This window comes from Monodon monoceros, unplaced genomic scaffold (assembly GCF_005190385.1).
Source record: "Monodon monoceros isolate NGI ecotype Baffin Bay Population unplaced genomic scaffold, NGI_Narwhal_1 Super_Scaffold_21, whole genome shotgun sequence".
In the NCBI taxonomy this organism is placed as follows: Eukaryota; Metazoa; Chordata; class Mammalia; order Artiodactyla; family Monodontidae; genus Monodon; species Monodon monoceros.
In genome coordinates this window covers 90,278,279-90,346,450 of record NW_021703778.1, presented here as the reverse complement: position 1 = coordinate 90,346,450, position 68,172 = coordinate 90,278,279, and the positions used below count along the sequence as shown (strand labels likewise).

At 50.7% G+C, this 68,172-nt stretch overlaps 4 protein-coding genes across 6 annotated transcripts in view; 1 reads left to right on the top strand and 3 right to left on the bottom strand.

The window, feature by feature from the left end:
• LTK (leukocyte receptor tyrosine kinase) overlaps positions 1-5,744 on the bottom strand; it is a 9,293-nt gene extending 3,549 nt beyond the window's left edge. The window contains 13 exon segments of the mRNA XM_029237120.1: positions 1-121; positions 515-613; positions 1,542-1,697; positions 1,775-1,795; positions 1,798-1,838; positions 1,840-1,955; positions 2,191-2,285; positions 2,433-2,596; positions 3,199-3,262; positions 3,265-3,363; positions 3,461-3,506; positions 3,509-3,606; positions 5,714-5,744. The exon segment at positions 1-121 is cut by the window's left edge and continues 32 nt beyond it. Of these exon segments, the coding sequence (XP_029092953.1) occupies positions 1-121; positions 515-613; positions 1,542-1,697; positions 1,775-1,795; positions 1,798-1,838; positions 1,840-1,955; positions 2,191-2,285; positions 2,433-2,596; positions 3,199-3,262; positions 3,265-3,363; positions 3,461-3,506; positions 3,509-3,606; positions 5,714-5,744 (1,151 nt within the window).
• Positions 5,745-6,056: 312 nt separating this feature from the next.
• On the bottom strand, positions 6,057-22,556 carry RPAP1 (RNA polymerase II associated protein 1). Of its 3 annotated transcripts, XM_029239028.1 has the most exons (25): positions 22,436-22,556; positions 21,170-21,427; positions 20,721-20,869; positions 20,349-20,438; positions 19,772-19,892; positions 18,941-19,162; positions 17,506-17,685; positions 16,374-16,489; positions 15,989-16,087; positions 14,776-14,877; positions 14,391-14,558; positions 13,954-14,136; positions 13,693-13,827; positions 13,423-13,593; positions 12,774-12,931; positions 12,179-12,337; positions 11,825-12,026; positions 11,288-11,397; positions 10,810-11,005; positions 10,462-10,614; positions 10,093-10,235; positions 8,752-9,508; positions 6,874-7,050; positions 6,678-6,737; positions 6,057-6,570 (listed from the first exon to the last, which is right to left on the bottom strand). In XM_029239028.1, exons 2-25 carry the CDS (start codon positions 21,348-21,350, stop codon positions 6,421-6,423), a joined length of 4,182 nt encoding a protein of 1,393 aa, XP_029094861.1. In that variant the 5' UTR covers positions 21,351-21,427; positions 22,436-22,556; the 3' UTR covers positions 6,057-6,420. The 3 variants fall into 3 exon arrangements, with proteins under 3 accessions (XP_029094861.1, XP_029094862.1, XP_029094863.1); XM_029239029.1 differs by lacking the exon at positions 22,436-22,556 and having other exon boundaries at positions 18,941-19,069; positions 21,170-21,484; XM_029239030.1 differs by lacking the exons at positions 20,349-20,438; positions 20,721-20,869; positions 21,170-21,427; positions 22,436-22,556 and having other exon boundaries at positions 19,753-19,891.
• Positions 22,557-29,838: 7,282 nt separating this feature from the next.
• On the top strand, positions 29,839-47,741 carry TYRO3 (TYRO3 protein tyrosine kinase). Its single transcript, XM_029236156.1, has 19 exons — positions 29,839-29,995; positions 31,737-31,920; positions 32,145-32,245; positions 33,020-33,190; positions 34,638-34,724; positions 35,506-35,621; positions 38,380-38,557; positions 39,264-39,409; positions 39,933-40,077; positions 40,473-40,602; positions 40,686-40,786; positions 41,074-41,169; positions 41,506-41,586; positions 41,997-42,089; positions 42,517-42,638; positions 43,043-43,152; positions 43,339-43,498; positions 43,696-43,832; positions 46,241-47,741. The coding sequence occupies exons 1-19, from the start codon at positions 29,854-29,856 to the stop codon at positions 46,629-46,631; spliced, it is 2,691 nt and encodes an 896-aa protein (XP_029091989.1). The 5' UTR covers positions 29,839-29,853; the 3' UTR covers positions 46,632-47,741.
• Positions 47,742-52,284: 4,543 nt separating this feature from the next.
• Positions 52,285-53,329, bottom strand: LOC114904653 (1,2-dihydroxy-3-keto-5-methylthiopentene dioxygenase-like). The gene has a single exon (XM_029238822.1). The coding sequence runs from the start codon at positions 53,291-53,293 to the stop codon at positions 52,754-52,756; it is 540 nt and encodes a 179-aa protein (XP_029094655.1). The 5' UTR covers positions 53,294-53,329; the 3' UTR covers positions 52,285-52,753.
• Between the last annotated feature and the right edge of the window lie 14,843 nt (positions 53,330-68,172).

Genomic DNA, 68,172 nt, shown 5'->3' with positions numbered 1-68,172 from the left:
ATGCCCTCTGGGCACATGCATCTGGCCAACTGGAGCTCTGCCTGCCATTGGCAGATTTTCAAAAGGCAATGACCGCGATTGAGGTATAATCGAATCTCCACCTCTCCATGGCTCTCCATGACTATGAGTAAAAGAACTCATATTGCGGGGTGAGCATGGGGGGCATACCTACTTTTTCCAGCCTCATGGTTAATTTTAGCCCTGGACTTTGGAACAAGGAGCAGTGCCAGGCATCTAGGGTGGGTGGGAGATCTTGGGGGACTTCTGTCAAGCCCGTATGCTTCCTCTTCTGGGATCCTTGAGTTTGCAGGTAGTTGAAGAGAATTCATAGCAAGAGATATTTGACAAGCAGATCAGAATGCCCCATACTGGCATTACAACTGACAGCCCAGTTCCCAAGTATTCCTGTGCTGTGCAAGAACAGGTAGTTCACAGTGCAGAGTTGGTGGCTCAGATGGGAGGGATTGAGGAAAAGGGCTAGGCTAGCTGAAAGGTGGGGGATAGGAGCCAACACCTGGCAGAGGCTGCAGGTAGAGCTCTCTGTTGGGGTGTATGAAGGATACCCCATCTTCCCCATCAGCCCAGAGGATGTCAGCCTCTGAGGCATCGCCCCCTGGAAATTGAAAGAGAGGTTTTGGCTACAAAATGGGGGGATTAAGGGGCACACAGCTGCCTCACAGCTGGGAAGCTGGCTTATGAACAGTGGGGAAGCTGGAGTCTCCCGGTGGAAACCCCAGTGTGGCCTTCCCTACACTCACATTACAGTACAGGTGCTGCCAGCTTGCATGTGGGAGCTGAGGGGCCAGAGAAGTGGGAAAGGAGTAATCAGCTGGAATCTGAAGGCCTGGTTCACGTCGGCTGGGATGGCTCCTTGTCTGTCTGAACCTCTCTAATCTCATGTCCTCAGCTATCAAATGGAAGAGGCCCAACCCACATATTCCACTTCTGTGATAATGGAGACGATGCGTATGAAGTACTTATGAACAGTACAGCCCAGACAGACACAAAGGCTCTGTTTCTTTATAGCAGTGGTTTCCAAACTCTGGAGTGTATTAGAATCACCTAGAGGACTGACTAAAACACAGATAGTGGGACCCTCCCCTAAAGTCTCTGGTTCAGTAGGTTGAAGGGGGCTGAGAATTTGCATTTCTAACAACTTCTTAGGTGGTGCTGATGCTACTGGCTCAGAGACCACACTTTGAGAACTGCTGACTTAAACTATCCCTGCCTTTCTGCCTCCCTGCTCAGCCTGCTAACTCAGCCAGCTGTAAGTTCCTGGGACTGCTGCAGATCGAGGATGGGACTTGTGATGACAAAGGTCCTGGATGTAAAAGAAAATCGAGGGAGTCCTACCTGCACGTGTAACTTGCAACTTATCTGACCTCCTTTTCTAACAGCTGTTACTCTACCTACTCTGACCTGGAGCTAGCTCAACACCTTTCCTAACTCAACTATCTCCAGAGGGACTAGGTCTGTTCTAAGGCTCTAACCTCACCTCACCCTCGGGGCTGCCCAGGTGCCCTCCCCAAAAGTTCACCTACCCGGGTGGCCGCCGCCGTCTCCAGTGAAGCCGCCGGCTGAGGCCCAGCCAAGCGTAGCCCAGGCCTCCCTGCAGCCCTGGCCACCCTCCGCCCCCTTCCGCGGTGAGCGGCCGGCCGGCGGAGAGGGGACCCACGACGTCCAGCCGTCTCCTCCACCTGCAGAGAGACCGCGGGATGGCCGGCCGCGGGGAGGGGGAGCACGGCCTCCTCCCCGCCGCAGCCCGCGCCCTCACCCGCAGCCCCGCCTCTCCCGCGCTTCCCGGCGCCGCCGAGCGGTTCTGCAGTTTTTCGGGGGTGAGTCCGGCCTCGATCCTCCCGCCTCAGGTACGCCCGACCGCCTCCTCCGGCCGCCACCAGCAGCGGCTCCAGCTCGCGTGCGCGCAGATACGCGGCAGCGGCGTTCAGGGGCGCGCCCTCTAGCAGTCGAGCGACGACCCGGGCGCTGGGTGAGGGCCCCACCCCGGGGACTGGAGTAAACGAAGGGGCTCCCAGCCAGGCCCAAGGCTCTGGGGACGCCAAGGAGCTCGTGTGCGTGCGCGCCCGCGGGAAGGTTTGCGACCTCAACGCTGAGCGCTGGAGGCGGGAGCAGCCCGCGCCGAGGCAAGCAAGTACCCGAAAGACGGCGGTTGCAACCCCCATCCACTCCGACTCCTGCCCAGCTCCGCGACCCCGGAACCCCTCCGATCCCCTCCGTCGCCGCGTGCTCCTCAGCGGCCGGAGACTCTCCGAGGCAGAACGAGCTGGCTCTCCTGGCTCCCCGGCGGGCGTCCGGGACCGGAATCAGCGGGGGTCCGGGACCCTCCGCTCTCAGTGCTGAGGTCTTAACCCCAGGAACGCCCTCTCCTTCCACCCAGTCCTCGCCCTGGGGCGCTTGAGCCGTCCCCCTCTCACTGGCTCCGCTTACTCTCGGACAGGCGTCCTCTTCCTGCTGCCCTACGAGGATGTAAGGCAGCTCCCCGCGACCAAGGGGGAAAACGGCGGAGAGGAAGACTCCATGCGCCGGTGACAGGTGGTTCTTGGCACCTTTGCCGCCCGCGGCTCCATAAGCTGAGATCCTGCGGAAAGCAGGCGCTGAGTCCCCGGCCCTTGACCATCGGCCCTCGGGCCGCCCGCCTAGGGCAGAGATTGCTGACAGAGGCAGCTTCAGAAGTTCTTATCTGAAGGACTTGGAGGACGTAGTCGATTTTGAAGGAATGGGGAGACTTAGGTATGCACACCATAAAATTAGATGTTACTTTTTTTTTTTTTTGCCGCGTCGCGCGGCTTGCGGGATCTTAGTTCCTCGATCTGGGATTGAACCCGGGCCCCCAGCAATGGAAGCACAGAGTCCTAACCACTGGACCGGCAGGAAATTCCCTAGATTTTACACTTATTTCACGAGGCTTAATGGAGACGGAGGGAAGCTCAAGCCACCCTTGGTGGCTGGTTAGGGACACTCCACTTGGCAGAAACAGGCTCCTGGGTACGGCTAATTTGGTGGCGACTATTGCCACCTTTACCCGGGTTCCGCTGGAAGAAGGGACAAAGCCGCCCTGGCCGCTTGTCACTGCGGAATACTCCAAGACACAAAGTGGTGCGTACGTAGCCTTGGTTCCCCTGACCACAGAACCTCAGATTCGCAGGTCACCAACCTCGTCTATTCCTGCTCCGCACTTACAGAGGCTGGCCGGCGCCCGGTGCCCACCACAATTGCACGCCTTTCAGAGGCTCAGCGGCCCCACTGTCACCACCACACTGCTGCCGGTGTAGTCCCGGCCACACTGTGTGGGCCCGCGTCAGCTGTTGGCCCTGCAGGTGGAGAACAGCCAACGCCCCTCTGGGCCTGGGAGCAGGGAGGGAGGAAAGGGTCAAGAGCACCTGCCCCAGCCTGAGGGTCTGCCGTGTTGAGTGGAGAAGGGAGGAAGGAGCTAGGAGCTCACCTGGGGGAATTAGGGGAGAGGCTGGCTCAAAGCAGCTAGGCGGTGTGTGGTGATGTTCAGGTCCCAGGGGCTTGGAACTGGCAGGGGCAAGGGTGAGGAGGGGGGAAAAGGGGTCTGGGACCCCAAGCTGGAGCAGAGAATGGCACCTGAAAGGTGACAGGGCAACAGCAGGGTTGGGAGAGGGCACAGAGGTTAACGGGATGGGAGATGAAGAGAAGGCTGCCCTAGCCTCTCACAGCCACACCCCTACCCCCACCCAGTCAGGGCACACCAGCACCTGGAAGCCGCCGAAGGCAGGGCTGGGGGAGGGGGGTGGAAAGGGTCGTGGTGCCTGCTTTTGTCTCTGCAAGTTTTTCCCCTGGAGAACCCTTCCCAGTGGATGCCTAGAGCACCAAGCTGAACTCGGTCCTTCAGGTCCCCCGTCTTTTCTCGACTTACCTTGGTGGTTCTGCCCCGAGGCGGTGCTGAGACTCTAGGGCCTGTCCCTCCTTCCCCAGCCGATACCTGGATCCTCAGGTTCACCCCTGCAATTCTCTGCCTGCACTCCCCACACACTGACCCAGGAGCTTTGGCTGCAAGAGTTCGAGGCCTCTGCAGGAGCCACTTGGGACCCCTTCTGTCTCGACTGTGGTCCCCAAGCCTAGGAAGCTGCCTCTAACATGATGGTTCCCTGACTGCCAAAAGGCACTTACCCACAGCTCTGAGCCACAGCAGCAGCCGGCTGAGCGGACTGGCCCACTGCAGCCAGACTTGCAGAGTCAGACCTTGCGACTTCAGCCCAGACAGCCGCTTATAGGAGTGTCCAGTCGCGCACTGGAGACCGCTGGGTCCTAAAGCCGGCCTGGCCACTCCCACCTCAGACCCCAGGATGCGAAGGATCTCAGGGTTCACCTCGTACAATTCCGTTGCCTGCGTCAACTCTGTGCACAACTTCTTACTGTGATTTTGGTGATCTGATGTTAGAGGACCAGAGTGCTAGTATTAGCATCCCTAGTCAATTGGTTTTGGTGAAGAAATCACAACAGCTCTGAGACAGCTTCTCTACCACCTGCAAAACCATAGGAAGGGAAGTTTCTCTGTAAACCACAAAGCACCCGACAACCGAGGGGGCCACACAGCCGTCAGGTGGTTTTGTGTCTTCCTCATTCTTTTGCTCAAAATACCAATTTTAGTGGCTGAGGCCTGCTTAATATAAAACACTGAAAAAAAGAAGTTATAGTAGTTAGCTACTTGGTAAAGTCTCTGAGTGTAGAGTGCCAGGTGTAGACACAACAGTGATTTTTTTAAGTTTGGTACCCATGCCTTATTTAACTCTCACTATGAGGTCACAGAATTTACTTTGCAAGGTCCCTGTAAATCAATAGTTCCCCAAGCGCGGTTGGTTCTGGACAGCAGCAGTACCTGGGGACTTGTTAAATGCAAATTCTTGGGTTTCACCCTAGACCTACTGAATCAGAAACACTGGTGGTAGGGTCCGGTGATCTGTTTTAATTCACTGTCCAGGGGATTTTTTTTCACATAAGTTTGAGAGCTATTGCTGTTTTGCAGATACCGGAGTTGCTGAGTGAAGTGTATCGTATGATTCTGTGTTCGGCAGCTCCGTTTATGGCGAGTGGTTTCTCTACCTACTGACAGCACACTGCACTCACCCTGACCTATAAACACAATGATGGCAAGTAATTCCTCACAGCAAATGACACTGTAAGAAAGCTTAGTGTTGGAATTCAGGCAAAAGAACCTAGAAACTACCAAAAGAAAGAAAGAAACCAATGAATCAAGAGTTTATGCTTTGATCCACTCCTCCCCAGCCTTTGCCTATCACCAATAAAGTCCACAGTGGAAGGGGTGTTGTAGAACAGCACTATAGACAATGTTTTCACTCCACCTCCCCTCCCAGCCCCCGCCACAGTCCCACCATCAAATTCATACATTGAAATGGAATCCCCAAATTGAGGGTATTTGGAGGTGGGGCCTTTGGGAAGAGGCCATGACGGTTCCACCTTCATGGGTGAAATGGGATTAGTGACTATAAAAAGAGGCCCCAGAGAACTCCCTTGCCTCTTCTGCCATGGGAGAGCTGCCTATGAACCAGGAAGCAGGCCTTCACCAGATACCAAATCTGCCAGCACCTTGATCTTGGACTTCCCAGTCTCTAGAACTGTGAGAAATAAATGTGTGTTGTTCAAAAGCCACCCAGCCTGTGGTATTCTGTGATAGCAGCCCAAACAGATTTAAGATAGACAGCTACTGCACCAGTCTGATTTCTGGCTTCTTCTTGTCTCATGATCGCAGTTGATGGAAATAGGGGACCATAAGGAGACAAGATGCTAACCTCATTTAGCACACCTACACTCCAAGCGGACTGATGAGAGTCCTTCTAGAAGCGCCCCCCATTCCCAAGAGCACCGCCCTGGCCTGGCTTCACTCCAGAACTGGGACCCACATTTTTGTTGTCCCAGATGTGGACTCAGTTTTCACCTCCCATTCATGATTCCTCCCCCATGTCTCTCACAGTGGCCCTGACTCCCCCAGAGATAACCCATTCCTCGATACCAATCCTGAACTAGTACATCTGAAATCAGTCCAAATCAAATTCCCAGAAGATAAAAAAATTCTTTATTTCAATGCTCAGCTCCAGTATTCATATACCCTGGCCTGAAGTGGGGAGAGGAAGAGGTGTAGTTAGTAGGTCTTGTCCCCAAGAAGGGGTATACAGCTAAGTCACCCCTCACTCCCAGCACAGACCCTCAGAAGCCCCAGATCCTGAGCTCCAGGTATCAGGACATAAGGGTAGGCTCACCAATCTCCAAAAAAGCTCAAAGAGCTTGCTCCTAGGAAGGCAAGCCTTCTGCTCTATTGTTTCCTGCACACTCTTAGGACACAAAGCCCTTCTCTCTGGCCAGGCATCTGTTGGTGAACCCCAGGAGAATGTATCCATCTCTTCCTCTGCAGCAGCTATACTAGGTCTCTGAAACCCCATTTTGGAGCACCCCTGAGATCAGTCTCTGGAGGTACTGCTGACGCAGAGGGGGCAACTGGGGATACAGCTCAAAACCCTCTGGAAGGGCAGAATTAGGAAGCTTATAGTGGAGAAGGTGCTGCCGAAGACCCTGCAGAGAAGGAAGAAACTTTATGAAGTGGGTAGTGAGATCCTGTTGAGATCTCTGTTCCCCAAGACCCTCCATTCTCCCACCCTCCAAGATGTGCCCCGCCCTACCTCATCTGCCAGCAGCCAAGTTTTCTGCAACATGCTCCTGCGGGCAGCCTTTACCTCATCCTACAGGCAGAAGAGGGAGAGGTGGCACCAGGCCACAGGCCTATCACTCGCCTGGCCTGGACCTCACCTCCTCCCCAGCTGGCTCAGTTCAACTGCAGGTTCCTTCCCTCCCTCTGGAGATGGGGACGTAACTTACCAAGCTCTTTGGGTCCTGGCAGAAGATGAAGCTGTTGACATGAGCCACGGCCACAGCATAGAGCACAGGGCACCAGTGTGATTGGAGCGCACCAGTAACCAGAGCCCGGAAGTAAAGCTGAAGAAGGGCCAGGTTGTCTTCAGGAGGCGCTGTGTAGCTCTCCAGGGACACAGGCAACTGTGACAGGGGAAATGAGACAAGCTGAGGGTCAGGGTGGAATGTGTACCACTGGACAACAGGGTGGATGGTTGATGGTCACATGAAACAAATCACGAGGGCAGAGATCCGGTCCTAGACAGACATCCATCCCTCTGTATCACAAGGATCAAGGTTAAAGACTAAAGAGCTCAAAAGCAGCGGAAACTGGGAAACTGAGAAGGAGCTGTGAATTTCTACTGCAACTACTACTTGCTTAATCTACTTAAAACTTTCAAAATGTCATGTTCAGCTGCTCAATTCTATTAGCAAACCTTTCAAAAGTTAATGTTCTTTGGAATAGTAATTCTGTTTCTAAAAAAATTATTCTTAATTCTACGCAGAAATGATTAGGAGTTTATGTCCAATGGCGTTTATCACAGTGTTACTTAAAATAGCAAAAAATCAGAAACAACTTTCATGCCCACTAAGGCGTTCTGATAAAATAAACTGGGACGCACTTGCACGATGGATTATGATATAATAATAAAAACTTTGATTTCTTAGATTATTTAATGATGTGAGAAATGCTTACTACCTAACATTCAATGAAGAAAACATTATGCAGTGATCCTAATTTTATAAAAATATATATGCACAGGGACTTCCCTGGTGATCCAGTGGTTAGGACTTGCACTCCCAATGCAGTGGGCACGGGTTTGATCTCTGGTCAGGGAACTAAGATCCCACATGCTGCGAGGTGCAGCCAAAAAAAAAAAAGACTGAAAAAAGGTAAATCAAAATAATTACTACTGGGCAGTGGGATTATGGATAACTGTAAAGTTCTTTTTTTCCCTTAATCTATTCTTTTTCTGGCCACACCACGCGGCATGTGGGATCTTAGTTCCCTGACCAGGGACTGAACCCGGGTCCTTGGCAGTGAGAGCATGGAGTCCTAACCACTGGACCCCCAGGGAATTCCCTGTAATGTTCTTTTCAATTCTTAAACCTATTTTATATTTTCTTTTTAGTTTTTTATACAAAATATACATTTATATCTTACATATGTATATTAAAATGTTTGTATTTCAAGCTTACCAAAATAAGTTATAATGAAAATAAAAAAACAAATCTTAAAAAAAATTAGTAACTCTTTACAGCTTACAAGTTTAACTCCTTAACCTGATATCTGAGGCCCTCTAAGACTTTATTAGCTTTGTTTCCAACAAGTTCCCAAGCTGGTATCTGTCATAGACTCCTTCCTCTTCCCATCCTGTCATATTCCTTCCTGCCTCTGAGCTTTTGCTTATGCTGTTCCACTAGGTACATTCTATCTTCCTCCTTAACAATCCAAATTCTACCCAATTTTCCATGCCCAGATCAATCCCCACTTCTTCCACAAAGGCTTCTCCTTGTGGGAAGCCCACTTTGATCTTTCCCTTCTCTGAATCCTGACTTAACACCTAGAATCTGAATACTGAAAACTATGTTGGTTTTAGTACATCTCTTATCTAGACTGTAGCACCTCATGAGCAAGGAGCCATGCCTTTTTAATAATAACGAACACCTACTGTATGCCAGACACCACAGTAAACCCTTTTCATGTATTCTCTTAATCTCCTCAAAGCCTCCAAGAGGTAAGATAAGGAACCTGAGGTCCACCAAGGCTCCCCGCGGCTCAGGACTGCCTGCAAGGCCCAGGACAGGATGCCCATGGTGGGCCCTGCTGGGCTGAGAAAGTACCTGAGTCAGAGGCAGGCCCAGAGCTCGCAAGGCTCCCACGTGCTCCCCAAAGAGGGCAAGGCGCAAGGTGACGCTGAACCGACGCTGCAGGGGGAGGAGAACCAGGGCCCCAAAGAGGTGGTCCCCAAAAGACACAGCCTCAAAATGCTCCAGGAAGTTGGCATAGAGATCCGGGAAAGACGTCAGGCCAGGAAGTGGGCAATCCAGGTTGAGGTTTGGTAGGACTTCAGGCTGGCAGAGCCGGGCCAGGAGGGCTGCCACCAGACGTTGTATTGGGGTCTCCCGGAACAATTCACTGTCCACCAAGAACACACACATGAGCCGTGCCAGACGGGCAGCAGGAGGCACAGCCCGGAGGGCCTGGGGGCGCCAGCTCTCCAGGACTAGCACCCACTGCAGGGCGTGCATGGCTGTGCCCACAGTGTCAGCAGGAGGAAGCCCCGAGGGGCTGTCTGAGGCCCGGTGGTAGAGTTGAATCAATGGCAGGAAAGGCCAGTCAGTGGGCAGCAGAGGCTCCTTAGCCACAGGGAGCAGCAGGGCTGGGACTCGCTGGAGCTCCCCTCGGTGCAAGGCTTGAGAGGCTAGCAGGCTGGCTCGGGCCAGTGAGCAGTGGGTCAGGTAGCAGCTGCGGATGCTGGGGAGGTCCTGGCAGGCCTGAGCTAGTAGAGTCCCTCGCCCACACCCAAGGTCCCCGCCGCTCCCTAAGGACAGCCGGTCAGAGAAGTCGGCTGCCTCCGGACCCCCTGATGCTCTTTCCCTGTAACAGAACCCAAAAGCCAAAAATGAAGGCTAGAACCCACAAGGCCATGCCAGCTCTCCAAGGTTTCCCAGAGGCTCCTAGGTCCAATCCCGCTCCTCCCTGTTCCCCTAATAACCTGTAGTGTGTATAGCAGTTAAGAGGATGGGCACTAGAGCCAGTTACCTAGGTGCAAGTTTACAGAACTTCTCTGTGCCTCAGTTTCCTCAGAGTAAAGTGGGGATAATAATGATAATAATACACACTCTCATGGTACAGGTAAAACAATTAAAATAGAGACAAACGGTTAAGGGAGTACCGGACAAGGAGTAAGCACTGGGTAACACTTAGCTATTATAAGCGCACAGCTAGTTTAGAACCATTTTTCAGCCATACAGTCACAGAAGTCTCATAATAATACTCTAGCATATTATCCTCATCCTCACTTTACTAATGAGGAAATAGAAACTCAGACAGGTTAAGCGTAACCCATGGAAGAAGGAGAAAGAAACCCAGGTCTCCTGGCCCCAAATTCAGGGCTGCTCTGTCAACCACCACAGCAGCCTCTCAAAGGGCTCAGTTGATGCCACCAACCCTGGACTTACGGGAGGAACTCCAGCCGGAACACACAGCTCAGCAGTAGCTCATGGGCGAGGTGCTCGCTTCCGGGCAGCAGCCGGCTCAGCAGGGCCAAGGCCATGCCGTGATAGAGGGCAGCACTGGTGGCTGACACTGGCTGGAGTGTTGCCTGTGGACAGAAAAGGGGGGAAGGGGGAGGAATAGGCAGAGGCGGTGGGGGGGACAAAGCAAAGAGAACTGAGGAAGAGAATATATGCTGATGGGCACAGGGCCTGGGCATGTCTGCAGGCAAGTAGAACTGCACGGCTTGCCAGAAGCAGCACAAGCTCCAGAGAAGCAGGATGGGGATAATGGGGGGGTGGGTGGACAGAGGGATGGGGGTTGGGGGCACCCACCGCTCTCTGGGCCAGGGCGAGTGCCAGGTGCTGCAGGTGGTACTCATGGCGCAGGGCCCACGCGGAGAAGGGTGTGAGGTGTGGAGCAGCCACAGGAGCCACACACTGGAGGAAGTAGTTCTGCAGTCCTGGGGCAGCCAATACGGCAGCCAGCTGAGGAAAAGCAAGCTTCAGATTCACAAGGTGACTTTGATGCCCTCTAGGGCTCCCTAGCTGCCCCTTCCCCAGCTAAACTCAGAGAAATGGGTGCTGGCAGAAGAGGCCTCTCTTCCCCAAGGGGCGCCCTTCCCCTTTCTGACTCCTGCCATCTTGGCCCCCTGCCCCCCTAACCAGGCGCCCAGCGCTCACCTGGCCACACAGCCCCTTGTGGATCCAGCCCAGGGTGTTGAAAAGAGAGAGGAGGGCCGTGAGGAATGGGAAGGGGGAGGCTGAGCCAGCCAGACTAAGAGGAGGGTGGCCTCCTGCACAGCCCAGTGACACAAGGCTGGGGAGAGCTTCAGGGGCCGGAGCACAGGACTGTGGGTTGCAGAGAGGGGAGCAGCACCTGGAAGCAGAATGGAGACACTGAGGGGGGCTCTGGCCTGATATGTGCCGGGCTGGAAACAGCTGCTTGGTCTGTGACCAAGGCTAGCGGAAACGTGGCCGTGCAGACAGTGCCCACGTTCCCTGGAGCCCCCAGTCGCTGCCTGCTAGGGATTCAGGTTTCCCTCAGGCTGGGGGGTTCCACCTGGGATGGACCAGGGAGCCAGGTGTAGGAACCCCACAAGGAGCGAAACTGCCGCCTCCCCGCCCCACCCCCGGCTCCACAACCGCACACAGTACACACCCCAGCGAATCCCACAGTCTGCCCAGAGCGGGCTGGCTCAGCAGGGGCAGCAGCAGCTCCTCCGACAGGCGCTCCGTGTCCTGAAGCCAATCCCCTGGGCACAAGCCTGGCTGGAAGACCAAGACACTCACTGAGCTGATGGTCCAGGACCCCCATTCTCCTGGACCCCATGTACCCAGGCCAAGCCCATGATTCCGAGTGGCCAAGAGTCAGTGTTTAGAGGCTTCTGCCTTCTGCCCCTTCTAGAGGCAGAGGAGACCCTGAGGTTGCCCTGGCACCCACTGTCTAGGGTCTTGAGAGAGCATAAAGGCTCCAGGGAGGCCAAGCTGCTGTTTGGGGTTCTACGGTCCCTACCAACACGACTCCTTGGAAGCTCCACTGGACATGGAGGTGGAAAGAGGAAGAAAGGTAGGAGGGAAAAGGTGGAAATGGGGAGGCAGGTACGGAGAGGTGGAGACAGAGGGAGAACGAGGGTGGAATGCTAAGATGAAGGCAGGGCACCCAGGGCAGCGTGGAAGGCAGGCAGGCAACACTCACCTGCTGGCTCCAGGCCTGGTAGTAAGCGTCCAGGAAGAGCAGGCAGGCAGTGGGCACTGGGCCAAGGGCACTCCACGTCTCAGGTGTGGGCAGCAACTTCAAGGTCTGTCTTAGACAAGGCTCCACGAGAGGCTGGAGCCCAGACACCTGCGTCCAAGTGATTGAGGAAGGAGTGGACGACACGCTGGCCTCAGCAGAGTCACTACAGGAGAGCCACAAGGGGCCACCATGAGGATCTGGCTGCCTGGACTCCCCTCGAAGCTCTGGCCGCCCTCTCCCTGTGGAGGAGCACTCCCACCGGTCCCAGAGCTCCCGACAGGATGTCACCGCCAGCGACTCAGGGCTAGAGCCTACCTTCTGGGCTCAGGGGTGGTGCTACCGGCGGCTAGGGTCAGCTGGGTGAGGACGGTGAGCAGTGAGGCTGCCCTCTGCAGAGCCAGGGGCTGAGGGGAGGGGCTGCTGAGCTCCTTCGGCACAGCCTGCAGGGCTCGAATCAGCACAGGGTACAGCTCCCTGGTGAGTGGGGAGAAGGACCACCCTTCAGTGTGAGAAGGGAGATGGAAACAGAAGACACAAAGCAAGGCCTGGCCCCGGGCATCTGCAGTCTGGCTGAGGAGGAGCAGGAGGGAGGCCCAGGGCTGCGGACTCTGGGAAGGTTTCAAGAAGGAAGGCTGGGGGCTGAAGGGAAGGAGGTAGCCCCTCAAGGCTTCCACCACAAGAGGGAATTTAAATCTGATTTCACCAAGATACCAAGCTGGGGTGCACAGAATGTGGTTAACCCAGCTTTGTTCCACTCTCCCCCGGCTAGTCCTGACTCCCAAATTTTCTTCCTTTCTCCCAGAAACACCTCTTTCTCATACTCAGCCTCCCTCCGAGCTTGAACCTTGATCAAGGCCAGAGTGCAGAGCTGGAGGGGTCTGTGAGGGAGCCTACCCTTGTCTCTCCTCACCTGTAAAGGTCACCGCCCTGGCCGTAGGAGGCTGCCACGGCCCACAGACGGAAGGCCTCAGTGCTCAGTGTCTCGGCTTCCTCTGGGGGCAAGGCCAGATCCTGGGGAGCCTCAGCTATAAAGCGGCACAGGCGACTCCGGAGATCAAAGCCACTCAGCTGGGGTTGGGCAGAGAGTCTGGGGATCAGGATCAGCTGGGAGCCCGAAGTTCCAGGCCTCAGGTTCTCTCACTACAGAGACTGGCTCAACTCATCCCTGTTGAGGCCCCTCTGGTGCCAGAGGGTCATGGTTCTGGGCTAGGGTGAAACTATCTCATCCATCCCTCCCTTCCTCTCTCCTTCCATCCTTCTTTTTAGCAAGCACTTGCTGGGCACCTTGGCTATGCCTATTTGTATGTGGCCCTTCTGGCCTGGGTCCAGGGAACAGGGAACCTTCCCTTCCCATAATGAGAGCAGAGCAGGCCTACAGGATACGCTAGGCTCCAGGTGACTAGGTTCCTGCCTGGGGGTTTCTGTTCCATTTCTAGGCAACTGGAACAGATACGAAGAGAAAGATGGCATGACTGGGCCACCCAGAGTGCAGGGGCTATTCTTAGCCCCCAGCCCAGCCCTGTCTCAAGCCGCCATCCCTTGCCCTGTGTTCTGCTTACCAGCCGGGCAGCAATATTCCTACCAGCCGAGGCCAGGACACGAAGAAGTTTCATGGCAGGAGCACAGGGCACTCTGTGTAGACTGAGGGTAGGCCTCACCCCCATAGGGGACCAGCTGGTGGGCAGGAACTCTTGAATCACAGTCTCTATCAGCCGAGGGCACTCCAGGACCTGTGCAGGCCAGGATGAAAAGGTAGGTAAGGAGGCTGGGGGTCAAGACCAGGCCTAGCTAGGCTCTTTGCCCAGTCCCTGCCTCCTTCTCTTTCTCACCCTTGTGGCTGACTCCAGGGAATGCCGGGCCACGCGGATGAGCACAGCCAGGATGTCAAGGACCGCAGAAGGTCCTGGGCAGGTCACCTCCAGCAAGTAGCGTAGCCGAGGCAGCAGGTTGGTGGCCAGGAGCCCCTGAGGATCAGAGACACAAACCCACTACCAAATGCAACTGGACCCTAGGCCTTGATGACCCCTCCTGCCCAACATGTGCTGGCCCCGGAGGTCATGGGACAAGTGCAGCTGCCCCAGCACTTTTACCTTGATGACATCATGTCGGGCCAGGTCAGATGGAGGCCGGTTTCCTTCCTCCGGGCTCTTCCTTTTTGCCTTTTCTGCTGGGGGCTCTTCATCCTCATCCTCGTCCTCCTTGTCCTCCTGGCTGGGCATCAGAGGGAACACCAAAGCTCCATGGTACCAAGAGAAGGTGCTATCGAGGAGCTCCTGCCAGAGGAAAGAGTGTGAAGGTGGGAAGAGGAAGAAGGCATCAGGCCAGAAAGCGGGTCCAGAAGTAGAGGGCAAAAGCCACGCACAAAGGACAGAGAGGCAAGGCTCCTAGGCTTTGGGGCCTTTAGAAGGTAGTGACACAGCCACCCCATTCTGTGCTCTGCCTGGCAAAGCCTCATCAACGAGGGCAGCCCCAGCAGAAGGCGTAGGGACCCTAATGCCTTGAAGCCTCATTCCTATGCCTGCTGTACCTCATCTCCAGGAGCCACCAGCAGAGCCCGAAGAGCCCGGACAGCAGCTGCGATGACCCCATCCACTCTGTCATCCAGAGAGAAGCGCAGCAGGAAGAGGAAACCAGCATCCAAAAGGAGGCGCAAGACACTGCCCACTAGCCGGTCCCCAAACTCGCCAGCCTGGGCCTTGAGGGCAGGAGGATAAAACCTTGCTGAATACGCTGAAGTTACAGTCTCTGTCCTAAACCCTTTACTTGTCCAGCTAGGACCCTGGGTTTATCCTGTTCTCAGTGTGACCCACACACAGCTGGTGTATGGGCCAGTGAGTCAGAGTGAAACAGGCAGGAGGTGGGAAAGTCTAAGGGGAGGGGGGCGGGCAGGATGAGGCCAACAGTTCACTCACCCTGCCGATGACCTGGGCCAACACATGCAGCGCTAGTGCTCTCTGCTGGGACACCTGGCTGCGCGTCAGGTGGAACAGCTCCTGAAGGGAGTACCCTGCTCTCTGGAACAGGGACAAGAAGTCAGAAGGAGCCAAGATACAGGGCAGCACCCACCAACAAATACGTGGCAACCCCTATCTGCCATGCACTGAGTCAGGTGCCACGGCGAAAACAAAGAAAAGTAAGTGATGTCTCTTGCCTCTGCTCTCCGTGGACCCTCAAACTGGTAAAGAAAATAAGACTGGCGTACAAGTAACCATAGCATAAGGCAGTTTGGGAGGAATGTAGTAATCGGTGTTTAATTTGCAACCAGAGAACAGGAGACAGAGAGAAGGGGCACCTGGAAAAGTGCTGTGGTCTCAGTGGGTGGGTAGAGCTCTGATGGCCTGGCATGGAGCAGAGGGGAAAGGCGTTCCCTGGAGTGGGCTTCAGGAACTGAGCCCTGGAGGTCCTTGAGCACAGCGGGTACGTGGGGAGGAGGCAACAGAATGTGCAGCAGAAGTGAGGGACGCAGAGCTGTGGGGTCAGCAGGGACAGATGGTGGAAGGCTGTTCTGTCGTGCTGAGGAGCCAAGACCTTATTCTGGGAGAATTCCCTGAGCGAGGAAACTTTCTGAGGCAAGGGACAGCCTGAGCTGGGCCAGGGGAAATCACTACGGCAGACCCATTGGGGAGCAAGCGAACGGCAAGACGGAGTGAGTGGAATATGGCGACTGAACAGACCAGAGGGATCAAGGCTCTGATCGAGGAAGCACTGTAGGGAGGTGACAAACAGAATTGGCAAGTTCTGGCAAGTTCTGGCGACTGACTGGAGTGAGGGAACAAGGAGAAAGATTTCAAGCCTAAGAACTGAAAGGACAGGGACTTCCCTGGTGGTCCAATGGTTAAGACTCTGCGCTCCCAATGCAGGGGGCCCGGGTTCGATCCCTGGTCAGGGAACTAGATCCCCCATGCGGCAATGAAGATCCCACATGCCACAAGGAAGACTGGTGTAGCCAAACAAATAAACTAATAAATAAATATTAAAAAAAAAAAAACTGAAAAGACAGTAAGGCCGTGAACTGGAATAGGGTGCACAGAAGGGCCAAGGCAGCTGAGCAGCAGTCCTTCTGCACATGGTTGTTAAAAGCACTTGCTGAGAGCTGCCCAGTACTCCCTGGACCCCACGCCTCACCTCCGCCTCCTCTCCATGGTGGTGTAGGCCCAGATGGGTGGGAAGGTCCACGCTGGGGGCCAGCAGCTCTCCCTGAAGACTGAATCGGGCCTGCATCCTCTAATGGGTACAGAAAGAGAACTATGGGCTGGGGGCACCAGCAACTTCCCCACACCGATTCCTCACCTGTAATCCCAGGCCTCTCAGGATGTAGGGCCTGACTCTACCTCTGACCAGAAGTGGGGCTCCTCTGGCCTTAGAGACCAGGCAGGAAGAGGGGGGTGAGCACTAGGAGAGATGTTTCTCCAGCTTGGGGGAAGAGAAAAGCCTAAGTTCTGGGTGCAAGACAGCAGCCCCACTCACTGCCACCCCACCTTGCCCTTGTAGGCCAGCTGGCTCTCCTCACCTCCTGAGTCTGCTGCCGTCGGAGTGGAGGCAGGTCTCGGGTCCAATGGAGCTTCTCCAGCTCAACGGTGTCCATGTGCAGCCATTCTTTCTGGGGAGTCACGGGCAGTGCCAGAGCTGGGGAGATGGAAGCAGGTAGTATTCCCTAAGGGGCTCAGCTCACTGATCCACTGGGGTCCCAGGCATCATCCAGAAGCTGCCACATCCACCTCTGCCCAAGGGTCTGGCAGCCTCTGCCTAGAGCTATGACTAATGGCACAGCCCAGGGGCTGGAATGCCTGATATGGCAGAACACACCCCGTCCTGGGCTCTAGCCCCTTTCTGACCCCAAAGATTTGTTGGGAGAGGAAAGAGGAAGCGGAGGAGATAAGGAAGAGAAGAGAGAGGAAGCAGAGGAGGAAGGCAGGACCACATACAGCAGGGAAACCACAGTTCTCCACTCTCTAGTACCGACCTTCTAAAGGAGCAGGGGAGTAGAGACAATGAGGAGGGGGCAGCTATACTTCAGCAGAGCAAGATACAGAAACACACACCTGCAATATCTTCCTCCTTCCTCACCGCCCCCCCCCCCATCCAACCTGCTCAACTGGCCTAGAGTTCATCCAGGGGCAGTAGGTTCCCGGCTCTCCTAATTCAATTCTTCTTTTGTTAATCACTAATAAAATCATCCAGTTCCTGGAAGATGAGTGCTCCCACTGGCCTCTCTGCTTCAGGTCTGGCATGTTCACAAGACCTGCATCAGACCCTTCCTCTCCCACCACCCTGCCATTATCCTCCCAACACTGAGAGCAGAGGCAGAAAGAACTGTGGGATGGATGGAGCCAGAGCTGGGGCAGCTACTGCAAAGGCAGGGGGCAGATGGTCTGGAGGGGGAGGGGGCCATTCAGCCATCACATTGTGCTGTCTCTTACCAGGGAAGGGGGAGAAGGAGCAGTAACAGGACAGGAAAACAGGAAGCACATGCAGGAAGAATATATGCATCAGCAAATGAAGACTGATTTCAAGCCAATAATAAAGATTAACGTTAGATGTTCAAGGACAGAGAAGATTCTCTCTCTTCCCATCTGCCAGGCCTAGGAGAAGGAATACTTTCCTCTACTTTTATTCCCCAGAAGTCCCCTCCTCCTCCAAACCTGGGGCTCCTGGCTCCAGCTTATCTTCCTGCCTGGGCTCACTGGCAGAAGTTGGCATGATGGGCTCCTCTCCAGTGACCTCAGCAGAGCGACCTCCTGGCCTCTGCTCCCCCATGGCCTTCTCTTCTGCCTGCTCACAGGTGCGGCTGTGAGATCTCAAGAAGGCAACCAAGCTGGGATCTAGAAGAGAGCATAGAGGGGAGAATGGGTGGGGGCAGATCCTCCCCAGCCTCTATACACCTGAAATCTGCTTAATACTGCCTGTCTGTGGGCGCCAAGGCCAAGACAAGCCACTTCCCAGCCCTGGCCTAAGCCCCGGGGCTCTCTTGCAGCCTCGATGACCCATATCTGTCACTGGGACCTGCCTGCCCACCTATTCCTCCACTCTTCACAGTCCCCTGGTCCAGGCCAGTCTGCCCATCCCTGTGCTTGGCCTCAGGTCAGAGGCCCAAAGTAAGTGGCTGTGGAATAAATGAATCAATGTTGACGAGGGCCAAAAAGAAGGCATTTAGGGGAATAGTTTCTCACTTTCAACTATTTTATTTATTTATTTATGCACAAATATTCACTAAAAACCTAATATATGGGGACTTCCCTGGTGGCGCAGTGGTTAAAACTCTACCTGCCAATGCAGGGGACACAGTTTCAAGCCCTGGTCTGGGAAGATCCCACATGCCTCGGAGCAACTAAGCCCGTGTGCCACAACTACTGAGCCTGCGCTCTAGAGCCCACAAGCCACAACTACTGAGCCTGTGTGCCACAACTACTGAAGCCTGCACACCTAGAGCCCATGCTCTGCAACAAGAGAAGCCACTGCAATAAGAAGCCCGCGCACCACAACAAAGAGTGGTGCCCCGACTTGCTGCAACTAGAGAAAGCCCGTGTGCAACAATGAAGACCCAGAGCAGCAAAAAAAAAAAAAAGAAAACAAAACTAATATATGGTATGCTCTATATAAGTGCTAGATACATAGTTTGGAACAGATTGACTTGGCACTATTGTTTTGGTGAACAGAAACTAGGAGAGAGGTGTAGTATAGCACAGCATCACATAATAGAGTACCCTGTAGTTGTACTAGAGTACAGCCAAAATAGTGTATACTACACTACAGTAGTACAGTATACATGGTATAATGATTAAGAACACGGCCCATGAGACCAGGTAGAACTGGGTTTATATCTCATTGGTGTTCATTAACAGGATGTGGCACCAGGCTGTGTGACCTGAGGGAGAATTTCTTAGTTTTGAGCCTCAGTTTTTTTTGTTTTTATCTTTTCATACATAAATGAGGTTAGTACCACCGACCTCACAGGAACAGTTTGAGGACAAAATGAAATGTGTTAAAGTACTCTGCCTGGCACTCACAGTGAGCCTTCCTCAATAAATGACAGTAACTTCCTAGCCCGGTCTTGGCAGGAAAGGCTGGTACCCGTACCAAGCTGAGCCAGTAACCGCTGCTGTTCCTGCAGGATCTCCTCCGGAGCCATGGCTTGCAGTCTCACTACGTTCTCTTCATGGATGGTCTGGGCTTCCTGCTCAGCCTCCTGGCTTTTGAGTCCCTTCCCTGTAACCAGATGGGGTCCCTGGAAGCTGTAGCTGTTCCATGGAAGCTGGCTGCCCTGCTCCCTAGGTGTGAGTGCCTCACAGGTTGCAGCACCTGGAGGAAGGATACGATCAGTTTCATTGCCTCACCCCAACTGGGCCTTCTGTCCCTCTTCTCTAATCCCATTAGCTCTGGAGACAGATGGAAGCCCCAGAGTTTTCCCAGGCACAGAGTGGAGACCCCCCTGGGTTTGGCACAAGACTCCAGGGCATCCTGGGGCTGGGTTGGGGTGATGACCTCTCTACTCATTTTTCCCCTTGGACTTAGAAGTTTCCCTCAGAAACATCCCACTTTCTGACTCTTCTCTTGGATGTCTAGGCAGCCGTCTGCCTCCAGGGGCCTGCCCCCAGCTCTTCTGCTAGTAATTTGCACCATTAAAAGAATCTTGGCCTACATCTTTATTTTACAGTCTCTACCAGACACTTCTATCCCCTTCCTTTCTCCTACAGTCAAGTAATGCCCTGCCTTCTCCCTGCACCTAAGACCCAGATGTGGACCCAAGCTGCCCATACTCAATAGTCTAAGTGGAGATATCGGATGGCTCCTCTTTAGATGGCTCAAATGCACTTCAGATTTGAGGCAGGGAAGATGTATATCCAAAGATGACTCTACAAATGTGTATTACAAAAAGACTGAGCCCAAACCTCTTCAAACCCTGCTCACCCTCTGGTGGGTGCAAGGTAGATGCAACTTCTCCAACTGGTGGGACCTTGGCTTCAGATGCTCTCCTTGCTGCAATTTCCTGGGCAAAGATACTTCTCTTACCAGATGTTGCTGGCTTCCCCTATGGGGCAAAAAGAAAACCCAGGTGACTGATGCTCATTATCCCATTCTCTTCTCAACCTCTTTATACCAAGGTCGCTGGAACAAAGAGAGATACAAGAGACTTGCTTAATCTCCAAGGGTCACAACCCTAGTCCTCAGAGAAAGCAGGGCTCTATAGAAGCATAGGTTTTGAAGTCTGACAGACTTGGGTTGGATTTCTGGCTCTTCTATCTATTAGATGTGTGGTGTTGCAAAAGCTATCAGTTTCCTTATCTGAAAAATAGAGATAATGATACCTATATTACATGGCTGTTATAAGGATCAAATGAAGTAATGCATGTAAAGTGCTTAGTGTGGTGCTGTTTTAACAATGGAATTGCTTATCATTATTAAGATTATCTACTTGGGGAATATGCACTATGATGCTCACAAGACTGTCCTCCCCTAAACACCATGTGAGGTCACCACTGCCTACCTGTCTCCCCTGTGAGCGATGGAATACAGGAGGGAAAGCAACGCCACAGGGCACAGGCAGATTCACAGCCACTGAACTTGTATCTCGTTCCTGCAGCAACAAAGTACAAAGCAGTGAAGATACAGAGATTTCCCCAGGCTGGACCCTATCCTACTAGCCTCAGTTCTATATGACTAGAACCTCACCCTAGGGAGTCATGAACCCATCTTGCTTCTTAAGTCATAGTGATTCTAAACCAGCCCCCAACCTGACTGCACGGGGATAAAGTCCCATCTTTCTGAATCACTCTCTGCTCAATAAGGCTCACCACCCACACGCAACATCCTTTCTGCCCTTGGATGCCTTGCCCCACTCAACCAGGGTGAGACGCACAATAATCTTAGTCAAGACAGCAGTGATGTGCTTATCATGCCTGTTCAGCCTCTCTTCAGGGTCCTCATGTTCAGGCAGGGGATGGCCGGGGCTGGGCCTGGCTCTCTTTGGGGGAGCAGGAACCAAAGCTGGGGGCAAATCTGGGAGATCTGAGAAAGAAAAAAACCCAGATGTGAGGTTACTCATATCTTCCCAGGAAGAGACTGAGGGCTAGGGGGAAGCCAAAGAAAGAAAGGCAGCTGCTGTGCAGCACTGGCTCAAGCTGTGTCACCTTGGGCAAGGTTTTTAACCTCTTTGAGCCTCCGTTTCTTCATATGTAAAATGGGGCTGCAGCAACAGAGGTTACACAGTTCTGAAATAATGATGGGGAATCCAGCCACATCAGGAAGAGGGAGAGACCCTGAAGTTGTACCGCTCTCCTTTTCAACCTCATACCCACAGCCACTCACTGTCCAGCATCACCACATCCCGATGATCCTGCAGTGGAGGCCTGTCCGGGTTAGCATCACCACCACTCCTACTTCCTTTCTTCACCAGTTGTACTGCTGGGGCTGCACCAGCTGCAAGAAACTGACTCTGGAAGCGCAGCAGGTCCACCTCGGACTCCCCTGGCTTTGGTCTCGACAGCATCTTGACACTCCAGCTGCCTCCGTTGTGGGACTCTTTCCAGCACTGCTTCAGTGTAGGGAATTCACTCTCATTCACTCCTAGAAGCAGTAAAGATGATGGGCCCTCTGCAACTGAACCCTGATTCTCTTTTTTTTTTTTTTTTTTTTTTTTCAGTACGCGGGCCTCTCACTGTTGTGGCCTCTCCTGTTGCGGAGCACAGGCTCCGGACGCACAGGCTCAGTGGCCATGGCTCACGGGCCCAGCCGCTCCGCGGCATGTGGGATCCTCCCGGACCGGGGCACGAACCCGTGTCCCCTGCATCGGCAGGCGGACTCTCAACCACTGCGCCACCAGGGAAGCCCTCTGATTCTCTTTTTTGTGCATCAGAAAAGGCTCCTTTTCCCTGGGTTCGGTGGACTCATTCCTCCCCATTCATACCTTATTGCCATTCCCTCCTTACTTAGCTCTCCCTGATGTCAATAGCCCAGCAACAATATTTACTGCCACCTTAGATTGTTTACAATCTGTGGATGATAAAAACTTTCAAGAACAACCATAGGGGACCTAAGGAAAATGTCATTAGGATCCAGGCGGATAAATGTGTCATACCGGGGAGTGGTGATTCGGTATCATACTGGTGGGAACATGCCTGGCCGAAAAGTATTCAAATTATTAAAAACCTTGGGCTATAAAAGATCAATATATAAAAATCATTTGTATTTCTATACACTATTAAAGAACAATCAGAAAACGAAATTAAGAAAGCAATTCTATTTACAATAGCATCGAAAAGAATAAAATACTTAGGAATAAATTTCACCAAAGCAGTTCAAGACATATTCTGTCGGGCCCCACAAGGGCCCCTAGGGCTCTACGGTCGCGGGCGCTCCTGGGCCACCCGCGTCAACAAAGAGAAATCACGGAGTCTTAGCCTATGCTGCCCGCGGATGGAGGGCCGTGCCCAGGATCTCCGCACCGACGAGGCCGCGGCCACTCCTGGCCAGATCAAAGACACTGGGGCAGACTCCGACAAAGAACTGGATACCCTGTACCAGAGCCCTCCGCCGGGATCTCCTATAGTCCGTCCCGCTAGCCCAGCCACCTACTTGGCCTTGGACCACCTGGACGCCGCCATCTTGCCCAGCTGGGGCCGGGCTTCCGCCGCCACCAGTTCTGAGCTTCCGCCCCGCAGCCCGGCCCCGCCTCTTCAGGTCCTGTCTCCGCCCACTCTCGGGAGGGGTTTGCCCTCTTGGTGTTCAGGAGTCGTGAGCCTGAAGGTATTACGCTTGCCGCGTCCCGCCGCAGCGCGGAAACTCTGGACGGACACTCTGTACATATACAACATCCGTGACAGAGGCAAAGGGTTCCTCAGACGCCCTTCCGCACTCACCAGCCCGGATTACCACATCCTACACTCCCAAGCTCAGGGACAGCACATAGAAACCTGCATAGACTCGACTGTGACCTCCCCAGTGTGATTATGGGCGAGCAAGAAGATAACCAGGAAAAAGGAAAGGTGAGCCCAAGGAAAGAAACACTGCAGGAATGGTGATAGTGAGGAGAGGATAAAACAGCCTCATTGCCTGCAAGGTGATTCACTTCTTGAGCATCCTGCCTTTGTTCGTGCCAATGTCTCTTTTTCCTTCCATCCCACCCCAGTCTTTTTCTTCCTTTAAGGCCTGGTTGGAATCAGCTCTAAACTTTTGCCAACTGGGCCTACTCACTGAACTTTCCTTGGAATCTTCCATCTGCACCACTTGTGTGCCATGTTGGGAACATACTGCCCACTATCAACTGTCTCCAGTTACCTTTTCATAAGTACGTACCCTGTTCCCTTGTATAGACTGTGAGCTCCTTGGGGGCATCAGGCCTTCTTTTTTGCATCCGTAATGCTCAGCACCCAACATATTGCCATGAACATAGGACCTTAGTAAATCATTGCTTGATTGAAGGCTGTCTTAGGGCAGCCAGTGTTAGTCCAGGAGTTCTCAAACTTTAGCAGGCATCAGAAACACCTGGAGGGCTTGTTAAACCAGATTTCTGGGCCTCACCTGAGTTTCTGATTCAGTAGGTCTCCAATAGGACCCAAGAATTTGCATTTCTAACAACTTTCTAAGTATTCTACAGAATCCTTTAGTTCTCTTGGTTTCAAGTGCAGCAGTATATTTCAGCCACTAGGATTTAGCCAACCTTGGGGGTCCAAATTGTACTGGCTGTTCAGAAGTTATGGTGAATGAGGGAGGGAAATTGGATCCAAAAATGCAGGAAGAATGAATGTAGAAAATCACTGTTTGCAACCACTAATCAAACAATCGCTCCAGACAATAATCATCAATAACTGATAAAGCTATTAGGTAAAAGGTTGATGAGAACTTAGTATGGGTGGATCAGGTGGTCAACTTTTTAACCTACTGATGAATCTTAACATCACTAAAAGTGGGGCCACTGGACATAATGTGCCCCCTGATATGCTGCCACTGAAAGTACAAACCATGTCCTAGGAAGCCTTCATGCCAAAAAATTGAAGCTGAATCTAGTCAGGCATCTAGATCTAACTATCACCTCTAACTACATTAAGAGATTATCAATTAAACATGTCGTCCTTGTTTGTATCCTGATTCAAACAAACTTATAAAATGACGTCTTTTGAGACTGTTTGGGAAAACTGAACACAAACTGAGTTTTATATGATATTAAGTATTTTTAAAAGATTTTATTGTGTATGGGGAGTTCCCTGGTGGTCTAGTGGTTAGAATTCGGTGCTTTTACTGTCACGGCCCAGGTTTAATCCCTGGTTGGGGAACTGAGATCCCGCAAGCCAAGTGGTATGGCCAAATAAATAAATAAATAAGTAAAATGTGTTTTAAAAAAAATGGGGCTTCCCTGGTGGCGCAGTGGTTAAGAATCCGCCTGCCAATGCAGGGGACACGGGTTCGAGCCCTGGTCTGGGAAGATCCCACATGCCGCGGAGCAACAAAGCCCGTGCGCCACAACTACTGAGCCTGCGCTCTGGAGCCCATGAGCCGCGACTACTGAAGCCCACGTGCCTAGAGTCCATGCTCTGCAACGAGAAGCCACCACAATGAGAAGCCCATGCACCACAACGAAGAGTAGCCCCCTCTCGCCCCAGCTAGAGAAAAGCCCAGGCGCAGCAACGAAGACCCAACGCAGCCAAAAAAAAGTATTGGGTATGGATGTGGTTCTTTTTGAAAAATAAATTTTATTTTTTAAATTTATTTATTTTTGGCTGCGTTGGGTCTTCGTTGCTGCGTGTGGGCTTTCTCTTGTTGCGGTGAGTGGGGCTACTCTTCGTTCGGGTGCTCGGGCTTCTCGTTGCGGTGGCTTCTCTTGTTGCAGAGCACAGGCTCTAGGCATGCAGGCTTCAGTAGTCGTGGCTATGGGCTCTAGAGTGCAGGCTCAGTAGTTGTGGTGCATGGGCTTACTTGCTCCGCAGCATGTGGGATCTTCCCGGACCAGGGCTTGAACCCATGTCGCCTGCATTGGCAGGAGGATTCTTAACCACTGCATCACCAGGGAAGTGCCAAATAAACTTTATTTTAGAATAGCTTTAGATTTACAGAAGAATTGCAAAAAAAGAAAGCTTCCATTTACCCCAAACACAGTTTCCCCTGTTATTAGCATCTAACATTAATATGGTACATTTGTTGGAATTGAAAAACCAATATTGACATACTATTACTACTAAACTCCATACTTTATTCAGATTTCCTCAAATTTTCCCTAAGATCCTTTTCCTGTTCCATCCAGCATACCACATTATATTTAGTTATCATGACTCCCTAGGCTCCTTTGGCTGTGATAGCTTCGTAGACTTTTTTTATTTTGTTGGCTTGGACAGTTTAGAGTAGTACTGGTAGGGTATTTTGTAGAATGTCCCTCCATTGGGATTTGTCTGATGAGTTTCTCATGATTAGACTGGGGTTATGGGTTTTAGGTCCTCCCCCTCCTTTTTTTTAAAAAAATATTTATTTATTTGGCTGCACCGAGTCTTAGTTGCAGCATGCGGGATCTAGTGACCTGACCAGGGATTGAACCCGGGCCCCCTGCATTGGGAGTGTGGAGTCTTAACCACTGGACCACCAGGGAAGTTCCAGGTCCTCCCCCTCCTTGAGGCTGGAGTATCTACATAAATTATTTGTAATTCTGCATGGGAGATTTGTCTATGCTCTCCATGAATTAACTTATTAATTTATAATATACTTTTAAATTATTAATAAATTATAACTTATTCACTTATATATATTTATATTTGACCCTTTGATAAACCCCATCATTTTCTGTGTGTGTGTGTGTGTGTGGTTTTTTTGGCCACACCACATGGCTTGTGGGATTTTGGTTCCTCCACCAGAGACTGAACCCAGGGCCTTGGCAGTGAGAGCGAGGAGTCCTAACCACTGGACCTCCGGTCCTAGAATCAGCCATTTCTCCAAGGACCATTGGTTCTTTTTATTGGAAAATGGTGTTAGAAACCAAGATTTGGGTGCAAGGTATACTCATTGCTACTGGGGTGTCTTGCTTTTTGGCCCTCCTCAGCTGACAAAGAAAATATATGTGTATACTGTTATATATACACATATCTATAATTATTTCTGTATGTAACCATCTGAATCTATATATGGATGAGTTTTTTTTAAGTCTGTTACAGATACACAGTGTAATATTTACAGCTGAAATTAATTATATGGCTAAGATTTGCTTTTAAAAACTCCAGCAAAAGAACAAAAAAAAATTGGGGATAATACAACACAACTGGCTAAGATAATCATTGAAGCAGAATGATGGGTACATTTGGGAGTCATTATACTCTTCTGTCTACTTGTGTGTATGTTTAAAATATTCCATAATAAAAAAGGTTTTAGAAAATAGCCTAAATTGCCATGTTGCTATTAAAGTGGGTCAAAAAGAGCACTACAGACAGCCAGATATGTGGCATTCACACACAGATACATTTTTTCTCTCAGGGCCATCCCTAGGTGAAATTTTGAAGAGGACAACTGTTTTTTTTCCACACGTTTGGACCCATCTGCTGTTTCAGAAACCCCAAGCTTATTGCTCTCTTCCTACTTCCTAAACCTGCTTTTGGGGAAAAACCTGATCATTTGAAAATGCCCCTTTCAGAGTGTGGTCTTTTCTAGGAACTTACTTTCTGCTTCATCATCAACTGGGCAAGGAGTGACATTGTTTCTGGCTTAGGGATTTCAGGCAAGGGGTGTTTGGCAGGTACAGCAATAGTCCCCCAGCACCCCTGACATCACACCTGTAACGCAGTTTTGCTCCAAGTCCCAAAGTCATAGATTCCCTGCATTCTCTAAGGTGATGAGGAACACAGACAGTCTGTGGTCTGCCCCATTCCTTAAAGGGAACTTCCCAACTCTTACCTCTTTAACCAGTAGTTGGGAAAGAATATAGCCTTGGTCACAGGGCCAGTGAGACTGCCATGACCCCATAACTCACGTTGGTTCCCCACCACTCCCTGAGGTGGGGACAGGAGGTGGAGTCCTAACTCTGAGAAAGCTGAAGCAGCTACTTCCTGAGACTGCTGGAAGTTGCCATCAAGATGTTCTGCTGCTATGGGCAGGCGGTTCTCATTTCCAGTTTTGTCTTTGTCTTCTCTGGCTCCTTGGCCTCCTTGGACAGTCGTGGATTATAAAAGGCAGAGAGTGGGCAAATACTTATTTCACACGAGTAGGGTGATGCCAAGGCCCAACCTAGCTCCACCCATAGTAAGGGGCTGCTGCTGGCCCTTCCTCTCTCCTGGGATAGATCATAACTGGCTCTGCTTCTGTTCTGAGGACAGGAACTCCTAGGACATCTGCTCATACATTAGGTCAAATACATTTCCTGTTGATTCGATTAGCTTCCTTCCAAGCAATGCATTTACAAAAGGAAGGGAGATTTTTGCAGGCATGTATTTGCAAAGGCAGCCAACCTCCTCCAGTCACACACACACATCTTCTCCCCATCCACCCACAAAGCGTCAGTCACATTTAGAGTTTGCACAAATGCACACCCTCCCTCATACATCACAATGCACACCCTCTCACCCACCTACACACCTCTTCCACAAAATCACACCTGCTCTCATACCCTTAAAGTATGTTCCTTTACTGTACCCAGAGAGAGAGAGAAAGATGGGGGAGATGGGTAAGAAGAGTGGGTTGTGAGGGCTCAGGAAGGCAAGCATGCTGTGTAGGAGCTGGAAAGTCAGAAGACCAGGACCCCACAGTCCTCTTTACCCTGCAAGTAGAAATACTAGGAATCGAGAGGGGTTCAGAAGCAGGGGTAGAGGAGGCAGGCACTCAGGGTGCCAGGCCCCACATGGACAATATGCTGCCCCAGAGTGAGAGTGATGTGCCTCAGCCCTGCAGCTGAGGTAGGAAGTTTGTCAAGGCTGTGAGTGGAGAATGCAGAGGTATTCATGATATGTTCCAGAAGCCCATTTTGCCTGGTAGCAAAGGATGGTCCTTGGGCTGGGATTCTCATCAGAGCTCAGGAAATGGGTTTCAGGGGGAGGGTTGGGATAAGGGGTGAAAAGGAAGTGATAGGCTGGGTTTGGACTCTGGGTTCAACACCTTCTAGGAGGGGTCTTCCCAGTGTCAGCCAGAGTCAACAGTTTCCTTTCACTGGAAACTTGAAGTCCCCTCCAGAGAGGAGAGGTGGGGGAGAGGACCTTGAGAAATGATAAGTGCTCAAGTTCAGGGCTGCAGCAACCGCACTGCCGCAGTAGCCATGGCCCCGGTGAATCTGGCTTCAGCCCCAGACTGTTGTCTGCCTGCCCTGATCCGACTCAGCCTGAGCTCAGACACTGTGGATTCTGGAATGGAGCAAGGATTTTCCTTTAGGAAAGAGTCCTGAAGCTGACCCACAGCGCCCCAGAAAATTGCCTGAGCTCTCAGTGAAACGGAGGCTCAGGCCCCTGCCATCCAACTCTAACAGCGCTTCTCCCTGTGATGCCGCCTGGGGGCACCCCCAGCTGGGTCTGAGGCTGCCGCCCTGCACTGCTACTGTTGTTATCATTAGTATAATTAATAAACAAGCACCGATGGGGCCAAGAGGAAGAAGAGGCAGGCCCCTGCTGCTCAGGAGAATCCCTGAAAAGATCCAATGAGGCTGCAGGGAAGTGGAAGGTGGGTTGGAGGGGGCACTGAGTGGCTTGTCCCTCCTCCCCAACCAGGACTTCTGGGAAGGGCCCTTTGGAGTGTAGGCTCCTGGGGACAGTAAAGGCAAGGAAAAGAGGAGGGGAACATTTGGTAGATTGGATTTGGAACTAGCTCTTTCTCTGCCTGACAGGATGTCTGTGGGCACGGCCATCCCCTTGATTACTGGTTGTGGGGCAGGCCAAGTTCTGAGGCAATTATTCATTCATTTAACAGGCGTCTGTCTACTTAATTATGGCGTGCCTACTGTGTGCAAGGTGGTCTACTAATAATAGCTAATGTTTTATTGGATATTGTGAAGACAGCCAACTTTCACACCACATCCTGGGGCATGGAGGCAAAAAGCAGAGGAAGCAATTAGGGAGAATGACAGCCCCAAAAGATATGTGCCATTGGGCTTTGACCTATGTAGTGTAGCAGTGGGGATAGCAGATAAAACCTGAGTATTACCAAGATCTCAGAAAACTCAAGACCCAAGGCCCAAGGTCTTGGAGATAAAGGGGTGAGAAATGGAGTACGAAGATGGGGAATTTGGGCGAAAGGCTCATGAAAGAGGCAGGAAGGTGTGCTAGTATATCCTGTGGCGGGAGCACTGAGTCACGACAATTTCAGGGGGCCTCATGGTTGGGAGTATCTAGGGGATACTTTCTGTGTTGAGAGGAGGGTGCTGGGTTCTGTGATCAGTCTGGACAAAAGTTGGGGTGTGGCAGAGGCTTCTAGCAAGGTTTGGAGGGAAGGATCTGGAGTGTTGGGTTTGAAAAGATGCTGGAGTCCTTAGGGAAAGGAGGGGTGCGGCTGGGGTGCCCGTGCAGGGGACCGAGCCAGATCCGTGGATCCGGCCTTGGGGCAGCTGGGGCAGGGGGTGCCGGCCGGGGCTGCGGAGGTCTGCGGGGGGAGGTCGGCCGGAGGCCGGGCAGTCAGCGGCCGGGTTGGAGCTCGGAGCGAGCCGCCCGGGGCTCCGCGGGGGGGCGGTACGAGCTCCGGCTGCCGGCGGGCGGGCCGGGGAGGAGGCGGCGGCTCCGAGAAGAACATGAATCAGCGGCGGCGGCGACGGCGGCGACGGCTGTGGAAGGAGCGCGGTGGCCCAAAAGCGGCCCCGGGACCCCGCGCGGCTGACGACGGCCGCCGCGGCGACTCGCAGCGGGTGCGGGTCTCGGAGTGCGGGCCGCAGCGCCGCCCCTCGGGCCGGCCCCCGCCCCTCCCTCGGCCCTCCTCCTCCTCCTCCTCCTTCTCCCTCCTTCTCCTCCACTCCCTCCTCCTCCTCCACTCCCTCCTCTTCCTCCACTCCCTCCTCCCTGGTCGCTCGCGGGCCGGGCCGGGCCCGGCATGGTGCGGGGTCGCCGCCGATGGCGCTGAGGCGGAGCATGGGGCGGTCGGGGCTCCCGCCGCTGCCGCTGCCGCCGCCGCCGCCGCCGCCGTCGCCGTCGCCGCTGCTGCTGCTGCTGGCGGGTCTAACCGCTCTGCTGCTCCCCGAGCCCGCGGCCGCAGGTAGGGGCTGGCCCGGGGGGTGGCGGAAAGCGGGGGGCTGCGGAAGGGCGCGGTCGGGGTCGGAGCCCGGGGACGGCAGCCGAGCGAGCCCCGGGCCTGGGCGGGCCGGAGAATTGGGCAGGGGGCTCCAAGCTGGAAGGCCGAGGCTCGGGAGGGGGGAGGGGCTCAGCGGTGCGTTCGCCGCGGGATCTCGGGTCGCGGCCCCCACCCCCCAACTTTCTCGCGTCCGGGCTCATCTGGCGGGGTTGTAAGGAAAGGAGCGGGGCTGCGGGCCGAGTGGTCAGCGGGGGGTGTTTGGGATTGGCGTTTCCCGCCTCGACGCTCCTAGCTGTTTGCTCTCCCCTCCCAGTCCTGGGGACCACATCTACCCGCCCCACACAAACGAAGGTCCCACTCTGAAGCCACAGGGGCTGGGACTGAGCACCCACCGGCACCCCTACATCATGTAGGTACAGGGGCTTCGAGAGTGCCCAGTCACAGAAAACACCTGGGCGTACTCTAGTCGCGGTGCCTTCTCCGAGCTTCCTGAAACTGGGCGTGTTGGAGAGGATGGTCTGGGGCAGGGTTGCTGGTCTTTGCTCAGCCTTGTGTTCCCACATAGCCATGAGGCATTTGCCAATGGCAGGAGTGCTTCTTGCAGCACCGGGATCCCCAAGTTCACACTACACACCCCTGGGACTGCTGGGCATGTATGGGGTGTAAGGCTACCCCTCCTTGCGCTGTGGCTGGTCCTGAGAGGGTGAAGGGAGTACGAAGAGACACAGGGCAGAGCAGCAGCCACCCAGCAGGCACCTTCTTTTCAGACAGCACTCCCTGCCTTATCAGCATCTCAGGGAAGGAAAGGGAAGGGAAAGAGTGACAAGTATTTACAAGCGGAAGGGTGTATGTATCTTAGGATCAGAGCGCTCAGGATTTGCCTTGCGTCACACAGCAAAGGGCAGGAAGAAGCAGAACTGGATTTCAGCTATGTTGATAGTTCACCTGCCGCTCTCTGAGGGTGTGTGTGTGTGTGTGTGTGTGTATGTGTTCAGAGGGTAGTGCCCCTGTTGGTGTGAGAGTAGCTCAGGGGTTTCGGGCACCTGTTCAGGGCTCCTCCCCTCCCTTCTACCTCCTACCTTCCTAGCGCCTGCCCCTGCACCCATTCAGGTATTAATAGAGCGGCTGGCTGCCAGGAAGGCTGCCATGTGTTTTCTGACGTGGTTTTGCAGCCATATGTTCTCCACTTCAGGGGAGCACCCCCTCCTTCCCTTCCTCAGCCTCCTTACATTTGCTAGGGTAGGGTGCAGGGGGATGCCAGCAGCAGTGCAGGGCCTAGGCTGACACCTTGGGTGGAGAGCTGGCTGCCTGTTGCACTGACTGGGTGCAGCAGTGATTCCCAGGGCAGTACCTACCCCAGGTGTATGAAAGCGCCGCACTGTTGCAGCCTGGCTTGCTTTCCTTTTGGTGGTTGGGCCTGACTTAACATTGCCCAGCAGGGAGGTACGGGGAAGAAGTCACTTCCTTACAGCTGGGAGGAACTTGGCAGTGGCAGAAATGGTGCCTGGAGAGCTTGTCATGCTCCTTCCCCCAGCCCGGGTCCAGGCTACCTTCCCTCCCACACTGTCCTGCCTCTGCTTCCTTGGCCATTGGCTGAGAGTGAGCCCCCTGACACACAACCTAGGTTTTGGAATAGGATGGGGGATATTTCTAGAGACAGGGTCCCTCTCAAGCAGAATGACACATTCTCCTTCCCACCTCTCAGGCCTGAAGCTCATGGGAGCCCCAGTGAAGCTGACAGTGTCTCAGGGGCAGCCGGTGAAGCTCAACTGCAGCGTGGAGGGGATGGAGGAGCCTGAGATACAGTGGGTGAAGGACGGGGCTGTGGTCCAGAGCGTGGATCAGGTGTACATCCCAGTCAGTGAGCAGCACTGGATTGGCTTCCTCAGGTGCAGGACTGTGGGGGAAGGTGTGGGATGCCAGCCTGGGGACACGTTGTGCTCTTTCCATGGGGTTTGGGAGCTGGGGGCAATGCTGATGCCCAGAGGTCTGTGGTTTTTTTATTCGGCAACCTGCGGAGACTTCCAGAAGTGGGGGCAGGCTGAACCCATTGAATCTGCCCAGCAGAGCTGCCCTCCTTGACCCTGGGAGACCTGGTGTCCTGTTTCCACAGCCTGAAGTCAGTGGAGCGCTCTGATGCGGGCCGGTACTGGTGCCAGGTGGAGGATGGGGGCGAAACTGAGACCTCCCAGCCAGTGTGGCTCACGGTAGAAGGTGAGGAGGCAGAGCCACGTGGGCGTGTTGGCCTGGAGCAGATGCTGTCTGCTAGTGACCACCCTATGCCCAAGAAATCTGAGTGGAAGCTGGGCTGCCCCACTGCCCTCTGGGACCTGATTGCGCCAGACTCCAGGCCTGGTGCAGCCATGGAAGACCATACCCACTGGAGTCTGGGTATTTGAGAGCCAAAGGGGCAACTAAGACCCATAATCAATGGGGTGCGGTCAAGTTTCAGTTGTCTGACAAACAAGCCTCAAGCACCCATCTGGGGCTGGACCCTGTTCTGCCAAGTGGCCAGGCCAGGAGGGGGAGGGATGGGGGAGGGGAGGAAGGATCCGCAGCTGCAGGAGCTCAAAGCTGTGCAACCCCGGAAAACAAAGTGACTAAGAAAGTAACAAAGGGCTCTGAACGGGATCTGGGGCCTGCCAGCAGAACTCTGCTAAAGCTCCCGCCCACTCCCCCTCCCTTACTGCCCCTCCCCCAGCTCCCCACCCTCTGCCTCTTCCCTTGCCTTGAGAAGGGCTGTTAGAGCAGGTCTGAAAAGGGAGAATCTGTCAGGCCCAAGGGTACAGCATAAAGGATATCCCTGAGGGGGCCAAAGAAGAGAAGCTTCCCCCCTCAAGCTAGATGCCTGTTCTGCAGTTGACCCAATCATAAGGGCCCGTGGGACCTTCCGCATAGAGGGCTTCAGATGGTAGCAGACTTGTGGCTTGGGCAGTCGGAAGCTGAGAGGTGGCAAGGCTCACTCCCCACCCGCCTTTTTCCCCCTAGGTGTGCCATTTTTCACTGTGGAGCCAAAAGATCTGGCAGTGCCACCCAATGCCCCTTTCCAACTGTTTTGTGAGGCCGTGGGTCCCCCAGAACCTGTTACCATTGTCTGGTGGAGAGGAGGCACGAAGGTTGGGGGACCTGCTCCCTCTCCTTCCGTTTTAAATGTAACAGGTGAGCAGCCTCAGGAGGGGCTTTGAGCAGGGGTGGTGAGGCTGGCAGAGTTCAAATCTGCTTAAATCACTGAGCCTGCGGTCATGAGTGTCCAGAGTGCCTGGGTACGTGAGCTGCACCCACCGTTACTAAGCTCATTAGTCAGGTGTGCTAGGCTGGCCTGGTGGGCTGATTGGTGGTGATCCTGCTGCGTGTGCCTAAGGAGATGCTGGAGCCTCTTTCCTGTGTTCACAGCAGTCTAGGCCGTGCACAGCTGGCCCTGGAAGATTAATGTGTGGGACCAGGGGCACCCATCCCCCCCCCCACCCCTCCCAAGGGAAGAAGCCAGGAACCAGCCCATGCAGAGCTAAGAGGAGTGTCTGGCAGACTTGCCTAGAAGTAAAGAGTCTCAGGCTGCAGAGTGGGGAATGGCAGGGGGAAGGAAAAGGGGGAGGGGGAAGCCAGCACAAGGATACGGGGGCCTCCTCTTCTAATGGCCTTTTCCAGAAATCTCCAAACCTTTCCCAAACAACTGTATCTGTCCACACCTCCACACAGTTAGACCAGAAGCAGCCACGCCTGCCCACCCACCTGGACCCCAGGATCCTCGGGCACATACCTTACACACTTGTGAGACTTGCTAACCTGTGAAACAAAGTTAATGTTTCTGGTCAAGGCTTGAACTGGCCGAAAAAGATGGGAGTCTGAACTTAGTCTCATGTACTGTAAGGTGGGAAGGACGGACTCTGATCTACCAAGTCCCTTAGGAATACGCATCTTCAAAGGAGGTGGACTGCAGGATCTGATCCTGTTCAGGAGGCGCTGGGTTGGAGCAGATGAGAAGGGAGGTTGGATTCAGTTCTCTCCAGATGTGCGTGGTTGGGACCGTCAGGTAGCCAGCTTGAGAATAAGCACTCACTGAACTCCCACTCCACACAGCACACTGTGCTAGGCACCACGGGAGATCAAGGGAGTACAAAGGAAATAGAAGCCATCGGTCCAGCCCCCCAGGAATTAGTATAACTGGGGAGACAAGACACATGCATAAGGAGCAGAGAACTATTGAAAGGCAGCGACTCTGCAAAGAGAACAATGATATGGCACAGAGCAAATAGAGAAGGGCCCTGGAATGTGCAATAAAGGAGTGACCAGAAAAGGGAGGCAGCTTTCGTACTGTCCGCGGGAGATGGGATTGTGGTGGGAGGGGCAGTATAACATTTCTCAAGTGCTTTACTGTGTGCTGTGCACTTTATATATGTTGCATCAGTTGGTTCTCACAATTCTCCCATTTGGGAGATGAGAAAACAGAGCCCCAGCCCTGGGATTTATATCCAGGCCCACACTGTGGAACCTTTCCTTTGGCTGGATATTGTAGGATATTCAGACCCAGAGCCTGACTATCCCCAATCCCAGACTGAGTGGGACTTGATGCTGGGGGGCGGTGCTTACTGAGGTTTTCTGGCCCCAGGGGTGACCCAGAGCACTGTATTCTCCTGTGAAGCTCACAACGTAAAAGGCCTGGCCTCTTCTCGCCCGGCCACTGTTCGTCTTCAAGGTAGGAGGCCCCTGGGAGGTGAGGGGCGGTAAGGCAGGGACGTTCTCAGCAGGCTGTGGGTGAAGTTAGAATTGTTTGCTGTTCCAGCTCGCCTGGGTCCTGCTGAGATCTGACGGATGAGGGGTTAATTGGCATGGCTCCATTCCTAGTGGGAGCACCTGAGACCCTGCCATGGCTGAGATGAGAATAGAAACCTGACGTCACAGTAGATTTCCCATCACGAAGCAGAGTCCTTGGGAGGGAAGAAGGGAGGGAGCCAGCAGGAGACGGTCAAGGCTCAGGCCCAATCTTGCTTCTGCCAGCCCCTGTCGAGGGAATGGGGGTGGGGATAACAGCCTAGCAGGATGATAGAGGAGACCCAAAGGGCTGCTATGCACAGCGGGCAGGGTGGAAAGGGGAAGAGAGCCGGTGTGTGCAGGAATGGGCTGTGGCCGCAGGGTCAGCTGCCTCTCACTGGTATCTCCCAAGGCCGAGGTGCCATGCTCCCCCCCGCCCCCCCGCCGCCAGACACACATTATCTTACCCTATTTCTTGGTCAGACAGGGCCCCCGATTCAGGGAGCAGTAACCTCTCTCCACAGCCTAGGCACTCTCTCGGGTTATGAGCAGCTGTTCGCTGCCAGTTGCTTGACTTGTGTATTACTGTGGTCCTGGGAGTGCTGAGTAGCCATCTTAAGTTTTTTTGGGGGGGAACCCTAGGGAGGAACTCAAGGCTCGACTCCCATGCTTTCTCCCTCTTTTTCTATCCTCCCTGGGCACTGACTCTAAGTCCCCATCCACAGCACTGCCTGCAGCCCCCTTCAACATCACAGTGACGAAGCTCTCCAGCAGCAATGCTAGTGTGGCCTGGACGCCAGGTGCCGATGGCCAAGCCCTGCTCCAATCCTGTACGGTCCAGGTAGGCTGAGAGGGCAGACAGGCTCTCCTGGCTGTGCTCCTTCTGGCTGCCTCGGTGGCACTTTGTTGACAGTGGTATCACGTTTACCTAGTCTTGCCCATGGGGTTTGGTCTCCAGCTCTATTCAGGTGACATTCCCTTACCAGGAAGAGCCCTGGCCACTGCCCCTTATCATAGGGTGCTCTAGCAATCAAGTGACGGCAGATCGGCTCAACCTGTGCATTCTTCAGGCTGGAAAACAGATGACTAGAGCAGATTGGGGATACCTGGAAGAGTTTTTCTTATGTGGGTGAAAACCCAAACCTTTGACTTATCTGATACCTGCATTCTTGTGCCCCAACCTCTGACCCATGCCAAAGAGAACAGGGGGACCAGAAGAGGTCCTAGGCCCCAGACAGTGGGAAAGCTGGGTAAGATGATACTAAAAATGAGGCAATTCAGGCTTGTTCATTTTTGTCTGTTCACTCAAAAGGTATTTAATGAGCACCTTTGACATGGTTCTAGGCAGTTCTCTTGGGCAACAAAGGTCCCTGCTCTCGGCTCCACCCTTTAGAGGATCCCACTCTGGCCCTCCTTTGGTTGCACCCCTTGCCCCTGGGCAGGGAAATCCATAGGGCCAAGGGAACACCCCCATCCAGCTCACCAGGACACACCCCTCTCGCCTTAATTTGAGTCTGCTTCTGAGGCCTATATGGGCCTCTCCCTGGTCCATCCTCCCAAGGATGGATCATGCTAAGGTATGTGCACCTCTAAGCTCAAAGGGCAGCCATTTGAGGGGGAGTGGGTATGCAGGCAGCACTGTCCACAGCCATGCACGTGATGTCCCTCATGTTGCAGACCTTTGGCTGGAGGCTGGCTCTTCTTGTGCCACCACATTCCGGCTTGGGACTCCAAGGATTTGGAGAATTATAAATGTAAACCCGATCTTCCAGGTTGTTTTGTAGCTTTGTTTGTCAATACATTAAGATAGAAAATATTTTACTTAATAGTCTTTTCGCTGATTTTTAACGTTTAAATATTTAGTCATATGGTACACTGGATCTCCATTTGTACTCTTGCCCTGGGTCCCCAAAATGTAAGGAGCAGGCCTGGTTCATGGTGCCCATAGGCTCCCAATTACTTTGCTCTGAGAGTTTGCATTGGCATGTAAACAGTTACAAAGAGTGGTATCTACTCTAACATAATTATGCATCAAACAGAAAGGGGCATGGATTTTCTCGAGTATTTGAGAAAGACTTTCACAGAGAGAGTGGTATTTGCCTTGAATCTTAAAGGATGAGTTGGACTTTGCTAGGAAGGTTATTCTCAGCAAAGGGAACAGCGTTTGCAAAGACATGGAGGCATGGAACCTGGTGTGGTGGCGGGTGGGAAGGGATGGGTTGCAAGTGTCTGCTGATAGACTTTTTTTAATTGAAGTATAGTTGATTTACAATGTTGTGTTAATTTCTGCTGTATAGCAAAGTGACTCAGTTATATATATTTTTTCATATTCTTTTCCATTATGATTTATCACAGGATGCTGAATATAGTTCTCTGTGCTATACAGTAGGATTTTGCTGTTTATCCATCCTATATAATACAAGTTTGCATCTGCTAATCCCAAACTCCCGATCGTTCCCTCCTCCTCCGCTCTCCCCCTTGGCAACCACAAGTCTGTTCTCTGTCTGTGAATCTGTTTCTGTTTCGTAGGTACGTTCATTTGTGTCATGTTTTAGATTCCATATATAAATGATATCATATGGTATTTGTCTTTCTCTTCCTGACTTACTTCATTTAGTATGATAATCTCTAGGTCCATCCATGTTGCTGCAAATGGCATTATCTCATTCTTTTTTATGGCTGAGTAATACTCCATTGTGTATATATGTACCACATCTTTTTTATCCATTCATCTGTCAGTGGACATTTAGGTTGTTTCCAAGTCTTGGCTATTCTGCTGATAGACTTGAAGAGGCATTAACTCAAGTCCCCCAACCATCCCCCTACCTGTCCCATCTTCCATCTCATCTCACATGCCTAAGAAACCTCCCTGCCTTACATCATTAATTTCCTTTATTTTTTAAAAAAATTATTTATTTATTTTTGGCTGCATTGGGTCTTCGTTGCCGCGCGGGGGTTTTCTCTAGTTGTGGCGAGCGGGGGCTACTCTTTGTTGTGGTGCGCGGGCTTCTCATTGCGGTGGCTTGTCTTGTTGCGGAACACGGGCTCTAGGTGCGTGGGCTTCAGTAGTTGTGGCACACGGGCTCAGTAGTGTGGCACGCGGGCCCTAGAGCACAGGCTCAGTAGTTGTGGCTCATGGGCTTAGCTGCTCCGTGGCGCGTGGGATCTTCCCGGAGCAGGGCTTGAACCCATGTCCCCTGCATTGGCAGGCGGATTCTTAACCACTGTGCCACCAGGGAAGCCCTAATTTTCTTTTTTTAAAATAAATTTTATTTATTTATTTTTGACGGCGTTGGGTCTTCGTTGCTGCACGTGGGCTTTCTCCAGTTGTGGTGAGCGGGGGCTACTGTTCGTTGCGTTGCGCAAGCTTCTTATTGTGGTGGCTTCTCTTGTTGTGGAGCATGGGCTCTAGGGCATGTGGGCTCAGTAGTTGTGGCACGTGGGCTCAGTAGTTGTGGCTCACGGGCTTAGTTGCTCTGCGGCATGTGAGATCTTCCGGGACCAGGGATCGAACCCACGTCCCCTGCATTGGCAGGCAGATTCTTAACCACTGAGCCACCAGAGAAGTTCCACATAATGAATTTTCTGTTTTTCTGTAGGTGACTCAGGCCCCAGGAGGCTGGGAGGTCCTGGCTGTTGTGGTCCCTGTGCCACCTTTTACCTGTCTGCTCCGGGACCTGGCACCTGCCACCAACTATAGCCTCAGGGTTCGCTGTGCCAATGCCTTGGGGCCTTCTCCATATGCTGACTGGGTGCCCTTTCGGACAAAGGGTCTAGGTAAGGGACTTACAGAGCAGAGTACCTGGGCATGGATGAATGGGGCTGGGGGCTGGGGTAGTAGGGGTAGTGTTGGCTCCAGTTCTGAATGGCGTTGATTGAGAGAGGGCTACCTGAGAGGGAGTATCATGCATCAGTCAGCAAACACTTTACTGAGGGCCTGTTGCTACCTGGAGATAAATCCAGTCCCCCTCCCATTCAGCTCTAGTTCTAGTGGGTGGGGCAGACAAGCAAAGTGGGAAAGATCAGGTAATATGGTGGTGAAGAGTGCCCCAGGGTGCTCCAGGAGTACCCCCATACAGAGATCTGAGGTCTGAATGATAAGGAAAGAGCCATATTTGGGGGAAATCACTGCAGGAAGAGGGCACAAAGTACAATGACCCTATGGCACAAACTTGCTTGGAGTTCCTAGCAATTGCAAGGAGGCTGGCAGGGTTGTGAGAGGAGAGTGAAGGATGTTGCTGAGGCAGTAACCAAGGTGATGAAGAGCAATACCCTGCCTAACTGGGATGGTACGGGTCCTGCCATTACCCACCCGTACTCCCCAGAACGATGGGTGAGAGCAGTCAGACCTGGGAAGCAGACTCTTCCCCCACGTGTCATTCTCTGAGCTATTTGGTTCTTTGGAGTTGGTTCCAAAGATCTGCATGGGATAGCGGTGGTGGGTAGGGCAGGGCTCTTAGCAACCTTCTTTTTTTGGGAACAGCCCCAGCCACTGCTCCCCAGAACCTCCGTGCCATCCGCACAGACTCAGGCCTCATCCTGGAGTGGGAAGAAGTGATCCCTGAAGGTCCTTTAGAAGGCCCTCTGGGACCCTATAAACTGTCCTGGGTTCAAGACAACGGAACCCAGGTAAGGAAAGCTTCTGCTTACTACTAGAGTCAGCCCTCAGGGCTCTGAGGCCTTCTGAGCTTCAGAATGGCTGTCCTTGGTGAGCCTGGGGGCCTTGGTGGGCCTGTTACCATCCCGGGGAGTCTACCCCTCCCGCCCTCCCCTGCAAGCTGCACTCTTCATTGGATTATGTCTCCTGTTAAGATTGCCTCCAGTGTCCACTTTGAAAAGAAAGCAGGAAGCGCATTCCTGCACAAACTGGGGGAAGACACAGATAAAGCCTTCTTATCCTCCCCCACCCCCCAGTTCCCGCCCATCCCCCACGTCTGCATTCTCGGACTGAGCCTTGTTTGTGTTCAGGAGAGGCCTCTGCAGCCTGCGGCAGGAATGTGATGACTCCCAGCAGGTTGTGTTCCTGCAGCCCCTGAACCCACAGTGTCCCTAACCTCCCACGTTCCTAGCGAGACCTTTTTCTAACTTCAGGCCCCAGCTGGAGGCCTTTTACTCAGGCTCAGTGTACGATGGGGGTTTTTCCTGGCTGCAGGGTGAGCTGACAGTGGAGGGGACCAGGGCCAACCTGACGGGCTGGGATCCCCAGAAGGACCTGATTGTGCGTGTGTGTGTCTCCAGTGCAGTTGGCTGTGGGCCCTGGAGTCAGCCGCTGGTGGTCTCTTCTCATGACCATGCAGGTAAGACCTGCAAGACCTGTAAGGGGAAGGGGGCAGGGGATGGAGGCTTTCAAGGGCAACCTACACTGATGGGAGGAGGCTGGCAGTGCCTCCCCTCTTAAGAGGCCCAAAGACTCAGAGTCAAGCACTTGAGGCCAGGGTTGTATCTCATTCTCCTCCCCCTGCCCTCCAGCTAGCATAGAAATCCCTGGTCATGCTGTAGGTCCCAACAGTCAGCGTCTGTCACTGACAGAGTAGGAACGCTTGGCTCTTCCTTTGGAGCCTCTTTCCACTCTGGACCCTTACTGAGTGAGAGGAGCCTCTTGACCAGGCCAGATGGCCATCACTGGAAAATTCTAAAGGGCCTCCTTGGAATCAGGCTAGCTCGTGCTGCTTCCTGCCCCTGTCTCCCACAGGCCGGCAGGGTGCTCCCCACAGCCGCACATCCTGGGTGCCTGTGGTCCTGGGTGTGCTGACAGCCCTGGTGACGGCTGCTGCCCTGGCCCTCATCCTGCTTCGAAAGACACGGAAGGAGACACGGTTTGGGTAAGGGGGGGGGGGCACAGAGGGAGAGGCAGGTGGTAACTGAAGACCTTGGAGCTGACTCCAAGTCCTGGGTTTCCCTTTAGGCAAGCCTTTGACAGTGTCATGGCCCGGGGGGAGCCGGCAGTTCATTTCCGGGCAGCACGATCCTTCAATCGGGAAAGGCCCGAGCGCATCGAGGCCACACGTGAGTGAGTGGTGGGGAGCCATAGGAGGAAAAAGTGGGTTATCTTGGACCCCTATCTGCATTCCTCTTATTAATTTGACCAATAGGTCTGAACCTTGATGAGTCCTAAGCACACCGTGGAAAAGACACAGACCCATCCTCATGGAAATCGCCGGCCCAGCTGTGGGAGAGCTCACCTAAGCTCATCTCTGCTTTGAGGGTGGAGTCTGGGGTGCAGGAGGCAGGCTGGGTTTTGGATCTGGAACCAGAGAGGTCCCTCCCCTTTCTCACCACCCGCCTCCCCACAGTGGACAGCTTGGGCATCAGTGATGAGCTGAAGGACAAACTGGAGGATGTACTCATCCCAGAGCAGCAGTTCACCCTGGGCCGGATGTTGGGCAAAGGTGTGTGAGGCTGTGCAGGGATTGGCATGAGTTGCCATGTCCCGGTGTGTTTGGTTGCTCCCGTCACTCTGAGGGTGTGGATTTAGGTCAGCTCCTATGAACAGCATATGCTTGTAGACTCCTGGGTTTGGGATGTTTGGGGGAATGGAGGCTGTGAACGAGGAGGGATGAGGTGTCATCACACCCAGCCCAGCATACTTTGCTATGAACGAGGGAGCCTCTTTCAGTGGCCCCAGAGTCTAATGATTTTGTGTCCCTATGAGGGGTCCCCTGGGAGGGCTCTGGGTTGGGGACAGGAGGCCAAGGGGACTTACCATCATTTGGATCGGTTCCTAGGAGAGTTTGGTTCAGTGAGGGAGGCCCAGTTGAAGCAGGAGGATGGCTCCTTTGTGAAAGTGGCTGTAAAGATGCTGAAAGGTGAGTGGAGAATAGTACTAGAGTGGAGTGAGGACGTCACTTGGGAGGGTGAAAGGGGTGGCTGATCCTGAAGCAGGCTCTGTAGGCCCCTAGACTTTGCAAGACAAGTTAGCACTAAGTGGGATGCTGTCTGTACCATGTCAATAATTCACAGACATAAACCCACACTCATTGATGCCCCAGCCTTTGTCCCCTGCTGTCAGCAGTGACTGTCCTCTGGTTTCACTCGGGGTGATTAAAGCTGTGGTTGGTTGAGCCGTTTGACTCTCCAAACCAAAGGGAAGGCATGAGCGAGTGGAGAAATTGTTGGATAGCACCAGCCCGTGGGAGTTTCTCCTGCTCATGGCCGGACTATTTCCTGGGCCCACTGGGGGCACATTTCCCTCACTCCCTCCCTCCTTTCCTCCCAGCTGACATAATTGCCTCAAGCGACATTGAAGAGTTCCTCAGGGAAGCGGCTTGCATGAAGGAGTTTGACCACCCACACGTGGCCAAGCTTGTTGGTGAGCCCCTTCTTGGGGGAGGTAAATGTAAAATAGGGCTAAAACTACGCTCCCCCGAGGTGCGAGGGCAGTCTGTGGGAGAGAAGTTCGGACTTCGCCTGGTGAGTAAGCAGACACCAAAAGAGCAAGGAGCGGCCTGGCTGAAATCTGATCAGGCTCTAGGTAAGGAGTTCAGTTTGCAGACCCTGTTCCATGAAGGCTGCTCATATAAACAGAGGAGGAGGAAGAGGGGACAGAGAAGATGCTCCAGAGACTGGGGGGACAGCCAGAGCCCCTCCTGGGTAGTCACCAGGCCAGTGTGGAACTTAATGAGGAAAGAGGTAGCAGAACCAGGGCTAGAGGTAGAACCCAGCAGGTGGGGTCTCATACAGATGCCTGAACTGTCCCTTGACCTTTATGTGCCCCACTGACTCTCCCTTGTCCCCAGGGGTGAGCCTCCGGAGCAGGGCCAAAGGCCGTCTCCCCACCCCCATGGTCATCCTGCCTTTCATGAAGCACGGGGACCTGCACGCCTTCCTGCTCGCCTCCCGGATTGGGGAGAACCCCTTTGTGAGTGCCTGGGGTGGGAGCAGCCAGGAGTTGGAAAGGGACAAAGACCCTGGGAGAGAGGTTGGCTTGGTGGATAGGGCCAACTGAGTTGGTTGGGAGAAGGTGGGCTCCAAGTTTGACTTTTTTTGCTAACAGGCTTCCTTCTCCTTCACAAATCCCTGCTGGGAATTTAGGCTGGGCAAGGCCCCTTCCTGAGAGAAGAGTCCCGTGGAGCCCCAGACTGGGGGAGTCTTGACTTTTGGGTGCTCTCCCTCAGATTTGCCAAGGTTTCCTTGCACTGGGAAGCCCCTTCATCTCCTTCCTTTCAGTGATTCTGAGGACAGTCTTTAGGCTTTCTGGCCAGGGAATCCCATTCATCCTGCCCTGGCTGGGTCTAGCCTGAGCTCGCCCTGTCTGCCCACCAGAACCTGCCCCTGCAGACCCTGGTTCGGTTCATGGTGGACATTGCCTGTGGCATGGAGTACCTGAGCTCCCGGAACTTTATCCACCGAGACCTGGCTGCTCGGAACTGCATGTATGTGAATTCTGGAGGGCTCGGGGTTGGGAGGCAGGAAGCAGTGCCAGGAAGAGCTAGCTAATGGTCAGCTCCCACCTGGGACAGTATCTGCTACGTGAGGGGACGGCTTGAGAACAAAGATGCTCTGGATTTAGGCTGCCAGCCTGGCAGAAGGCTGACCCCATCCTCCGACACTCCTCACAGGCTGGCGGAAGACATGACGGTGTGCGTGGCGGACTTTGGACTCTCCCGGAAGATCTATAGTGGGGACTACTATCGTCAGGGCTGTGCCTCCAAATTGCCCGTCAAGTGGCTGGCCCTGGAGAGCCTGGCTGACAACTTGTATACTGTGCACAGTGACGTGGTGAGCAGGGCAGCAGAGTGAGACTTGACGGTAACACAGTAGTGCGGACTAGTGCGTGGGTGGACCTTTAGCACTGCTCTCTGGGCTTTGGCTGCCCCATTATGAGGCCCCGGAGCCCCAAGATATGCTTGCCTCGGGACTCTGCCTGGCTCAGGAAGCCTAGTGACATCTCCCCTCCAACCTCGATTCTGTCCCAGTGGGCCTTCGGGGTGACCATGTGGGAGATCATGACTCGTGGGCAGACGCCGTATGCTGGCATTGAGAACGCTGAGATTTACAACTACCTCATCGGCGGGAACCGCCTGAAACAGCCTCTGGAGTGTATGGAGGACGTGTGAGTGCCCCAGGAAGGGGATTCTGGGAGGAAACAGGTATTTGGGGTTTCAGTTCATGGCCGCCGCAACAGCTGCTGGCCCACTGGGAGCTCCGATCCGCAACTAAACTTTAATTTTTTTTCTTTTTTTTTTGTGGACATGTCCTCGTCATTAGAGGGAAGCCTGACCTCTACCCCAAACTCCCTCTTCATCTACTGCTCCTGTTTTCTTTCTCTCCCCCTTTACCATCCCATGTTTCTTGCTCCAGCCTTTTCCTATCACTCTGTTTTCTCCAGTTTCCAGGGAGAACCAGGAATCCCACCTAAGGGCAGAAGGTGCAGGGTTGAGCAACAGTGCAGGTTTCCCTGTCACCTCTTCCCCACCCCCACTCCTTCCCTAAGGCTGAGCTCTCCCTCCCCCTCAGGGAGTGCTGCACAGGGGCAGGAAAAAAACTGCTGCTCCATCACATTCCTTGCTTGACAGGGAGGGGGCGCTGGGGGCGGGAGGTTGGGTTCCTTTCTTGTCTTGGCCTCCTCTCTGAGGGAGTGGAGAGACCTAAGATAACAAACAGATCCTGGGAGAAGGGTACTGCCTCCTCTCCTTTCTGGAAGCCCGGAGCCCTTGGGAGTGGGGCAGGGTCGTGATACACTCACTGCACGGGGGAGAGTCATGAGCCCCTTGTGACTAGAAGACAGTATCACTAACATTAGCTGGGTTCTTTACAGGCATTCTTTCAGGTAATCCTCCTCTAACCCTATGAGGAGAAGACTATTATTATTCCCATTTTGTAGATGAGGAACTAGGATTAAAGAGGTTAAGTAACATGACCCAGGTCACACAGCGATTAAGTGAATGAGTTGGGACTTGAATCTAGATCTGTGTGATTTTAGAATGTGCCTATTAACCATGAACCCAACTATGATTTGTCTATTCTAGTATTATTCTACCACCCCATGCAAGCTAGAGTTTCCCTGGGCCTCCGGAGGACCTTTTCACTAGTACAAGTCCTAGTGAGGGAAGGAGTCCACAAACCTATTTCCTGCTCTGGGGTTGGACCTCCAGAGGTTCAAGAATGGAGACAGGCAGAGGAAGGCTCAGCCTGAATGGTAGGGTCCTCTTTCTCTAGGACAGTGGGTTTGAAGTGCCCTGAGGTTGGACTGTGGGAGAGAGGGCAATTTGAGTACATGAACCAGGCCCTACGTCTCAGCAGAGCTCGGGCATGTCAGGGGCAGAAAGGTCAGGTCTCCCGGTGGCTGTAGCCTGCCTGGGCCTCTGGAGCCACAGAGGTTCTCCTGGGCAGTGGGGACCAGGCCCTGGCTTAGTGTCATCTGGGGCTGGAGTTAGTGTTGTCAATAGAGGGTGGGCAGGCGCTGGCCTCCCACCAGGCAGCCTGGTGGACAGGCGCCAGTTGGCTCCTGGCATGGCCTTGACAGTGTATTCCAGCCTGGCCACATACCCATGGCCTGGACCATTCCCACGACCTATTCAGTGTCTGGCATGATTCCCCCATCGTTGGAGGCCCCTGTTAGGAGGGCTGGAGTCGGAGGAGTGTTTGGGGCTTTTATCGTGGGCACAGGCAAGAAAGTCAGGCATTTGCTATGACTAGATCTGGTCTCAACCCTTTCCTGTTATTTATTTACTTACTTATTTTTTCTCAGCATGAGGCATTCCCTGGGAACAGGGATAAGACCTCAGGGAATCTGCAAAGCTCCTGAAATTGTACGTAAAAAGTGTCCCTGCCAGGGGAAAAGGGCTGGAAGCTTTTCTCAGGTTCTCAAAGGTGAGAATCCTCATGAACAATGAGGATTTAAGACCCCCTGAACAGGTGAGGATTTAGGACAAAGGGTGGATTCCCAAATCACCCCCGTAAAATAACCCTGACTCCAGGCTGTGTTCCACAAGACAAAAACACTCCTACTACCCCTTCCCAAAATAGCGTAAGAGGGACTCTGGACCCGACCCACCTAGCTTCATCACTTTCTACCTGTGTGACCTTAGTCAAGGTTCTTAACCTCTCTGTGCCTCAATTTGAACGTTGGTAAAATAGGGATCACTTATTTCACAGTATTGGGAGAATTAATAATAAATGTAAAATGCTTAGAAGAGTGCCAGATACATAGTAAGCCCTATACATTAGAGTGTTCAATTTCATTTTATTTTCTTTTTCTTTCTTTTTAAATTTTTTTTTTTAATTTTTGGCTGCACTGCTCAGATTGTGGGATCTCAATTCCCTGACCAGGGATTGAACCGGGGCCACAGCAGTGAAAGCCCAGAATCTTAACCACTAGGCCACCAGAGAACTCCCTCAATCACATTTTTCTAAATCCTCATTTCATATGATTAAAGGGCCTCTGCTTTTGAGAGAAGGACCCTCCTTCCCCTTTCTCTGGCTCCTCACTACGTCCCCTCACCCTTCTCTCTGCCCCAGGTATGAGCTCATGTACCAGTGCTGGAGCGCCGACCCCAAGCAGCGCCCGAGCTTCACATGTCTGCGAATGGAGCTGGAGAATGTCCTGGGCCGCCTGTCTGTGCTATCCGCCAGCCAGGACCCCTTGTATATCAACCTTGAGGGAGCCCAGGGGTCTGCCGAGGGAGGCAACCTGGAGCTGCCTGGCGGGGACCCGGCCAGCAGCGGGGCTGGGGATGGCAGTGGCCTGGGGGCCGTGGGGGGCACCCCCAGTGACTGTCGGTACATCCTCAGCCCCGGGGGGCTGGCTGAGCGGCCTGGGCAGGAGGAGCAGCAGCCAGACAGCCCCGTCAATGAGTCCCAGAGGCTGCTGCTGCAGCAGCAAGGGCTACTACCCCACAGTAGCTGTTAGCCCACGGGCAGAGGGCATCTGGGGCCATGCGGCTGGCTCTGCTGGCCACTGTGCTGGCTGACTAAGCCCTGCCTGACCCCAGCCCAGGCAGCAAGGCGTGGAGGCTCCTGTGGTAGTCCTCCCAAGCTGTGCTGGAAGGCTGGACTGACCAAATCACCCAATCCCAGTGCTTCCTGCAACCACTCTGTGGCCGGCCTGGCATCAGTTCAGGCCTTGGCTGGGTGGAGGTGGGCCAGGCCTGGTTGTCTAAACCCAGGCAGCTGGCAGAGGGGGTGGTTATGTTTCCATGGTTACCATGGGTGCGGAGAGGAGTTGGGCGAGGGTAGATCCAACCTTGTGGGCCCCTACCCTCCCAGCTGAGCTGCCCCTGCTGCTTTAGTGCATGCATTGAGGCGTCTCTGGCCTGGGGGCCCATCTGTGCCTGTGCTTGGGGTTTAAATGCCCAGGTTTGCCCCTCCTCCCAAAGAGATGCCCTTGTATTATTCCCCTTTAGGTGAGAATTAGTAAGGGGTTGGTACAGTCAGGTCCCAAACCCTGTAGCGGGAGGCAGTGGGACCCTCAGGGCTGAATCTCCGTCACCTTCCTGGTTACCCACCCTGTCTAGGCCAGGAGTAAAGTGCAGCTGACCAGGTCACAGCAAGGCATGCTGAATTACACAGGCTACCATTTGCCCAGCTTCTAAAGGCAATGCACTGAGCCCGGCAAGAGGAAGGGGTGCTGTAAGGCTTGCCCAGGAATGAGTGAGGCCAGAGAGGAGCCCAGGAGCCCCTCTCTGAGCCCTCCCGCAGTCTGTCTGAGCATGCTACCAAATCCCCAAATATCCTAAGACTAACAAAGGCAGCTGTGTCTGAGCCCAATCCCTCCACGCAGTGTCCTTTAGTGCCATCTTTCCCTCTAACTGGAGACCCTCTTCTGTCCCAAGTCTCCAGAGATGGAGAGAAAGTAGGCTTGATGGCTGGTGTGGCTGAGGGGGAGTTACTGGATCCTGGACCCCAGCCCTGGTTGGGGGCGCCTCTGGGAGTGCATGGGGCAGGCCCTTGCTGTTAGGGACTTTTCCAAGCCATTAGATGCTGTTTAAAAACAGAAATAAATTGAAGACTAAAGACCCAAGACTTTGTCTCTTAAATGTTTACTTTTTTCCCAGATCACAAAAATGAAGCATCTCTGCATAGAGAAAAGTTTGGAAAGACATATGCCAGAATGTTCACAGCTGTTATCTTTTTTTTTTTTTTTTTTTTTTTTGCCTTACGCGGGCCTCTCACTGCTGTGGCCTCTCCCGTCGTGGAACACAGGCTCCAGACGCACAGGCTCAGCGGCCATGGCTCACGGGCCCAGCCGCTCCGTGGCATGCGGGATCCTCCCGGACCGGGGCACGAACCTTCGTCCTCTGCATCGGCAGGCCGACTCTCAACCACTGCGCCACCAGGGAAGCCCCACAGCTGTTATCTTTACCTGATGTGATTAAGGGAACTTTTTTTCCTTTGTGTTTTCTAAGTTTTCTTCATTGAGCACAAAGTGCTTTTGTAATTACACAAGGTCCCAAAGAATCTTATAGTAAAAATAATACATAGTCATAGATGATTAGGAAAACGCAGAAAGTCATTTTAAAAATGCCAAATACCTGTAATCCTACCACCATTGACCTTTTGAAAATGCACGTGTTTTGAAAAAGTTCTTTATCTTGGAACAAAGACAAAGAGACTGCTTTGGCTGCCACCTAACCCTCTATCAGACTCTCTATTGGGTGTGGAGACAGCTCTCACCTTCACAATGTTACCTGGAGCCAGGAAGCTGGGAATAAGTGGGCAAGGAGAATGTTGAGCCTCTTGAGGATTTGAAATAAGAGCATGAAGTTTGCTTTCAAGTATTTCCATCTGAAAACTTTAGAAGCTTTTAGAGCAAGCTTATGGGAACAAGATGCAGGAGGCATGAGAAACAGCCACTCTCTGTGTCGAGGAGTGTGGGAAGACTGTGAGGGACACAGGTATTGCCCTGCTGGCTGAGGGCAGTGGAATGGGGCGGGTTCTTCTGAAAGCAAATATCCTGAGAAACCTGTTGCTGGCACTCCAGATTCTTGTTCCCATGTGGATCATGAGACCTGAAGTAACTTCCAGGGAAGTGGCTTTCAGAATCTTTCCTTCTTGTGATTAGCTTTAACTGCAGGTAATCATTATCTGTGAGGTAATGTTTGGGAATTATTGACTTGGAAGTCCTGTACTCTTAAATAATTGTCTGCTATTTTTAAAATATTTATTTATTTATTTGGCTGCACCGGGTCTTGGTTGTGGCATGAGGGATCTTCGTTGCCACGTGCGGGATCTGCAGGATCTTCAGGATCTTTGTTGAGGCACGTGGGATCTTTTAGTCGCGGCATGTGGGGTCTAGTTCCCTGACCAGGGATTGAACCCATGCCCCCTGCTTTGGGAACGCAGAGTCTTAACCAGTGGACCACCAGGGAAGTCCCTAATTGTCTGCTCTTAATGGGCTCCTGCTATTATGTGCCAGGCACGGTGCCTAGTGCTTCAAGTATGTTATCTCATTTAATACAGGGAATATTCCTATAAAGTGGGAATATAATTATCCTCCAAAAGGACAGAAATGCAGAGTAAGTAACTTGTCTAAGGTTATGTAACTAATGAATTGTTGATCCAGGCTTGAAACCCACTAAGTAAGAGAGCAGAGCCTGTGCAACTCTCCTACCACTCCAGAGAGCACCTTGAAGTTTCATTGCAAACATGTCATCTTTTGGGTGAATGCTTGTCGATAGTAGGCACCTTTAAAAATGCACAGGAGTTCCAATAAGTGTGTGTGTGTGACAAAGTAATCTATTTAAATCGGAGATACCTATCAGTAATTAACTTGGTTTAAGTAATTTTTCAGCTCAGTCTCTTTTCCCCAAGCACATTGGACTTTGGCACCTCCAACAGTCAAGGGGCTTGAGGTAGGTGATAATAGTGGAATTTTTAAAAACTTTCTTATGGAAGTATAAAACACATACAAAAAAGTATACCCATCAGAAGTGTACAGTTCTTAAGAATTTTCACAAACAGATCCAAATAACCAGTAACCAGGTCAAGAAACAGAATATTACTAGCACTCCAGAAGCAAGTCTTGGGCCCTGCCCCATGTCTGCCCCCTCTCTCCTCTCCAGAGGTAACCTCTATCCTGACTTCAAACACCATGGATTGGTGTAGTTTGTTTTGAGTTCATATAAATAGAATCATGTAGGTTGGATTATTTTGTGTTTGCCTTCTTTCACTCAGCAGTGTTTTCCAGAATCATCAAGCTGTTGTCGGACACAAGTTCATGTGCCTGATGCACAGTGAGGCCAAGCAAACCAAAATGGTGAAGTTTGGAGCAGAGAAAGGTTTACTGCAAGGACCCACCAAGGAGAACAGGCAGCTCTTGCCCAAAAAGGCCAAACTCCCCAATAGTTTTGGGGGAAGAATTTTGTTTGTTTGTTTCTGTTTGTTTGGCTGTGCCCACAAGGCTTGTGGGATCTTAGTTCCCCAACCAGGGATCAAACCCGTGCCCCCTGCAGTGGAAGCGTGGAGTCCTAACCACTGGATTGCCAGGGAATTCCCAAGGGAAGAGTTTTTATAGACAGAATTTGTGGGGGAGGGCTGCAGGGTGTGTGACCTTCCTTTGGTTGGTGGTGAGGTAACAGGGTGGTGTTCTGATCCTAACCAGTCTGGGTCCACGTGCTCTGCCTGAAGTTACCTCCTCCACATGGGTGGAGGCCTTAGTTCCTGTAGAAGGGCTTGGAGATTTGTATCAGTTATGTATATCCCTTGAGAAGGAACCAGGTACCTGCCCCATTGTTTCTTGACTGCCTTTCTTTGTTTCTGCATTCCCTCATTCCCCTAATTAGTAACAGCTTGAATCTGCCCTTTGGAGTTCAGGGAAGGCCTAGGAAGCTGAAGCCTTTTTCCTGCAAACCAGAAATGGGGGGACACAAAAAGGCTTTTGTACACAGGAGTGCCCCCACAGGGTCCTGCTCGGTTTCAGAGCCACAACAATTTGGAGAGGTGGGGGTCAAAGAGAAGAGACGAGCAGAACAGTGTTTTTGTTTTGTTTTGTATATCTTTGTTTTTTATTATGTCCTCTGGCTCCGTGCTCCTCGTTCCTCAAACAAGATGCCACAGTCAAATTACCTGAGAATCTTGTTGAAAATATTCTGATTCGGTAGGTGTGGGGGTGGGACCTGAGATTCTGCATTTCTAACAAATTCCAAGGTGATGCTGATGTTGCTGGCCTGAGGACCACACTTTGAGGTGCAAGCACTACACTGCATCAATAATTTGAAAGTGTGCAGCAGTGCTTGAAAAATCATTCAATGACTGCAATATATAATTTCAGCATAATAACATTAATGGAAAAGATTGGAACATAATTTGTCTTATAAAATTTGATTTCTTTTTCTTTATGTGTTTCTGATTGATACTTTTCTACTTTAAAAAATTTATCTTTTCAAATAGATATCAAATATACATGGTTAAGAAATTTAACAGGTATACAAAGGTAGACAGTGAAAATAAGTTGCCTTGCTTCTGGCCCCTCAGTTCCTCTCTCCAGAGGTAACCAGAGTTACTGATTAATTGTGAAATTTTCAAGGGATATTTTTCCCAAATACTTATTTTTCTTTTACACAAATAGTGGGTAACTGTACGTGCCATTATGCCTCTTGTTCTTTTTATTAACAGTATGTGTGTAAGTAAACAGCTAATGGTATATATTCCGGATATTTTTCTAAGTTCTTTCGGTATTTTAATTCATTTAAACGTCACAACAACCCTGTGCAGTAGGTACAATTATTGTTTCAATTTTATAGATGTAATTCAAATCTAATATACCCTACAAGTCTCTACATTTGAAGGTTTTTCCCGAGCTGTACATATGCATCTGTTTCCCATACTTTGCTATTACAAAGAGTGCTGCAATGAATTTTGGGGGCATATCGCTTCATACTTATGAATATAGCTATAGGAAAATTCCTAAAAGAGAAATTGCTGAGTCAAAGGAATGGGCGTTTAAAATTTTGGTCAATATTGCCAAATTGCCTTCCATAGGCGGGTTTTGCATATCTGATAAGTGAGAAAGGTATTTCATTGTAACTTTGGTTTGTATTTCTCTTATTATGAGTGAGGTATCTTTTCATAGCTTTAAGAGACATTTTGATTTTCTTTACTGTGAACTGTTTGTCATATAATTTTTTTTTTTAACATAAAGATTTTTAATCCAGTTTAAAAGAAATACTTAAAGCAAACTGCCCTTCAAATATGAGGTTAATTTAGGGTTTTTCTATGATTATAACGAATTAGGTATAATTGTATCTCAGAATTGTTAACTAAAAAAAAAGGTACAAGTTTTTCTGTTAAAATTCAAAGGCTTGATTGTAAAAGAGATTTACTGTAGGGAGTTTAACCTAGAAATCTCACCTGGAACGAGTAATAACCCAGATAAAATAAAAATTAATTATACACACATACAATCCCACAAAGGATCTAACCGGGATGATTTTAAGGAACCATATGTACCAGAATATAAGGTAACTCCAAGACACAAGCATAACATTAAGGCAGCTGCTTTATCTTGAACAAAAACGTGGCATAATCAAGCGAGGGTCCCCCTAACACGCCAGCTCATCCCCCATGGCACCCCCTACCCAGCTTCCCCCGTGTTTTGGGAGAAAAGCGTCTTCTCTCTGCTCACTCCTGTCGTCCACTGTCACTCCTTCGCACAGGGCAGGCGTGGACTCGCCTGGTATCTGCTTAAAGTCCAAGAATCGGGTCCAGATGGGGCAGCTAAGTAGCTGCGTTTGGGGCGCTGAAACTCACTGGGTCACAGCTGAAGGCATGAGCTGACACAGGGCCACTGACCACTGATCCTGAATCAGAGAAAATGAGCGGATTTGCCCAGATCTCCACAGGTGCTTCCACGTACAAACTGGTTCTACAGCTGCTCCCATTAAAACGTATTCTGATCCAACAGTCTTGCAGAGGAAAGCTCACCTAGCCTCAAGTCTACAACACAAAAACAAAGAGAATATGACTGCTTTTCTGCTGCGTCAGGCCTGGGACCTTCACAAGAGGGGCCGGGGTGCGCCAGGCCCCAGGGCACCGCTAGGCCGTCTGCGCCAGAAACTCTAGGTACTGCCCGCGGGCCTTGAAGTGGTCAGCCGGCCGGTTGTACGCCGTCCACACTGGGTCTCCCACAAACAGCCGCATGGCCTTCACGTAGTTCTTCTCGTCCAGCGTGAAGCGGTGGTATATCCCGGCGGGGAGAGTGATCATGTCTCCTTTCTCCATGAAGATCCGGATCCACCTGTCCTCTTTATCCCTTACGTCGAAGTACCCACTGCCGTCCAGGATGTAGCGAATCTCATCATCCAGGTGTAAATGCTCCTCATAAAACATCTTAATCTTTTCTTCGTAATTTGGTAGTTTGTCTTTGCATATGGTTATTATGTCCATCCAGGAGTAGTTTCTCTCTTTTCGGATCTTTTCTAATTCTGGATCATTCTCATATTTGTCAGCATCCAGCTTCCAGTAAAGGACCCCGAGCCCGCGCAGCTGCTCCAGGTCGACCGGGCGCGCGGGCTCCCCGCGGTGGGGTCGCCGCGGGTCGTCGGCCGACTTGTCCATGTACCAGGCCTGCACCATGGCCGGGCCCGGGGGCAGCGTCGCCGCCTGACGCCGGACCTGATCGGGCCGGTCTAAGCCCGGGACCTGCACCCGGGACCCGCGCGGGCTGCCCCTCCCCCGACCCCTCCCCACTGTCATATAATTTTTTTAAATTAATTTTTTTTAACTGGAGTATAGTTCATTTACAATGTTGTGTTAGTTTCTGCTGTACAGCAAAGTGAGTCAGTTATACATATACACATATCCACTCTTTTTTAGATTCTGTTCCCATATAGGTCATTACAAAGTATTGAATTGAGTTCCCTGTGCTATACATTAGGTTCTTATTAGTTATCTATTTTATATATAGTAGTGTGTATATGTCAATACAAATCTCCCAATTTATCCCTCCCCCGTCATGTACTTTTTTACCAAGTTGTTGGTCTCTTGTTACTAATTCGTAAGTGTTCTTTTTTTTTTGGCTGCACCGTGCAGCTTGTGGTTTCTTAGTTCCCTGACCAGGGATTGAACCCAGGCCCTCTGCAATGAGAGCATGAAGTCCTAACCACTGGACTGCCAGGGAATTCCCCATAATTGGTCTTTTTTTAAATTGTAAATTTATTTATATTTTATTTATTTATTTTTGGCTGTGTTGGGTCTTCGTTGCTGCACGCGGGCTTTCTCTAGTTGTGGTGAGCGGGCACTACTCTCCGTCGCGGTGCGCGGGCTTCTCATTGCAGTGGCTTGTCTTGTTGCAGAGCATGGGCTCTAGGCGCGCAGGCTTCAGTAGTTGCGGCACGCGGGCTCAGTAGTTGTGGCACACAGGCTTAGTTGCTCCACGGCATGTGGGATCTTCCCGGACCAGGGATCGAACCTGTGTCCTCTGCATTGGCAGGAGGATTCTTAACCACTGTGCCACCAGGGAAGTCCCTGCTCATTTTATATTAAAATATATATTATTCTTTTGGGGCTTCCCTGGTGGTGCAATGGTTGAGAATCCGCCTGCCAATGCAGGGGACACAGGCTCGATCCCTGGTCCAGGAAGATCCCACATGCCGTGGAGCAACTAAGCCTGTGTGCCACAACTACTGAGCCCACGTGCCGCAACTACCGAAGCCCGCGCGTCTAGAGCCCGTGCTCCGCAATGAGAAGCCACTGCAATGAGAAGCCTGCGCACTGCAATGAAGAGTAGCCCCACTCGCCGCAACTAGAGAAAGCCCGTGCACAGCAACGAAGACCCAACGAAGCCAAAAATAAATAAATAAAATAAATAAATTTTAAAAGAAAATTATTCTTTTGTCTGTGATACGTAGTATATCTGGTGTTTTTTATTGTTGTCGTTTGAATGTGTATGCATGTGTATGTGTGTGGCTTCTGGCTTTTGTGTTATACTACTTAGAAAGGACTTTCCTACTCCAAGGTTATTTTTAAAAACGTATGTTTTCTTCTAGTGCTTCTAAAGTTTATTTTTCATTGTTTCATTTTGAGTCATCTAAAATATATTTTGGAACAGGATGTGAGATATAGATCCAAATTAATTTTCTTCCAGATGGCTATTCATTGTCCCAAAATCACATATTGAACAATCTATGTTTTCTGAACATTTCTTGAATAATCTTCTCTGTATTTCTATGTATTACTTCCTTGGTCATATACTACATTCACAAATGTATTTGGGTTTATTTCTAGACTTTTTATCCCATTTTCCAGTACCACCACTACAGTGTTTGAATTACTGTAAGTGAGGAATGTAGTTTTCCTACACCTTCTTCTTATATTTTTTGCAATGTCCCCCCACAGTTTAAGGAACACCATCATAGGGCATGGCATACCTGCAGTCTAAGGAAGGAATGCAGGTCTCCCAAGGCTTTACAGAACAGTGATTTGTCCATGATGTCACCAAGCAAGGAAGAACTCAATCAGGATCAGAACCCAGGGATCTACCTAGTTTTTCCTTCTCTCCAGTGCCCCACTGTGGGAGGGGAGAGGTGGCAGAGAGGCTGGGTCAACTTTTCAGTCACCTTCCACAACTAACAAGTTTTTAAGTCCTGTTGATTTCAATCTCCTAGTTTCCTAGTTTCTTTTCTTTTCTTTTTTCTTTTTTTTTTGCGGTACGCGGGCCTCTCACTGTTGTGGCCTCTCCCGTTGCGGAGCACAGGCTCCGGACGCGCAGGCTCAGTGGCCATGGCTCACGGGCCCAGCTGCTCCGCGGCATGTGGGATCTTCCCGGACCGGGGCACGAGCCCATGTCCCCTGCATCGGCAGGCAGACTCTCAACCACTGTGCCACCAGGGAAGACCTCCTAGCTTCTTTTATTTATGGCCAGGCTGGGAGGCACGTGGGATCTTAGTTCCCCAACCAGGGATCAAACCCGTGCCCCCTGCAGTGGAAACGCGGAGTCCTAACCAGTGGACCGCCAGGGAAATCCCCTCCTAGTTTCTTTATAATGGGTCCTTCCTGCCATCAGCATCCTCAGACCTCCTCTGTCCCCCAGACTAATACAACAGCTCTGAAAGCTCCCTGACCTCTCCCAACCCCGACCAGATTATAAAGCCTCCTCCTCCAGCACCTGGGGAATTCGTCTTCAGGACTCTCATTCCCCTTTTGTATTATAATAATTAGTTGTGATTCCCCCCACCCACCCCCAGTTTTGTGACCACAGGGACCTTGTCTGCTTTATTCATTACAGAACCTCCCCCCCAACACCACACACACATTTGTACACAGTAGGCACTCAATAAATATTCATTAAATGATGTGGGAATAAGGGGAAAGGGAAATGTATATGTAACTGGAGGAGGATTTGGTGGATGATAAGGTTATTAACCAGTGCCTGCCTAGGGCAGACACAGAGGGGGAAATTCTAACCTCAGGTTTTCTTTTTCTTTCTTTTTTTTTTTTTTTGGGCCACGCCAAACTGCTTGTGGGATCTTAGTTCCCCTGCCAGGGACCAAACCTGCGCCCCCTGCATTGGAAGCGTGGAGACTTTTTTTTCCTTTTAAATTTTATTTATTTATTTATTTATTTTTAGCTGCGTTGGGTCTTTGTTGCCGAGCGCGGGCTTTCTCTAGTTGCGGCGAGCAGGGCTACTTTTTGCTGTGGCTTCTCTTGTGGTGGAGCACGGGCTCTAGAGCGCAGGCTTCAGTAGTTGTGGCGCTCGGGCTTAGTTGCTCTGCAGCATGTGGGATCTTCCTGGGCCAGGGCTCAAACCTGTGACCCCTGCATTGGCAGGCGGATTCTTAACCAATGCGCCACTAGGGAAGTCCCGGGAAACGTGGAGCCTTAATCACTGGACCACCAGTTAAGTCCTAACCTCAGTTTTCTAAGAACGTAAAGACAGAATGTGAAAACAATATTTATTTCACAAGCCCTTTTGAGGATTAACTAAAACAGTATCTAAGTGCCTAGAAAAGTACCTGGCAATTGGCTGAAGTTCAGTTACTGTTAGGCACGACTTCTCTCTTTTCCCCCACAATCCTTCAGTTTTTCCCTGGGATAAAGCAAAGGAGAGAAGCTGTTTGGGCTCTGCCTAAGACACAGAGGTGGAGGAGGCTCCCGGATCATTAAAAGGGAAGTAGGAATTTTACATTTCTACCCTTGAGAACCCAAAAGGCCCCCAGTCGGAGGGCTGTCTGAACTTTGGGCAAAGTTCACGCTATTGCCGCAGGCGTCTTTCTGCGCACCGGCTCCGACAAGGGGAGCGTCGGGAGGAGTAGGGGCCGGGACCGGGCGGCTGTGCCCGAAGAGGCTCCAGCACGCGGGGCCGGGGCTAGAGCGGCCTAACCGGCGAGCTCGGCTGGCCCACCAGGGAGCCGGGCCACGCGCGGGGTAGCACGCAATTCGCTCCGCCCATGCTTCGGCAGAGGCCTCTCGGCGGCCGGCAGAGAAAGGCTCCCGCAGGGCGGCGGGACACAAGCCCCTTTGTCCCGGGCGGTGTGGAGGGGCCCCAGCTGCAGGCCCGGGAGCCGAGCGCGGCTGCGGTGGCCGGAGTGAGTGCTCCCCCGCCCGGAGGTCAACGGTTGGGTTCTCCCATTTCCACCGTCTCTGAAGGCCTGCGTCTGGGAATAACATTTTTTGTTAAAGCTGTCTTAAGTTTGTCCTCTCCGGCGGTAAAATTTAACTCAACAAGGATTGACTTGGCCGCAAATATAAGAGAACTGTGAGCACAATTATTTTCGCCCAAGGAGCTTGTGCTTTGGGAGACAAGGAAAGTGCTACTAAGTCGGTCGAGGACGAGCTAAGGAGTGGGGGGACGCTAAGGCAGGGCAGAGGAGGAGAGCGCTAGGTGGGCGGAGCCATCCCAGCCGAGTGGAGGCCCAGGGTGTCCTAACCGGGTGGCTGGAGGTGTGGGGATGCCACACGGAAACAAGGTCTGCAAATGCTTACTGGGCAGAATGTAACTAGAGACTCCCAGGAGATTGCTAGAGCCTGTGGACAAGAAATACTGGCTGCCACTTCAGTAAACTACAAAGGTTGCCCACTATCAAGCCATTAGCCACTGGGCCTCTGCTCCTAACCCCCAGGGTGCACCTGGAGGGGAATTCGGGAGGGAGAAAAACAGGATGCTGGCCCTAGATAGTTAAGGTGCATATCAAAGGAATAATTTCAATGAGCCCAGATGCTTGCATCTTCCTGGACCTAGAAAAGTGGTAAAATCATTAACTTTAGACGTCTGTTTTTTTGTGATTAGCAGTGATTTCGATGTTCGGCTACTTGTAGTTTTTCAGCAAAGACTCCTATATATCGTGGCTGCTCCCTTACGTCTTTGGTAAGTTCCTCAGAGCTGTATGAGAGGAGAGGCCGTCTCCCAGGCTATAGTCCACAGTAAAATCCCCGAATACAACGTAACTCGCAACTCTTAGGTTGTGTGTGTTTTTTCTTTCGACAAGCCCCAAACCATAACCCAATTCAACAAACAATTTTTAAATATATTTTTAAAGATTAGTAGCAGTCTTTTATTGAAATGAAATGTTATGTAAAACATAAACATAACATGTAAAATGGATGAAAATAATAAATGTGGTCCTCAAAACATTTAAATCTTCATTTGTTAGGAAATACTTTCTTGTTTGTGACCTAGAGGTACCTTGGTCCAACTACTGAAATTTACAAATGAGAAAAAAAGGAGAGCCAGAATCATTTGTTACTTGCTCAGACTTTTATGGTAAATTACAGCATGTATTTCTACCAGCACTATCTCTCATTACTCTCAGTTGAAAACTTGGGATGAGAAAAGTGTTAAACCTTATGGAAATTGAGGTTTTCAATGCATCAGTAGTGTCTTCTAGAAATACATTGAATATTTTTGGAACTGTGCTGCCTTCTAATTCCATTATTTCTTTTAATCAGATCATGGGTCCTTTTTTGATAGCTGGAAACTATTTCAAACTATAATTATTGTTTCTAACACTCTGTTCAGGCATTTACTCCAGACTAGGCATTCTTCTTATACCTTTGTAAACTTTATTATTTTTAATCCTCAAACTATAATATGTCCTAGCTTATTTAATAAACACAACAGTTTACTTTGTTTTTTAAAGAGCTTTACATTATCAATGTAATATTCTTAACAATGGTTTGGGCTGGAGACTCATCCCCATTTTCCCCAATGAGGCACAGAAAAGTTAAGTAACTTTCACATGTCCTTAACCACAAATCTATGCTGTGAGAATTATCCCCATACTATTTATGAGGAAAACGAGGGCGAAAATAATCCCTCAATATTTTTAAAATTAGAAAATATTTCTAACACTCAGAAAGGTATTGAGACAAATATAAAGCTGGGTGTGTGTCCATCACCCAGCTCTAAAAAAAAAAATCTCAAACTTTTTCCATATTTGGCTTTTTTTTTTAAAGAAATAAAACATTACAGATACAGTTGAAGCCCTATCCCCACCCCCATGTACTACTTCCTGATCCCATTCCCCTTTCTCCTTCCTCTCCCCAGATATCCGTTATTTGAAATTGATACTGTATTTATCCTCCCCCCTGCATGTTTTGTACTTTCATTACATTTACATATCCATTAACAAAATATAAGTACATATGATTTATTTTTTTAAGACATCCATTTTGATGTGTATGTCTAGTTCATTCATGTAAACTGCTGTACGTTTTTCCATTGTATGAACACAACACAATTTTTCTGTTCTCTATTGATGGACAATTAGTTCCTACTTTTTTGTATCAATAATTTGAACAACGTTGCAATGAACATTCTTTTCAAAAAAATTTTTTTTTATTTTTAATTTTTTTAAATTAATTTTTATTGGAGTATGCTTGCTTTACAGTGTTGTGTTAGTTTCTGCTGTACAGCAAAGTGAGTCAGTTATACATATATGTATTTCCCCTCTTTTTTAGACTTCCTTCCCATTTAGGTCACCACAGAGCATTGAGTAGAGTTCCCTGTACTATACAGTAGGTCCTCATTAGTTATCTGTTTTATACATAGTAGTGTATATGTGTCAATCCTAATGTCCCAATTCATCCCCCACCTTCCCCCCTTGGTATCCATAAGTTTGTTCTCTACATCTGTGTCTGTATTTCTGCTTTGCGAATAAGTTCATCTGTACCATTTTTCTAGATTCCACATATAAGCGATGTTATATGATATTTGTTTTCCTCTTTCTGAATTACTTCACTCTGTATGACAGTCTCTAGGTCTATCCACGTGTCTTCAAATGGCACTATTTCGTTCCTTTTATGGCTGAGTAATATTCCATTGTATATATGTACCACATCTTCTTTATCCATTCCTCTGTTGATGGACATTTAGGTTGCTTCCATGTCCTGGCTATTGTAAATAGTGCTGTGATGAACATCGGGGTGTATGTATCATTTTAAAAATATTTATTTATTTATTTTGGCTGCGCCAGGTCTTTGTTGCAGCGCGCAGAATCTTTGTTGCGGCATGTGGAATCTTTAGTTGTGGCATGCGGGCTCTAGTTCCCTGACCAGGGATTGAACCTGGGCACCCTGCATTGGGAGTGTGGAGTCTTATCCACGTGACTACCAGGGAAGTCCAGTATCTTTCTGAATTATGGTTTTCTCTTCAATGAACATTCTTGCTTAGATCTGTCTCTTACATGCACAGCAAAATTTCAAGCTGGGTCTTAGGAATCTCCAACTCTGCTAGATATTGCCAAGCTCTCTCTCAAAGTGGCTGTAAAACTAACATTTTCCCCAGCACTGACTGAGAGTTCTCATTGCTCCACATTCCCAATAGTACTTAAAAAACTTTTTTAACAATCTGATGGCTGTAATATGATATCTCATTTTTTAAAAATAAATTTATTTATTTTATTTATTTAATTTATTTATTTCATTTTTGGCTGTGTTGGGTCTTTGTTGGTGTGCATGGGCTTTCTCTAGTTGTGGTGAGCGGGAGCTACTCTTTGTTGCAGTGTGTGGGCTTCTCATTGCGGTGGCTTCTCTTGTTGCAGGGCACAGGCTCTAGGCACGCGGGCTTCAGTAGTTGGGGGACACGGGCTCAGTAGTTGTGGCTCACGGGCTCTAGAGCGCAGGCTCAGTAGTTGTGGTACACAGGCTTAGTTGCTCCACGGCGTCTTCCCAGACCAGGGATCTTCCCGGACCAGGGCTCGAACCGGTGTCCCCTGCAATGGCAGGTGGATTCTTAATCACCGTGCCACCAGGGAAGCCCAATATCTCATTTTTGTTTTTATTTATATTTCATCAGTTAGTAGTGAGCATAATTTCAAATATTTACGGGACACTGTGTTTTTCTTTGTCTACAGCAAACTGTCTTTTCCTGGTTGCAACTTGTCTTTTGTACAGAAGTTTGTCTGTTTTTGCACAGAAGTTTAAATTTTTAATCTAGTCAAATGTATTAATATTTTACTTTATAGCTTTTTTCTAAGAGGATTAAAAATTTTTTTTATTTTATTATTTGGCTGCGTCGGATCTCAGTTGTGGCACGTGGGATCTTCGTTGTGGCATGCGAGATCTTTTCTTGCAGCGTGCGGCCTCTTCATTGTGGCACGTGGGCTTCTCTAGTTGCTGCGTGTGGGCTTCTCTATAGTTGTGGTGCACGGGCTCCAGAGTGCGTGGGCTCAGTAGTTGTGGTGTGTGGGCTCTCTAGTTGGGGCACATGGGCTCAGTAGTTACGGTGTGCTGGCTTAGTTGCCCTGCAGTATGTGGGATCTTAGTTCCCCGACCAGGGCTCAAACCTGCATCCCCTGCTTTGGAAGGAGAATTCTTTTTTTTTTAAAATTAATTAATTAATTAATTTTTATTTTTGGCTATGTTGGGTCTTCATTTCTGTGCAAGGGCTTTCTCTACTTGCGGTGAGCGGGGGCCACTCTTCATTGCTGTGTGCGAGCCTCTCACTGTCGTGGCCTCTCTTGTTGCGGAGCACAGCCTCCAGACACACAGGCTCAGTAGTTGTGGCTCTCGGGCCCAGTTGCTCCGGAGCATGTGGGATCTTCCCAGACCAGGGATCGAACCCGTGTCCCCTTCATTGGCAGGCAGCTTCTCAACCACTGTGCCACCAGGGAAGCCCCAGAAGGAGGATTCTTAACCACTGGACCACCAGGGAAGTCCCAACTTTACATCTGTTTGTGACTTGTTTAAGAAATTATTTTCTACCCCCAAGTTGTGTAGATATCCTCCTACATATTCTTTGTAAAGTTTTAAAGATTTTCTTTTTAAATCAAGGTCTTTATCTGGAATTATATTTGTATATGTATAAGGTAATTTATTTTTTCCTCCTATGCATATCTAATTATCTAGGCACCATTTATTGACCAGACAAGGACAGTTCAATTAAAAAAAAAAAAAAAGGACAAACCATAACTATAGCCTGGGGATGAGTCGGTAAAGAGAGTTGGAGAGAGCCCAGAAGAGGAGAAGTGGTTCCCAGGGCCCACTCAGGTCCAGTCCGGGCTCAGGTACTCTGCCTAGATGGTGCTGCTGGCTGTGACCAATCCCAGGCATCAGAGGGACATTTAGAAGAATCAGACTGGAGTTTCCCACCACTATGGCATTTCTGGCCCTTGCCAATCCCAGCCACCGGAGGAGGGCACATCACAGCATGGGACTCCCTGGCAGGTGCAGGGCCTGGGGCAGGGAGCTGCCTTGGCATGTCTAAGAGCAATACTAACATTATGGCTTTTTCCAACCATTTTCCCTAGAGCTGATAGCTCCATAGGACTGTCTTCCAGGTTTTCACGGGGAAGAGTTTTTCCAGAAATTCTGACATGTCACCAAATATCCAGCCCACAAAATCTGTTTCTTTGTCATAGGCTGCCTTACCAGTAAGCCAAAACCCTGTATTTTAGGTTCTTTTTATGGTAGCAACTCCACTTCCATGTAGCAATTTTTATAGTATTAGAATACAGGGTAAATTGATATAACAAAGAGAATACAAAATACGATGGCTCAAACAAAATAGTTTCTTTTGCTCTCATCCAACTGCCTAGAGGTGAAAAGTCTAAGGCTAGTAGGTAGCTCTTTTCCAGAAGCATATTTAGTGATCCTGGTTCCTTCCATCTTGTTGTCCCACATTTTCCTAAGGGGTTGTCCTCTTACGTAGAGTCAAAGCTGAGTTACTCACACACTACATTCTAGCTGCCAATCTTTATGTCTGTGTCTCTTTTTCTTTTTTTTAGTTATCCGAAACTCTTTCTTTTGGTTGATTTCTCAGAAATAACTCATAGAACTCTCAGGATGAACAGTAGTCTCTGAGTGTTTGCAATATTCCTAACAGTTTCTCTACAGCCTTTATACTTGAAGATCAGTTTGGCTGGATACAGAATCTGTGTTCACATTTTCTGTCTTTGACTGTCTTAAATGTTACTCCATTGCTTTCTGGATAAAGCAAAACGATATAACAATACAATTTTTTTCTCTTGGTCTTTTTTTGCCTGATCCCACACAAGTCTTATAGCTGATAGGATTTATTCTTGCCTGCCTGAATTTGTGGGTTCAGAGGAATGCTTTGCCACCTTGGTTTGTGGAGATGTTATCCATGGGTCTTTGCTTTACTACCCCAGTGGCACTTTGCTGCTTTTGTAGTCTTCCTCCACTCCACTAATTTTGCCATATATTGTTTTCATTATCATCCAACCCTAAATCTTTTATTATTTATATAAAATGTCCTTTATAATCCAAGTAAGCTATCTCTCTGGCAGCTGTCAGGGACTATGTTTGTCAGTCTCATTCCTCTAGTGGAGAAACTGTCCCAAGCCCTGGCTTCAAGCACTAAGCCTGACTCTAGCCCCTGACCCAGACTGGATCATTTTTTCCCCCAAGTGCCTGGCTGCCACCCCTGATTTCTACTGGGATTCTTGTAGCCTTGAGGCTTCAGTCCTGCGCATGACTTTGTGTTTCTATTTAGTTCAGAGCCACAGAGATGATAATCTTATTTTTGAGCTCAGCACTATCATTTTGGTGTTTTCTTTTAATGTTTTATCTATCCCTGCTGTGTATTTTGAGCAGAGGGAGTGCCTAAAGAGTGAACTCACAGAGCCATCTTGACTCAAAGTATCTCAAAAAACAGTTTTGAATGCACAATGCACAATGAATTGACAAGGCACTACGAGGTTACAAAAATGAGTAAGAAGGGCTCCCACTCTCAGAGAGATTAGAATCTAGTGAAAGAAGGTGATCTGTAACATACCACCATAAGAAAGACTGAAAACCACTCTGTTGGAAGTGGTCAGTAGAGCTATGTCACCCACAAGAAGAGGCAAGGACTTGTGGGTGAAGGGGACAAGGAAGGCTTCTCAGAGGAAGTAGCTTTGAAATGGATCCTTTAGGGATGTTGTAATGGGAGTGTACATGTTGGTTCGGTGACCTCATCCTTAGAACTGGGGCACAGGGTGCCTTGGTGGAGTGTGGCGGATGTGCTGAAAGAAGGTCCTGGAGGTTAGTGCACAGGCCATGGAGTTCACGCGGACTCAGCTCCAATCACGGTTTTGCTGTTGCCTAGAGGCATGAGCCTGGGCCATTCACTTTATCTCTCTAGCTATAGAAAGGGAATAGAGTGTCCCCTGCCTCACAGGGCTGTTGTGAGGATAATTGGTGGTAATATATAAAGTCATAGTAAACTCTCAAAAAGCGGTAGCCATAACTATTAGGTTATGGGGGGCCTTGAATGTCAAGCTTTAACTTTTTAAAAGCTTTGTTGAGGTATGATTTACAATAACAAACTGAGCTTTTTTTTTTTTTTTTTTTTTTTTGCGGTACACGGGCCTCTCACTGTTGTGGCCTCTCCCATTGCGGAGCACAGGCTCCGGACGTGCAGGCTCAGCGGCCATGGCTCACAGGCCTAGCTGCTACGCGGCATGTGGGATCTTCCCAGAACGGGGCACGAACCCGTGTCCCCTGCATCGGCAGGCGGACTCTCAACCACTGCACCACCAGGGAAGCCCACAAACTGAGCATTTTGACTGCCACTCACTGGTCCTGCTTCTGCTCTCTGGAGCAGCCTCTGGAATATTACTCAGACTGCGCTAGCCTCTGTGGTAGGCAGAGCAGTGGCTCCTCAAAAATGTCTATTTCTTAATCCCAAGAACCTGTGAATATGCTAGCTTGCATGGCAAAGGGGAATTCAGGTTGCAGATGGGATTAAGGTTGCTAATCAACTGACCTGGAGATGGGGTTATTATCCTGGATTATCTGTCAGGCTCAGTGGGATCAAGAGAGTCCTTATGAGTGGAAGAGGGAGGCAGAAGGGGGAAAATGAGAGATGGTGTGAGAAGGACTCCTTGTCCATTGCTGGACATGGCTTTGAAGATGAAAGAGGCCATGAGCCAAGGAATTTGGGCAGCCTCTAGAAACTGGAAAAAACAGAAATTGGATTCCCTCCTGGAGCCTCCAGGTAAACAGCCCGGCCAACACCTTGATTTTAGCCCAGTGAGACCTACTTTGAACTTCTGACATCCAGAACCATAAGATAACAAATGTATGTTTTTTTAAACCACTAAATTTGCTCTAATTTGTTACAGCAGAAATAGAGAACTAATACAGTCTTGAATAAATACTTGTTGACTAACTGAATTAATAAATCAAGAACAAGTCTATTACCTTTTTCATATAATAATCCTTCTAATTTTGGAAGAGAGAAGATTTAGTTTGGATCATGTTATCTCCCTGTAAGGTTCTTACATCTTAACATGAAATTCCCTGGGTGGCGCTAAAGTGATTTTGAGGTTGATTGAAGAGTGCCATAGACTGAAGGTTCGTATCCCCCCAAAATTCATACATTGAAATCCCCAATGTGAGGTACTGGAAGGTGTGTCCTTTGGGAAGTGATTTGGTCATGAGAGTGGAACCCTTGTGAATGAGATTAGTGCCCTTATAAAAGAGACCCTAGAGAGCTCCCTTGATCCTTCTTCCATGTGAGGATGCAGCAAGAAGACAGCTGTCTGTGAACCAAGAAGTGAGCCCTCACCAGATACCAAATCTGCTGGTGCTTTGATCTTGGTCTCCCAGCCTCCAGAATTGCAAGAATTAAATTTCTGTTGTGTATAAGCCACCCAGTCTATGATACTCATTTAGAGCAGCCCGAGTGGATTAAGACAAAGAGCTTGAGATCATACCAGATTGGATGCACCATTGATATGGTAATTTTAAAAACTATATTCCTTTTGCTACCACTCTAGGTGGACCAGCAGAAGGCACGCTGACCCCCACAAATCATCAGCCTTTCTTTCTTTTCCCGCCAGGTGACTTCTAGAGCAGCGGTTCTCAGCAAGGCAGAGAGAGGAACATACCAGAGTCAGTTGGGAAACTTTACAAACTATAAACGCCCACAACACCTTCCTTTCTTGCCTACCCAGGGGAATCTGGTATGCTTTTTCCCACCCTCCAGCCCCTTGAGAATCATTGTCTTAAAGCAAATGCTATGTGAGCAGAAGGGAGAAGTATACACATGGGGGATACACAAAGGGGATTCTTCTGAATTAAAAGAGATCTCATTCCCACTTAGAGCTTGTTCTAACTCTTATCCTTTGACTATGTTCAAGCTGTTGACCTTTTTCCGTGGATAGAACTTTCCCAGAGTATGCAGAAGTCCCAGAAAGACTGAGTTTCTTCCCTTCTGTTTTTTCTGTGTCACCTCCAGTCCTGGGAAGGCCAGGTTCTACTACTGGGGTTGCCAGGATCAGGCCTTCCTTTCCTGGACCCTGTATGTAACTCCTCTGGCTTGAAATATTCTGTCTACAGCCCCTCCAGTAGATCCTAGTTCTGTTAAAACAAAAACAAAAACAAAAACAGAAACCAAACAACCCCCAAACCTCTAGATGATCTTTAGGTTTCTTCTCAGCTCTGTGATTTTGGGTTTGTGCTGCCTCCACCATGTTCTCCAGCCAAGTTCCTAGAGTAATTTCGTGGATGAAGAAGTCATTTCTCTACTGGATTGTTCTAACCCAGTCTGCAGCTTATTTTCTCCAGAAAGTCCTGCTGTCAGGATGGCTGCCGTTTTGCCCATGCCCTATGTCATCTGCCTTTAGGGATCCCAGATTCTTCTACTCTCAGTATCAGTTGGGTAAGAAAACTCTTCTCCCCGTTTGCCTTTTAGATTCTCTTTCTCTCAGCTGCTCTGGCACTTCTTCTGCTCCAACCCTAAGGCTGGAGACTCAGGGCTGGCTTATGACTCCTGCTCATTCACTGCTGCAACCCCTTTTCTTAGCTGCAAATGCCCACTCAGATTGCAGTGAGGAAGGGGAAAATGGGCTCCATAAAGGACACATTGTTACCTTTTATAATGCTATTTATTTATTTATTTGGCTGCGTCGGGTCTTAGTTGTGGCACACGGGATCTTTAGTTGCAGCATGCAGGATCTAGTTCCCTGACCAGGGATCAAACCCCAGCCCCCTGCATTGAGAGTGCAGAGTCTTAGCCACTGGGCCACCAGGGAAGCCCCTATAATACTATTTTAAAACAAAAGTTAAAGCAGAATATAACTGGCTCCCAGCACCAGAAGGAGCACCTTTCTCCACAAGGAGAGGGTGTCTGTATGTGCTCATGTCCCTTGTGCTAGACTCAGGACAGCATTTTGGCGCCATGCAGGATTACAAATGTGTGGATGATGTGTTCAGCCCAATGCTATCCCTCCCTGAGGTCCTGGGGTGTAGAGGAGCTTCTCCTGAAACTTATGTCTTTCCGGCAGGAAGCTTCTGGTCTGTCCCCCTCCCCACTGCAAGGAGTGGCTTATGTCTCTCCCAGTCTTCAGGCCCGCCCTGATGTTCCTTCCATCAGCACCATCTGAGGCAGCTCCTGACTATGCCCAGGGTTTCAGGACCCTTGGGTGAGACCACATGGGACTCCCTGTAGATTTAGGTCACATTCCAGCTATCAGAGGTCCCAGATTCAACCTGATTCCAGAGTCCATAAACAGCAATTCAACATTTCTAGGGGCTTAAAATCAATTCTGCCATTTTATCGTTGGGCCAGAGATTTTTCTAGGACCATCTGGACTCCCTGGAGTTGCTGCCAATAGGACAGCAGGGAAACTCTAGACCAGCCCTGGCTGACTGGCCCTAGGATATCAGCTTGGTTTCCTGTGATGTCTTCCACTCACCAGGTCAGTCAACTGTAGCCTGTTCCTTGTGTTTCACAGAGTCCTTACAGTGGAGCTGTCTGGTTTCTCCAGGAGCACAGGAGGGAAACAGTGAGGAGGAGGAGTGGGGAGGGAAAGACTCATGCGAAATAGGGAGAGGAAGTGAGTGATTCTGAGGAAGGAGAAAAAGGCAAACAGCAACAGCAGCAGCAGCAGGAGCAGAAAAAATTGGGAGTGTGAGGGTGGGAGGGAAAAGAAAGGCAGGGCTCTGTGCAAGATAATATTAACCCGAACTCCTGGTTAACAGTTTTTAGTGACTCATTAAATATGCATAAGAAAGTAAAGAAGGAAGCTTGCAGTTTTAATTAAAGATAAAGCCAGTGTTTCCACAGGCCC

What these genes read in the sequence shown, in the direction of transcription:
- RPAP1 (XM_029239028.1), bottom strand. Translation starts at nt 21,350, where the DNA reads ATGCTGTCGAGACCAAAGCCAGGGGAGTCCGAGGTGGACCTGCTGCGC. An exon ending in GCGGTTACTGGCTCAGCTTG is followed by an intron (nt 17,686 to 18,940) that starts GTACGGGTACCA and finishes GCTCTCTTCTAG; the next exon opens with ATCCCAGCTTGGTTGCCTTC. An exon ending in TGGTGGCTCCTGGAGATGAG is followed by an intron (nt 14,137 to 14,390) that starts GTACAGCAGGCA and finishes TTCCTCTGGCAG; the next exon opens with GAGCTCCTCGATAGCACCTT.
- TYRO3 (XM_029236156.1), top strand. Translation starts at nt 29,854, where the DNA reads ATGGCGCTGAGGCGGAGCATGGGGCGGTCGGGGCTCCCGCCGCTGCCG. An exon ending in CCCCGAGCCCGCGGCCGCAG is followed by an intron (nt 29,996 to 31,736) that starts GTAGGGGCTGGC and finishes CCCACCTCTCAG; the next exon opens with GCCTGAAGCTCATGGGAGCC. An exon ending in CTGGCTGCTCGGAACTGCAT is followed by an intron (nt 43,153 to 43,338) that starts GTATGTGAATTC and finishes CACTCCTCACAG; the next exon opens with GCTGGCGGAAGACATGACGG.
- LOC114904653 (XM_029238822.1), bottom strand. Translation starts at nt 53,293, where the DNA reads ATGGTGCAGGCCTGGTACATGGACAAGTCGGCCGACGACCCGCGGCGA.